The sequence below is a fragment of the Helianthus annuus genome, chromosome 11, assembly GCF_002127325.2.
Source record: "Helianthus annuus cultivar XRQ/B chromosome 11, HanXRQr2.0-SUNRISE, whole genome shotgun sequence".
Taxonomy (NCBI): domain Eukaryota; kingdom Viridiplantae; phylum Streptophyta; class Magnoliopsida; order Asterales; family Asteraceae; genus Helianthus; species Helianthus annuus.
The window spans coordinates 96,985,557-97,057,645 of NC_035443.2; the positions used below are offsets into that span (position 1 = coordinate 96,985,557).

Below are 72,089 nucleotides of genomic sequence, written 5' to 3' on the forward strand. Positions count from 1 at the left end.
CTCCTCCACAATCAGCGTAGCAGTTTTTGGTTTTATGCAGGTAGCATACTTTTGGTGAGAGTGTAGCTATTGAGCCCAGATTGCACAGTCCTTTTTGAAGACCACTTTGTGACTTTTTGACTTTTTGACTTTTGTAGTTTGATAGACGATGTGGACAAGCGTGATGTGACCCTATAGTCCCTTTTGATGTATGGTACATTGTAGAACTTGTAAAACTGTATTGTGGTCATTGATATATGAAAGCTCAATCGCAACATTCTCATTATATACATTGTCAAATTACTTGTTTGTGTTATGATTGGGATGTTATGTGTCTACTTGCGTTGATAAATGCTATTACGTATGCATGTCATGTACTTACTATACTTATTATGACCTGACCAACGCAATCTTCTTATAGAAGATGCCTCCATGAAGAGAAACTCGTTTGCCCACTACAGAGGCTGAGTTACAAGAACGGATTTCCCAAGTGATAGCACAGCACGAGGCCCTGCGCTCTGAACATAGCGGGGGTACCTTTGGAAACAACCCACCTCATGGTGATGTTTAAGTCTCTAAAGATACATTACGTTACATTTGGATATTCCATGTGCGTTCGCTAATGCTTGCTCTGAATGATGTTGCTTGTACAAGCTGTACCTATAAGCAGTTCTTAGACTGTAAGCCTCTGAATTTCGACGGCACCGGGGGTGCTGTTGCCTTTGTCAGATGGACGGAGAAGACAAATTCTGTGTTGAGAATGAGCAAATGTGTTCCTGAGCACCAGGTCACCTACATCTCGGGACTCTTTCTAGACGGAAAGTTATCCTGGTGGAATCAAGTTCGGACCCTAGGTGAAGAGGCTGCTTATGCCATGTCATGGGATGAAATGAAGGAGCTCATGCGAAAGAAGTACTGCTCAAGGGCCGAAATCCAGAAGTTGGAAACTGAGTTCTGGAACCTCAAGATGGATAGACCAAAGATTGTTGAATATGTGCAGATATTTCACGACTTGTCTCGCGTTGTTCCTTTTATGGTGGATTCGGAATTCAAGCGCATTGAGCGTTTTATTTGGGGGGTTGGCACCTCAGATTATGAGTATGGTGACGACGTCAAAGCCTGCAACAATCACCGAGGCGATTGATCTGAGTGTACCACTAACTGAAGAAGCAATCAGGTTAAACAAGTTCTCGATCTCTGATCAGAAGAAGAAGGAGACTCACGTTGAGTCATCCGGTGAGAACAAAAGGAAGTTCTCAAATTTTAAGAAAGGTACCAGCGGTGCTAACAAGAAGAAGGAAGTAAACCCACCAGCTGAGGTCAAGACTGATGTTGAAAACAAAGGAAAAGGGTATATGGGCACTCTGCCCAAATGTGATGTGTGCCAGTACCATCATGCCGGCCAATGCAGAGTTAGGAAGTGTGAGTCTTGTGGAAAGGTTGGCCATTCGAAGGAGACATGCTAGGCTGGTACTGGTCGTGGTGGTCAGAGAGGTTATGGAAATGGAAACAATAACCGTGGTGGAAATGGGTATGAAAACCGCCCTCAAGGAGGAAATGGCGGTAATGGTAATCGTGGTAATTTTGGGAATCAAGCCGGTAGTGGAAACCGTGGAGCAAACAACAATCAAGGTGGTAACGGAAATGGAAATGGTCGAGGACCAGGTTGTTTTAACTGTGGAGATGTTGGGCACTTCAAGCGAGAATGCCCAAAGCTCAATCAAGCTCAAGGAAGGGTTTTCAACATCGGAGCTAGGGAAGCTCGCCAAGATCCGAACGTAGTTACTGGTACGTTCCCTATCAACCAACGCTTTGCATCTGTACTGTTTGATACTGGTGTCGATTATAGTTTTGTATCCCTAGAATTTAAGAATATGCTTGGGTTGGTAGCTAGTAAGCTAGGTATTCCGTACTCGATAGAACTAGCCAATGGAAAGCTAGTAGAAGCAAATGAAGTCATTAGAGGTTGCGTGATAGAACTCGGGGAGCGTTTTCGCTTGATCTTCTGCCCGTCGAGTTGGGAAGCTTTGACGTCGTAGTTGGAATGGATTGGTTGTCAAGCAACCGAGCAGAAATCGTATGTCACGAGAAGATCATTCGCATTCCGATGGCGAATGGAGAGACAATTGTAGTGCATGGAGAAAAGCACGATACGCCTCTAAGGATCATCAGTTGTTTGAAGGCTCGAAAGCGTTTGTAGAAAGGATGTGTTGCCTTCTTGGCACACGTTGTGGACAAGGAAGCCGCTGAGCCAAAGTTGGAAGATATCCCAGTTGTGAAGGAATATCCTGAAGTCTTCCCCGAAGACTTGCCAGGATTACCGCCGCAACGACAAGTCGAATTCTGCATTGACTCAGTTCCAGGGGCCGCGCCTGTAGCTAAGGCACCTTATCGACTTGCACCTTCAGAAATGCAGGAGTTGTCGACACAACTTCAGGAGCTATTGGACAAGGGATTTATCAGACCAAGCTTCTCGCCTTGGGGAGCTCCAGTTTTGTTTGTTAAGAAGAAGGATGGTAGTTTCCGCATGTGTATTGACTACCGCGAGCTGAACAAGTTGACCATTAAGAATCGATATCCTTTGCCAAGGATTGATGACCTGTTCGATCAACTACAAGGTTCGAGTTTTTACTCTAAGATCGATCTTCGATCAGGTTATCATCAATTGAGAATACAAGAGGAAAGTATTCCAAAGACTGCCTTCAGAACTCGATATGGACACTACGAGTTCCTGGTTATGTCGTTTAGTTTGACAAACACGCCAGCAGTGTTTATGGATTTGATGAATAGAGTCTGCAAGCCATATCTCGATAAATTTGTGATTGTGTTTATCGATGATATTTTGATTTATTCGAAGACAAAGGAAGAACATGAGCAACATCTAAGAGCTATCTTAGAGCTGCTTAAGAAAGAGAAATTGTACGCAAAGTTCTCGAAGTGTGAGTTCTGGTTGCGTGAAGTTCAGTTCCTTGGTCACGTGGTTAATAAAGATGGAATTCATGTGGATCCCACAAAGATCAAGGCGATCAAGAATTGGGAGACTCTGAAGATGCCGACCGAGATCCACCAGTTCCTAGGTTTGACTGGCTATTATCGCAGGTTTATTGAGGATTTTTCGAAAATCTCTCAACCTTTGACCTCCCCACTCAGAAGGATAAGAAGCATGAATGGGGAGATAAGAAAGAAGAAGCTTTTCAGTTGTTGAAGAACAAGCTTTGCGATGCACCGATCCTATCCCTACCCAAAGGCACGGATGACTTCGTATTGCGACGCCTACCGTTAGGGATTAGGATGTGTGTTAATGCAGCGTCAGAAGGTTATAGCTTATGCTTCGCGACAATTGAAGGTTCACGAGAAAAATTACACCACGCATGATTTGGAATTAGGCGCGGTGGTGTTTGCATTGAAGATCTTGCGGCATTACTTGTATGGTACCCGCTGTACGATCTTTACAGATCACAAGAGTTTACAGCATATATTCGATCAGAAAAAGCTTAATATGAGACAGCGCCGATGGGTGGAGCTGTTGAACGATTATGATTGCGAAATCAAGTATCACCCAGGGAAGGCGAATGTGGTAGCAGACGCCTTGAGTTGGAAAGAAAGGATCAAGCCCATAAGGGTTAGGGCTTTGGAAATGATTATTCAAACGGACCTCTCATTGCGCAGTCATGCTGCGTAGAGAGAATCTCTTAAGAAGGAGAATCTTGTGAACGAATATCTCCGTGGGATGGAGAAGCAGTTAGTACCCAACCAGGAAGGAACGTTGTGTTTCATGGGAAGAATTTGGGTACCCCTCTTTGGTGGTCTTAGAGACGTTATTTTCGACGAAGCTCACAAGTCACGGTACTCGATCCATCCAGGATCGAATAAGATGTACCAAGATTTAAAGGATTTATACTGGTGGCCGAGATTGAAAGGCGATGTTGCAACGTATGTTGGCAAATGTTTGACTTGTGCCAAGGTAAAGGCCGAATATCAGAAGCCTTCAGGTCTTCTGCAACAACCTGAAGTACCCATGTGGAAATGGGAGTAGATTTCAATGGATTTTATAACAAAGTTACAAAAGACACCCAAATGGGAGCAGATGTGGGTGATAGACAGCTTGTTGGTCCCGAATTGGTTCAAGAGACGACTGATAAGATTATTCAGATCCGAGAGCGCATCAAAGCGGCTCGTGATCGACAAAAGAGCTATGCGTACCAAAGGAGGAAACCTTTGGAGTTTCAAGTGGGAGATATGGTTTTATTAAAGGTTTCACCCTGGAAGGGTGTAGCACGTCTTGGGAAGCGTGGGAAGTTGAACCCGCGATACATTGGACCGTTCAAAATCCTGGAAAGGATTGGCCTGGTAGCTTACAAGTTGGATCTACCCGCAGAACTGAATGGAGTTCATGATACATTTCATGTATCTAATCTGAATAAGAGTCCAACTCAAGAAACAGTTGTCATTCCTGCCGATGAAGTTCACATTGACGACACGCTCCACTTTACCAAAGAACCTGTTGAGGTTACTGATTGGAAGGTTAACAAGACACGCAAGAGTAGTGTTAAGCTCGTCAAGGTTCGTTGGAACGCGCATCACAGCCCAGAGTTCACTTGGGAGCGTGAAGATCGCATGAAAGCAAAATACCCGCATTTGTTCCCAAACTCCCCTGCAGCTAGTAGCAGAGCCTAAAATTTCGGGACGAAATTTTCTTAACAGGGGGAGAATGTGACAACCGTAAAAAAATCCAGGTATCTGTACAATTAATTAGTATTGATTAGTGCTTAATGACTGTGCTAAATTACAACTGATGACTTAAACTGCTTTCTGATTTCTGCATCATACTTACATGTGCATCACATATTACATAATGTCACCTCATTATCACATGCAAACTTTATTGACATACATGATACACAAAGCACAGCTAGCACAGTTAGCGGATAACTCAGAAAAATGCTGACGATGTTCAGTACATAGACAAACAGTGTTTGGAGACCCTGTATGAGCCAGAGACTAAGTTTCACACTAGTATAGTGTGTAGGAAAGTGAGGACTATAAAACTGCTTCACTAGGTGATAGTTTAAGTGCTGGAAAGTGCCTAAAACCCACTTAAAGTGCTGAATTCAGCACATTTCAGCAAAATTCAACATTTTTAACAAGCTAGTAACATGCAAAAATATGACAAAATGGTCCTGAATGCTTTCCTAAGTGTCGGGAGTTAAAAGTGTCACAAAAGGGTACTTAAAGATCACTAAACAGAATAGTTTGACACTTTAACGAACCGGTATCTAACCGAACAACCGGACACTACCCGAAACACCAAAATTTTACTAGAAGCATTGTTTTAATGTTTCTGAGCTAGTTATGATCCCCGAACACCCTAACACCCACTAAAAATATCAAGTAACTAACACTTATAACGAATGCTTGGATTTGAACCTTTAATCTAACTAGATGGTTGGAAGTTACACTTAGACCCCCCCCCCCACAAGCTAGTAATCGGCCACATGGCCTAATTAGTAGATTTTATTGAAATGTTTAATAAGATATGCTTGGTACTATGGGGAACATGAAAACCATTGGATAAACACTTGTTGGAAATTATCAGAATGAACCACTAGATCACCATTCTCATTACACAACACACATTTCACTCAACACTTTCCCTCTCCCTCTCCTTGGCTCTCGGCCGAGAACAACCACCCACCCCACCATCATTCTTCACTCAAGTTCATCCAATCTCAAGAAGTCACAAGGTTCAAGGAGGTGTTTAAGGAGGTTAGGAGCTTGTGGATCATCAAGGACCTTTCTCACTTGCTTTTATCCATCATCTTTGTCACCTTCATCTTCAAGAGTTCATCCCTAGCCATAGAGCTAGTAGTAAGGCCCTTTGTAACCCTTTGTTACTTCTAATTTTGTTGGTTAAAAGATGTTATACATTGATAAGCATGATGAACACTAAAGAACATATTCATAAAACTCTAACACAAGTTTGTCATATGATGAACTCTTGATGAAACAATGTTGATTAGTGTATGTATGATACTTGAGTGTTATATTCTTGATATTATGATGTTGATCATCATAGGGAGCTTGCTAGATTGTGATTAAACAAATGATCTAGCAAGTGAGAGGATGATTATGTGACAAAACAAGATGATCATCCTCATATATAAGCATGAACTTGAAAAATAAAGTGATTTCTTGGAAAATAATAAACAAAGTGAGTTAGTAATCTTATGGATCTAAGATTTATGAATGGTTTTCCAAAAGAACCAAGTTCAAGATATGATTTTTAGAAGATCATGGTTCTTACTTAAACACACAGCCTTTTTGGTGATAAAACAAGTGTAGAAACACTTGAGAAACAAGAAAAATTCAAAATAATGATTTTTGGAAAAATCATCTAGTAGTTGTAAACACCTAAATTCTTTAAGAATGAGATTTTTAAAGAAATAAACACACATTAAAGGGGTAACTAAACCTACTAAACACACTACCAAGTTACTACAAGTTTTTATGAAGTTCAAGTTCATGATTATTATGTAGATAGCAATATTTTGACACTTGGTAAGTGTAAGTTGTTTAGGGTTGATTGTTGATTGTTTGTGATGATTTTGAAAAGAAAATGATATGCCTTAATAGCATGGACGCCTCCATTTTTAGGGGAAACTATGGCAAAATTTTCTAAAAATACAAACACTTAGAAAAATATCTTCCAAACAAATATTCACAAGTGTGTTTTAACTATGGTTTTCAACATAAACATTGCCATAATTTTTATTACAAAAATACAAATATTGGAGGTTGGTTTTATAAATAAAAATGAGTAAATATGTATTTAGAATATATATTTACACATTGTGTGTGATCATTTATATACTTTGTGTATTAGTTATATTATTTTAGGATTTAAAGTAATGTAACTTAACATAATACCAAGAATTTACAATCCAAAATAATACCAAAAATCACAAGGAATAAATATATATAAGTTACGCACTTAATATTGTGAAACCGAACGCAAGAACGTAACTTACAAAATATTCCGGAAAATACCGTTATAAATATATTTTTGGTAAATATTATTTTGGATGCAAGGAATGAAAATATGATTTTTGTAAATATTACCAAAGTATATCATATTTTCGACAAGAAGAAAACATATTATTTTTGGAAGTTAAAATATATTTTCTTAGTATATTTAGAAGGTATATGATTTTTGAGAAAAATATATATTTTCTTGAAATACATTATTTTTGGACAAAATAAGTTAAATATATTTTCTAAAGTGGGACTTGAAAATATATTATTTTGGGATTACAAATACAAGAATGCAAATATACATGTATGAGATACCCCTATCCTTGGGAAGAAATATGAAAGTAAATACTTGAGAAGTATTATTACAAAATATTGTTTAAACAATTATTCCAAAAATTAAATATAATTTAGAGTTAAAATAATCATTATTTTAACAAGAAATTATAACTTGGAATAATATTGGAGACATAAAAGAAACGTAACTCAAAAACGTAAATACTAAGGCAAGGCACGACCCGTTCGTATAATAGACCCTAGTACATTGTAGGGAGTCGTGTTTGCTGAGGAGACTTGAGTTACGAGCACAGAAGACGCAAAACTATGAGTTCATGTCCCCCTTTTCTTTTAACTGTTTTCAGTTTTATAACTTCGGGGGTGAAATACATGTTACAATTGTTTACAAACTTTTTATACATGGTATGATTAGCTAAGAAGGGTTAGTGCTTGATCATGTGAAAGGTGGGTATAACACTTAAGGCCATTAATCCTCGTCGTAGGACCGAGGGACATGAGTGATAGATCTATTTGGATGTAGCGAGCCCACACCCATGAGGACCAGGGTGGCCCATGTGGTGACTATGTCCACATACAAATGCCGTGGCAAAATTCCGCTAGGTTTGAGTTTTCCTGCACCATTTCACACATACCATTGGCCTTGCAAACCATTGGTGGTCTGTTTTTCCTTATTGCTACATACCAGGGACATACATACATGCACTGTTTACAAAGGTTTATACATACTTATACAAACACATGAACTCGCTCAAGTTTTGTTGATGTTTTCAAATTACATGTATTTCAGGGAACTAAGTGGATCTGGTGGGTGTTTGCATGTTCAAGCTGCGTCATAAATAAAAGATGTCATCCAAGTCTTTAGGGTTTAGGAGATGTATCTTACTCCTGGACGAGATACATGGTCCTAAGCTAGGGTTGTTTAAGTTCTTTTGTCGAGTCTTTGTGAACTCATTAAAACATGTTGTGGTTTGTAACCTTGAATTTGGTGTCAACGTTTCGGACAAGTATGTTGTGTTATTATTAAACTTAATTAATGCATGAACATCTTGTGGTTTTTATCATATAGCGTTATTATGATTGAATGCTATGGTATTAATAAAGTCACACCAATAATCACGCTTCCGCAAAAGTCAGGGTGTGACAATTTCTACCTTCTGAACAGTCACATCCCAACAATTAACATCCACTAACCGTACTATTATTACATCCGAGACGATTCAAGTGAGTCCTATGAAGCAAGTGTCCGTCTATTCAATTGAAAGGAATCATTGCATTACATCCCCATTGAAAAACAGAATCACAGTCCTTTTCCTTCATTTTCCAGCACAGCCACCAGCAATACTAGTTCGTTACTAGTGCGGTTGCCGTGAGCCTGAGGAACTTTTAATAAGCTGTCACAGTTGTCAAATTCGTTTCGTGCATTCTTTTTAATAATATTGTAGAAGCATGGTTCACGTTCAAATTCGTTGCGTGCATTCATATTGTTGAGACAACAAAAGATAATGAACGAATTGTTGGACTTCTTGTTACAAATGCAGCTGTAGGATCCGTACTTAAAGGTCTCTCTCTAAAAGATGCAACTTTACGACACGCTTACCTTAATCATATCTTCCATGGAGTCACAGATCCGACAATATGGCCCACGGATGTTATGCCCACTCGCGGTACAACTGGGAATTGCAAACCGCAACCGTTTTTTACTATGGGAACGGTGGCTATGGGAAATACAAACCGTAATCGTTTGTGACTATGGGAATGGTGGCTATAGGAAACATAAGTTTTCTTTTTGAGCTTGATGGATGTCCGTTATCTCAACGCTTCTCCTTACATTACCGATCTGGAATTGGAGAACCGTTGTGTATTTGCTTACTGATTATTGAAAAGATTTGTTGAAATCGTACTATTACACCCCAGCAATTTACATCCACGAACCGTACTGTTATTACATCCGAGACGATTCAAGTTAGTCCTATGGAGTCACAGATCCGTGGGCCCTATTGTCGGATCTGTGACTCAAAGGGATAATGGATATGGTAACAACTACCAAGGCGGTATTTGAGTGCTTTTCCTTTAATTTCCAGAACAGCCACCAGCAATACTAGTTTGTTACCAGTGCGGTTGCCGTGAGCCTGGGCAACTTTTAATAAGCTGTCACAGTTGTCAAATTTATTACATGCATTCATATTGTTGAGACGACAACAGATAATGAACGAATTGTTGGACTTCTTGTTCCAAATGCAGCTGATGAAACCGAAACTGTTATCTCTGTTGTTCAGTACTTTCGTGATAAATACAATGTTCATCTCGTTATCCTTTGCTTCCTGCAATTCAAGCAGGCACAGATGCTAAACGTACTGTTATTACATCCGAGATGATTCAAGTGAGTCCTATGAAGCAAGTGTATGTTTATTCAATTGAGAGGAATCATTGCATTACATCCCCGTTGAGAAACAGAATCGATAAATTTAGGGAAAATGGGGTTGAAAGATGATAATCCAACAGTGGAGGATCTCATTCTATAGCTTTGATAAATTCAGAGGTATTCTCAAATAATGTTTCCTAAATGTTTGAAGACCAACAAATGTCTAAAGTGTTACTTCTTCGTTCGCGTGACAGAAAGTTAACTTGCAAAATTAAAAAATTAAATCGACACCTTCAATACGCATCGTATAGGCCTATACGATGCGTATTACTTTTTTATAAGGGGACATTGTCAGCCTTTGACTGACCTAGAAGTTTGAACCAACCTTAATACGCATCGTATAGGCCTATACGATGCGTATTGAAGGTGTCGATTTAATTTCTTAAGGTGTGCCAATAATAAGACCCTTTGTGTTTTTACCAATCTTAACTAACATGGTATCTAACTACCAATATACAAGGTTCGGACGGTTGGGATGCGTTATAATGTAATAGAATGAGCTACCTTTAGCTTAATACTCAACAAGAAAGTTTGTTTTAACTCAAGTCGAATCAAAGCTGAATTTTGTTAACAAGGAGAGGTTTAAAAGTGATGATCGCCCATACTTTCAAATAGCTATGTTAAATGGCACTTTTTCTTCTTTCGTGAGTTACTTATTTCAAACCATTTATTTCACTTCGTAAATAATCTTAAAACTAAGAATGATAGAGAAGCAACCCAAGTGCTTGTTGAACTTCAAAACAAAGACTACACGCAACACAATTTCTCGCAAGTTGGCACGAAAACCACCTCTTTAACAAGATATTTTTATTTTATTACACCAATAAATACTTTTAAGTTAAATATTTACGGCAAAAAAAAAAGTACATAAATTCATCAAACTCAATCAGTATAGTTTACAACATAAAACATATTATTATTTATTATATTAATAAAAATACAAAATAAATAGGTAAACCCATGACACGGCAAACCGACACAAGCATAACCTTTGAGCTAAATCCCGAACTAAACCCATATCTTAAACTTTTGTAGTGGATTATATGGTATAAGAAATATACAACCGTCAATGCTTTCTGGTTGGAAAATACACAAGATTTGTTTAGTACAAATGCAAAAAGACTTTAGTTAAAATGCTTACAAAACGAAAGCTAAATTAAAGATGCCAAACCAAACCAATAAAACCTTTACTTGCACTCTAGGAACCAAACCAATAAAACCCGACCCGACAGTGATAAAAATATCAACTCATTATTAGCTCCAACGACCGGTTTAATCCGTTTCATTTTAATCTTGTGGCATTAGCCTAAGATGCCATAACCGTGCGTCGCTTATTATGACCCACGAAAGCTTGTCTCATCATTTGATATCCGTCTCTGTAATGCTCGAGCGAAAAACACAACTGTCGTATCACTTCTCGTTTCTCCTCGGCTTGTTCTTTAATAACCTCTTCTTGCCTCGAGACTTCCTTGTCCAGTTCTTCACTTCTAAAAGTCAACTCGTCTATTGACTTGTTTGACTTTTCAATCCGGTCAACCACCTCGACATGTTCTAAGTGTAGCTGGTCCAAATGCTTGCCCAGCCCATCGATTTGATCATCCTTTAAAGTCAACGCAAGGTCGAGTTCATCGACTTTGACCACGAGTTCGTTGTTTTCCAACTTTAGCTTCTCCACCTCGCCTTCCAGATCGGTTTTTACAATCTTCATTCTCCTGAGTTCCTCATCCGAAATCTGACAACGTAAATCCCATTCTTTTATCATATCGTCTAAGAGCACACGTTCTTTCAAAAGCTTTGTGACCTGTTCTTGAAGCTGCATATTCTCTTCTGATAATGTTTTATTTGCATTTGACAGTGTTTCTCTCATGGCCCGGATTTCTCTGTCACGATCCGATAAATTTGTTTTATATCGCGTGATACGATCTTGAAGCTTCAAAACTTCTCGTTTCTCTTTCTCGAGTTTCGATTTCCAACTTGCGATTTCCTTCTGCGCTGACACTAGTTTTTCTTCTAAATTTTTATCATTCGAGGAAGAACCGAGTTCATGTCTTAATCTTTTCACTTCTTCCTCTGAATCATTAAGCTTTTCTCTCATCATTCTAGCATCGAACGGAGATTCATACTTTTGGAGCTCGGCCTTCAACTTTTCGTTCTCAGCTCGTAGTTCTTGATCTACATTATCGATCTTGATCTTTTCTTCTTGTTGCATCTGCATCTTCTGAAGCTCACTTTCCAATTCCGCGATCCTCTTACGCAGCCCTCGGTGATCACTGTTCCCCGACGCACTCGAGTAATTATTAACAGACGAATCATCTGACTCCGACTCGGAATCCAATGTAGACGTTTCGTCTCCTTCTTTGGTTACCAAATCTGAACCGCTCTTAAGAAAGAACTCAAAACCCGCAGCTCGGGTCCCACTCCTGGCTCGCGGAGGTGGGACGTCAGACCCGACATCTGATATTCCCGAGCCTTGAGATTGGAGATCTGAGGGGATGTTTTTTCTTAACTCACCTGTGACATTATCGTATCGTTCGGCTAGTGACCTATACATTCTGTAGAACTCTTCAACGTGTGATACGAGTTGGGGTCTCTTTTGGTAATACATTTCGGCTTTTTTGGCGAACGAATCTCCGTCTTCTTCGATTAGTTTTAACATACGTTTTACGCTTTGGTCCATTTCTGCAATGATCAAGTGTTGTCTCATTTTATCTTTGGCCATTTGAATTAAAGGTGTGTGTGTTTAAGGGGACCCAAATTGATTAGATCACTAAAAAAGTGTGAAGATTAAGTATGACAGCTAGGGGACATACTATTTAACTTCTATGCTTTAACTTGAAAATTTTTGACTATAAAAAGAAGAATTAAGAAAAGCCAAAAGTGGTTCTTTTTTTTTTTTTTTCTGACTCGGTTACAGGGTTGTGGTGTATAACATAGTACCGGACACTAGGGTCAGCAAAATACCAAACCGGGCCTGGGAGCTGAACTGCAACGACCTTGTTTGAATGTTTGTTATTAAATTTATGACCGAAAGGCGAAAGTAATTAATTTGGGCCAAAAGTAATAGATCTAAATTTATTAATAAGTGGTTAACAAAAAATACTTTTGGGGGGGCCAGGTCCAAGTTGATTATTTTGGAGGCCCAGATGTAAAACTGAAAACTACTGACCCATAATCGCACCAAACGCATACAAAACCAACCCTGGACAGTATATGCTACGGGGGAGAGTAGGAAAGCAAATCCGAGCGGATAGATACAAGTGTGACAATAGAAGCACGTATTATTTAGTTTAGTTGCTTACCCTCGATGTTTTCGGCTAGCCATTTGGAGTTTTTGGAGCTGATGTGGCTATCCCACCACCAGGAATGTTTGTTTCTTGATTCTGTCCTTTTATAGCAGCCCTTAGCCTAAATTTAAGAAAATAAATAAATAAATAAAACTTACCAGACAGACAGTAAGTAAGTTGATAGAATATAAAGTTAAGTTTACAGGGGAGCCGGTTGGTTTACCAAAGAAGATGCCATGTTGCTGGTTTCCCTGAAATACGAAAAAATTACTAAAATTCATCAAGATAATAATAATAATAATAATAATAATAATAATAATAACAATAACAATAACAATAACAATAACAATAATAATAATAAGAAACTTAAATAAGCATGCATAATTTAGAATAAGAAAGCTCACATGTCCAAGACTTTTTCTTTGTTTAAGTAATGGTCAAATTCTATTATTTATATTCCCATTAAATAATTTTGAATTTGATTCTTCTAAAATCAAACAAATGGACTGTTCAAGGGACAATGACAGCACTATAAGAACCATACTTATAAATTATAATAATAAACTAGTTTAAGAACTCAATACATCAAACAAATGGACTGTTCAAACTATATTAAAATAAGGTTGAAGTTATAGGCACAATTCTCTTTATCATACAGGCCGTATGCTCTGTATAATGGTAGGCGAAAACCAGCCGCGTATCAGTCATATCACTGTCACATCAGTTAATTATTTGTCGTGTGATATTAGTTGTATCGGTAGTAAAAAAAAGTGATATTGGTAGTAATTGATGTCAAACGTCTGAAATAAAATAAAAATTAAATAAGGACGCAAATTTTCTATATAAAATAATACAGATCAACTTAAATAATTTATAATAATAAAGAAAAGAAAAGGTAACAAATGGGGCATTTGGGGTGGCATAAGTATTTGGGACCAATAGCTCTTAGGTTCGATTCACACAAAGGAGTTTTTCCATATTTATTTGGTTTCTCCTGAATTGGTGGATAGACATAATGCCTAGTGCCCTAACAAGTTGGTCTAATGGTTAGTCACTTGGTTTCTCTCCTTAAGGTCCCATGTTCTACTCCCACTTAGCATCACTTTGAAGGACATTGGTGGTGGCAATGAAATTTAGAACTAGGCATCTCTGGAGGTCACCAGTTCGAAACAGAGCCGAACCAGGTTTTACCGCAGTGGGCCTTCGGGCGGGCGGGTTTTCCCCGGAACTGGTGGCTTGGTGGCTCGGGTATGCATACAAATCTAACCGTTATTGAGGGCATCCCAGGATGCTTATCCAGCGATTTAGTTGGCCGTTCAAAAAAAAAGACATAATACCTAATAGAGATGGATATAATCAGATGGTTTCGCTAATAACGTGATAATACTCTAGTGATTAGTTAGTCATCCAAATTTTCGGTTATAAGAAAGACATAACATATTCATCGATCAACAAGTTTCCAACATGCATAACATGAAACGTGTCACCCAATTCACTCAAAGCAACAGACACGTTGATGAAGCAGGTGTGGAATACACGCGCGAGTAGCTATTACATAAAATCATTATTAATAAAATTAAAAAAATCAGGCGGAGCGGGTGGGTCGTGGCTGAAATAAACAAGTGCCGGAAACGCTGATCCAGCTACGCTGTTCCAACATTCAAGGCATTTATTATTTTTATTTATTATATTATATATTATAATTATAATTAAGAACAAATTGTACTTATGGACCCTATGGTATATTCATGTTTTGGTTTAGTCCTAAAGTTTTAGAATAACGCTAGGCACGATCACCACAAGTTTGGTTTAATGAATTAACGTTAAATCTTCTATTGAAATCAAAATACCCCTCTCTTTTTGAATTACATTACAACAAATAACAATTTAAGGGGATGGACGTTAACTTTTCCATTGAATTTTTAGTTAACGAGCAAAATACCCTTTTTCATTTCTAACATACAATAAATTTGATGTTAATTACCAATATGCAAAATCGATTCCAGGATATGAATCGAAATAAAGAATTTACAGAAAAGCCAAAAAGTATGATAGAAGATAATACCAAAAAGCGGCGTAATAATAATGTGCAAATAATTCCAAATTTTATTGAAGTTCGCTGTTGTATTATTATTATTGCTAATAAGATCTAGGGCGGAGACTGGTGCGAAATTCCGAAAACAGATAAAAGGAATCAAAAACATGTAATCACAATTAAATCGAAAATATAGACAAATTCATAAGAAAAAAATACGATAATAATTCCACAAAATGTAAACTCAACGGAATCAAAAACAGTTGGCAGGCAGAGGTAGCACAAAATCGAAGATAAAGGAATTGATTGAGAAAGTAAACAGAAACTCAAGTAGTCAAGTGTTTGTTTACCTGGTTAATCAGAAGGGCGAGCAGAGTGCCATGAAGAGATAGATAGAGAAGATGGTTTTGTTTTTTATGTGTGATTGGCGTATAAGGTCAAGGTAGTACTCACCTTTTTCACATGCCACCTTTTGTCAACTGTCAATTATCTTTTTTTTTTTTTTTCATTTTAAATTATATATATATTTTTTTAAATTAAGATTACTACATGTGCAAATATAATCTTTTGAGTTTTAGGGTTTAATGATTTTGTATAAACTAAAGGGCTCTTTGTTTATCTTTTAATGAGACTTTTAATGGTTCAGACATGTTATTGGTTCAACACTTAATAATTCAGATTGTTTACCTCTTAAGGAGGTATTTAATGGTTCAGACCTCTTACTGGTTCAACACTTAATGATTCAGACTCTTTGTTTCACAAGCAAATGTCTGAATGGTTCAGATATTTTCCTCTAAATGGTTAAGATTTATACAGAGTCTGAATGGTTAAGACCTCTAATCTGGATATTAATAAGTTTTTTAAACTCGATACAATTTCCAAGATTAACACCTTAAGTTCGTTAGCTTCTAGATATCATAATGTACAACTTCAGTCCCCGGCTTTCTAACCAGTCAGGTTCAACCCCTCAGCTACATTTACCAGATAGTGCAAAATACAGACGAAGGCGATTGAAACTAATCTAGACAAACCCCACTTAGGGTTTGTTGTTTATTCTAAACAGAAGCTTCAAGAACAACACACGACATACCGTACTTTAGGATTCATAAACCCTAGCTTCAACCAATATGTAGATCAAATCTATTCGTGTAGTAGTAAGAACACATAAATAGCCAGCTTCGTACGAAGGCACATGGCCTCGTACGAAGGCACTGGTTTGTCACACCCCCAAAATCCACCCACGGAGTATCACCGCTTGGGAGCGTGACTGACCAGGATCAAGCCATCAATCATATTGAACATAGCATAATATAAATAAGATAGTTCGTAAAACCCAATTCAATACAATTGATGTTCTAAACCAAACATAATATCAATAGCGGAAGCGTAATAATGAAAATCCAAAGTATGTAAGTGTAAACCCAAAGTACTGTTAAGTTTGATTGTTTAAACATTTTAACATGGCATCCACGATCCATGCTCCACAACGACCTGCTCCTCCTAGTGCAAGCTCCATAAGTACCTAAGGTCCTGCAAGGCATGCAGCAGAGAGTCAACAACTAGTTGAGCGAGTTCACAGTTAATAGTTCAGTAATAGTATGGTGCGAGTAGTGGTATGTTCGTTCGTTATGTCATGTATCGTATTGGTTTCCATCGCGGCCTCCCAGGCAGGTATGCGAAGATTAGGGGATGTTCTTCCCAAGTATTCTAGACTAGGTTTATTTGTATCGCGGCCTCCCAGGCAGGTGTGCGAAGATTAGTACGTTTAGTTCGCGGCCTTTCTAAGGCAGGTGTGCGAAGTCAGTCATAATATCGCGGCCAACCCTTGGCAGGTGTGCGAAGATCAGTTCAATAAGTGTTACTAGTCTAGCCGTATCTTATCGTTAGGTTCTATCATCGGAGTATATACAATAAGTCATCCAATCCCATTCCCACCCGGGAACCCCATGCCTTGGCTGTGTGAACTCACCTAGGTTTGCTCGGTATGCTAAGTTAGTGCTCAAAGTAAATCAATCACGTCCTATAGTATGCACGTATATTCAATCAGTACATGTTGGTAAAGTTTCACATGCAATTATGTCACGGAGTGTGTCCAAACACTTATTATATGTCACATAACAATTAATCAAAATCATGCAGTTCATGCTTCATATTATTGTCCTTCACAGTTTGCACTAACCATGGTTATCCATTAACAGTCTTGATATACTAAATTGTGCTAACACTGTTAACTAGGATCAAAAGAACTAACATGTATAGTTGAGTTAACCCACTTATCTTAGTCAGTGTGTCATAACAGAGTTATCATGTATAATGAGTTTAACATTCATAACATAGTTAACGTAACCCAGTTAGCATGCATAACATACTTGGCATACTTAACACCGTCCATACATAACAAGGTTAACCATCTAACAGAGTTAATATCCTTAACTTATTAGTGCTCACTGTACAATTAAATCAACGAAATCACTAAGTGAACGAAAACACTATATGGCGAAATCCCCCCCCTGGGCCGAAAACACTTTGGGCCGAAATCTCTTTTGGGCGAAAACACTTTAGGACGAAAACTGTTTGGGCCGAAAACACTTTGGGCCGAAATCCCTAAGGTGTTTTCGTTGAGATGGGGTTTTCGTCGAGTGGAGGGATTTCGTCAGGTACATCACTATCAACAACAGTTTCATAAAAACTCTAACAATTATCCAAAAATGATTCAATCGGTTTCATGATCAATCGTCAACACAATTATACCCAGAATAATCATCATGGCAGTTTCAATAGCATTAGATATCATCAACAATTATCCATAATATATCCTAATGGTGATTCACCACACCATACAGTAGAACATGGACACGTAATATTGGATCTGCAAATCATTAACATTATACTAATCACACAATTCAATATCTAAATCATCTATCCATACCATCTTATGCAGAAATCATTAGACAACATCAGTCAAGAATTCTAACATGGATTTACACATCACCGAATATCCACAACAATGATTTCATTTATACAGTTAACAAAAGTATCTAATTTATGTACGGCTAAACACTAACCGAGACCGAAAGCTAAGGGTTTGAGCGGGCAGAGAAGGCTCCTAGAGCTTGTGGTTGCCGTCACACAGAAAAGAAACTCTAGGGTTTTTGACGATTGAAACATCTCGCAAAGATTAAGAGAAAAAATATAACTGAACCACTTCTGGGCCTAAAGCCCATTCTGGTTTTCGTTGGTGAGCAGTGGACGAAAACACCAAGTGTTTTCGTGGGGGTGTCTTCGTGGGTGGGTGGGGTTTTCGGCTAGAAGTGATTTCGAGTGGGGGTGTTTTCGGATCTAGGGTGTTTGGCACAAGTTCCATGTTTTAAATAATTAAACAATTTTCAAATGTATGACATATACCCACATATAATACCTATCACAAATAACATTAATATTGCACCACAAAAATTTATTAAACACGCTTAGCAAATACGTACGAAGTTAAATCAGATAAGGACCTTGAAAACTCGGGTTGTCACATTATCCCCAACTTGAAAGAAATTTCGTCCCGAAATTTGGTACGCACTCACTGAGGAAGCTAGGTAAGTTGTATCGTTCACTTGTTTTCCTGGGGTGTCACATCCTCCCCCCGTTGATCTGGAATTTCGTCCCGAAATTCCGCAGTAGTAGCTTCGGCCTCAGTAGTTGTTGCATTGGGTTCGAATAACTAGGGGTACTTTTCTGTCATCTGGTCTTCGCGTTCCCAGGTGTACTCTGGGCCACGACGGGAGTTCCAACGAACTCAAACAAGAGGGATTCTCTTACTTTTGAGGACCTTAACATCCCGGTCCGTGATTTCAACTGGCTCCTCGACGAACTGCAACCGCTCATCGATAGTGAGTTCCTTAAAAGGAACTATGAGGGTCTCATCTGACAGGCACTTCTTCAGATTCGACACGTGGAATACGTTGTGAACTGCACCGAGTTCAGCTGGTAGGTTTAGCTTGTAGGCCACTTTGCCTATTTTCTCAATGATTTCGAACGGTCCGACATACCGCGGATTTAGTTTGCCCCGTTTGCCAAAACGAACCACACCCTTCCAGGGTGAGACTTTAAGTAAAACCCGGTCCCCGACCTGAAATTCCAATGGCTTCCTACGCTTATCCGCGTAGGCTTTCTGACGGTCGCGTGCTGCCGCCATGCGTTGCCGTATCTGTGCAATCTTTTCCGTGGCGTCCACTACAATCTCTGGACCCGCGATCTGACTATCCCCCACCTCTGCCCAACAGAGAGGTGACCGGCATTTGCGCCCGTACAATGCCTCGAATAGAGCGGCTTGTATGCTGGTGTGATAGCTGTTATTGTATGAGAACTCCACCAAAGGGAGGTGCTTTTCCCAGCCGTTTCCGAATTCGATAACGCATGCCCGAAGCATGTCTTCGAGAGTCTGGATCATTCGCTCAGACTGCCCATCCGTCTGAGGATGATATGTTGTGCTCATGTCCAATCGTGAGCTTAAAGACTTGTGCATTGCTTGCCATAGCTCCGACGTGAATCGTGCATCCCGATCCGAAATGATAGAGGTGGGCACCCCGTGCCTCGAAACAACTTCTTTAAGATAAACGTCTGCGAGAGTGGAGAACTTATCCGTTTCATTTATAGCCAGGAAGTGGGCAGACTTGGTGAGTCGATCCACGATCACCCATATGGTATCATTCCCACGCTGGGATCTGGGTAGACCTGTAACGAAATCCATGGAAATTTCTTCCCATTTCCATTGCGGTATCTTGGGTTGCTGAAGTAGACCAGCTGGTTTCTGATATTCCACTTTGACTTTTGCACATGTCAAACACTTGCCGACGTAAGTAGCGATGTGGGCTTTCATGCTAGGCCACCAGTATGTTGTTTTGAGATCGTGGTACATTTTATCCGACCCTGGATGTACCGAGTAGCGAGACTTGTGTGCTTCATCCATCACAAGTTCCCGTAATCCGCCATATAGTGGGACCCAAATACGCCCCGTTACATAGTAGGCGCCGTCTTCCTTTTGTTCCATTCGTTGCCTTGAGCCGCGTAAGGCTTCAGCCTTGACGTTTTCGGGTTTCAATGCTTCTATCTGAGCAGTTCGTATCTGTGCAGGAAGACTGGACTGAATAGTGAGCTGCAAAGCTCGTACACGCCTAGGTAGAGTGTCTTTCCAACTGAGGGCATCAGCCACAACATTGGCCTTGCCTGGATGGTACTTGATGGCGCATTCGTAATCATTAAGTAACTCAACCCATCGTCGTTGACGCATGTTCAATTCCTTCTGCTTGAAGATATGCTCGAGACTCCTGTGATCGGTGTAAATAGTGCACTTGGTACCGTACAGGTAGTGTCGCCATATCTTAAGCGCGAAAACAACAGCTCCCAGCTCTAAATCGTGCGTCGTGTAGTTCCGTTCATGAACCTTGAGTTGACGAGAAGCGTAGGCAATAACTTTGTCCCGCTGCATCAATACACAACCAAGCCCCTGTATCGATGCGTCACAATAGACCACAAAATCATCTGTGCCCTCTGGCAATGAGAGAATAGGTGCGCTGCATAATCTATCCTTCAGGTACTGAAAAGCAGTTTCTTGTGTATTACCCCAACGATAGGTAACACCTTTCTGTGTCAACATAGTAAGCGGCTGTGCGATCTTTGAGAAGTCTTTGATAAATCGTCTGTAGTACCCCGCCAAACCTAAGAATTGGCGTATTTCCGTTGGTGTACGCGGTGCAGGCCAGTTCCTGATCGAATCTACCTTGGATGGATCGACATGAATCCCATCCCTATTCACCACATGGCCTAAGAAGTGGACTTCACGAAGCCAGAAGTCGCATTTTGAAAACTTGGCGTACAGTTGTTCCTTTCAAAGAAGTTCCAAAATCAATCGTAGGTGCTGTTCGTGCTCCTCTTGACTCTTGCAGTAAATCAGAATGTCGTTGATGAAGACAATCACAAACTTGTCTAGGTACGGCTTGCACACCCTGTTCATCAGATCCATAAATACGGCAGGCGCATTCGTTAACCCAAATGGCATGACAAGAAACTCGTAGTGACCGTAGCGAGTTCTGAATGCGGTTTTGGAGACGTCCTCACCCCGGACTCTCAGCTGGTGATACCCTGACCTCAAGTCTATCTTGGAGTAGTAACTCGACCCTTGCAACTGGTCGAATAAGTCGTCTATACGCGGAAGAGGATAACGGTTCTTCACCGTCACCTTGTTCAGTTCACGGTAGTCGATGCACATCCTGAAAGTGCCATCCTTCTTTTTCACGAAAAGTACTGGAGCTCCCCAAGGCGATGAGCTTGGACGAATAAAGCCCTTTTCCAAGAGCTCTTGTAGCTGCTTCGACAGTTCTTCCAGTTCGGTTGGAGCTAAACGATACGGTGCGCGGGCTATAGGTGCTGCTCCAGGAGCTAACTCAATCTGGAATTCGACTTGGCGGTGAGGCGGTAAACCGGGTAAATCTTCAGGAAACACCTGAGGAAAATCACGTACAACTGGAATATCCTCCAGCTTCTTTTCCTTTGCTGATACGTCAGTGACAAGTGCCAGAATTGCAGTGTGCCCCTTTCGTAAACATTTCTGCGCCTTTAAGAAAGAGATGATGCCAATCACAGCACCACTCTTGTCACCTTGAACTTCGAGAGGTTCTTGACTAGAGCGAGGAATACGAATGATCTTTTCCTTGCATAAAATCTCTGCGTGATGTTAGGATAACCAATCCATACCAATGACGACGTCGAAACTACCCAAAACTATGGGTATAAGATCAATCGAGAAGGTCTGACCAGCTAAAACGATGCTACAACCCTTGATTACATGCGCGGCTTCTACACTTTTACCATTCGCTAACTCTACGACATGTTTGGTGTTTAGGGGTATGGGTGTACGTTTTAACAATTTACTCATTTTCAAGGACATATAACTTGTATCAGCACCCGAATCAAATAAGACAGTAACATAAATATCATCGAGAAGAAACTTACCCATAACCACATTGGGATCATTCATTGCGTCGCCCCGACCCAGCACAAAAGCACGACCCCGAGCTTCGTTGCCATTGTTGTTGTTGTTTCCCCCGTTGTTGTTGTTCCCGTTGCCCTGGTTATTGTTGTTGTTGCGATTCTGGTTCTGGTTCAATTGAGGGCAATCACGTTTGAAGTGGCCTTCAGCCCCACACTGGAAACATCCCCGGTTTCCACGCTGTGGCTGCTGCTGCTGGTTCTGTGGAGCTGGCTGTGGGAGTTGCTGGTTCTGATTTGCTGGCCGTGAGCTTCTATAATCCTTAGCCTCATGACCCATCTTGAGGCATCTTTGACAACGTTCCCTGCAACATCTTCCACTGTGGTGTTTGTTGCACCTACTACACCATGGGTGAATTCCCCGATATCCACCCTGCCCCTGACTGCCTGATGACTGCTGATTCGGACTCTGGTAGTCATTTGTCTTGCGCTGCTGTGCTTGAGACTGAACAGAAACTGATCCCTTGCCGGAATCCCCCTCCCATTTTCTCTTGTTGTCATTGGGAGTAGCAGAAGTAGTGACAGCAGTAGCGGTAGCACTGATGCGTTTTGACAGCTTGTTCTGTTCCACTGCCTGATCGGTGAGTCGATGAGCAAGACGCTGAATGTCTTGGATGTTGTTGAGGTTAGCCGACGTCACGTGGCTCTGAATCTCTGGCGCAAGCCCCTTGAGATACAACTCAATGCGCTTAACTGGAGGGTCCACCATCGTTGGACACAAGATGGCCAGTTCGTTTGACCGTTTCGTATAAGCTTCGATCTCTGACCCCGTCATCTTCAAGTGGTATAACTCATCCTCCAACTTGTGGATGTCGTCTCGCGTGCAGTATTCTCGTTTGATCAGTTCCTTGAAATCCTCCCAAGGTGTGGCGTTAGCAGCTGCCAACCCTAGGATCTGTACTTGCGCGTTCCACCAAGTTAGCGCAATTCCTTTAAGAGTACCGGTGGCATACTTGACCCTGCGAGCCTCAGGGCATTCACACATCTCGAACACAGACTCGAGCTTTTCAAACCAGTGGAGGAGTCCAACCGCTCCTTCAATGCCACTAAATGTGCTAGGACGACAATCCATAAAGTTCTTGAAAGTGCAGACGGGCTGCTGAGCGTGTTGACCTATGGTGTACGAATAGGACAAGGTTAAACACAAGAGTTAATGTAGGATCTAATGATCCTAGTGTGAGTCTAAACTGCAGGGTATACTACCTGCTTGAGCAGCTGCAAGTGCCGCAGCAACTTGTTCATTAACGAAAGCCGTCAACTGGGCTTGTGTCATGTTAATTCGTCCGGCCATTGATCTTCACATCAAAGGCAACATAAGTGAGAAAGGTTCGCGAATAGTGCGATGACAGAAGAGTATAAGCACATATGTGTTCTCAAGCAATAACAAGTAATGGGCAGTGTAATCTAAGCATACTACGAGTAAAGTTCTATGCAATTCTAGCAAGTAGGCAATAAACATAAACCTTATTACCTAGTATGTTGAATCTTGCACGTGGAGCGAAGCGTCGTTGTGGATCGTTGAGCACTGTACTGGTTATAGTCTGGTTTTAATAAAAACGTTTTCCCATATTAAAACCAAGTTCTCTATAACCAATGGCTCTGATACCAATCTGTCACACCCCCAAAATCCACCCGCGGAGTATCACCGCTTGGGAGCATGACTGACCAGGATCAAGCCATCAATCATATTGAACATAGCATAATATAAATAAGATAGTTCGTAAAACCCAATTCAATACAATTGATGTTCTAAACCAAACATAATATCAATAGCGGAAGCGTAATAATGAAAATCCAAAGTATGTAAGTGTAAACCCAAAGTACTGTTAAGTTTGATTGTTTAAACGTTTTAACAGGGCATCCACGATCCATGCTCCACAACGACCTGCTCCTCCTAGTGCAAGCTCCATAAGTACCTAAGGTTCTGCAAGGCATGCAGCAGAGAGTCAACAACTAGTTGAGCGAGTTCACAGTTAATAGTTCAGTAATAGTATGGTGCGAGTAGTGGTATGTTCGTTCGTTATGTCATGTATCGTATTGGTTTCCATCGCGGCCTCCCAGGCAGGTATGCGAAGATTAGGGGATGTTCTTCCCAAGTATTCTAGACTAGGTTTATTTGTATCGCGGCCTCCCAGGCATGTGTGCGAAGATTAGTACGTTTAGTTCGCGGCCTTTCTAAGGCAGGTGTGCGAAGTCAGTCATAATATCGCGGCCAACCCTTGGCAGTTGTGCGAAGATCAGTTCAATAAGTGTTACTAGTCTAGCCGTATCTAATCGTTAGGTTCTATCATCGGAGTATATACAATAAGTCATCCAATCCCATTCCCACCCGGGAACCCCATGCCTTGGCTGTGTGAACTCACCTTGGTTTGCTCGGTATGCTAAGTTAGTGCTCAAAGTAAATCAATCACGTCCTATAGTATGCACGTATATTCAATCAGTACATGTTGGTAAAGTTTCACATGCAATTATGTCACAGAGTGTGTCCAAACACTTATTATATGTCACATAACAATTAATTAAAATCATGCAGTTCATGCTTCATATTATTGTCCTTCACAGTTTGCACTAAACTGTGCTAACAGTGTTAACTAGGATCAAAAGAACTAACATGTATAGTTGAGTTAACCCACTTATCTTAGTCAGTGTGTCATAACAGAGTTATCGTGTATAATGAGTTTAACATTCATAACATAGTTAACGTAACCCAGTTAGCATGCATAACATACTTGGCATACTTAACACCGTCCATACATAACAAGGTTAACCATCTTACAGAGTTAATATCCTTAACTTATTAGTGCTCACTGTACAATTAAATCAACGAAATCACTAAGTGAACGAAAACACTATATGGCGAAATCCCCCCCTGGGCCGAAAACACTTTGGGCCGAAATCTCTTTTGGGCGAAAACACTTTAGGACGAAAACTGTTTGGGCCGAAAACACTTTGGGCCGAAATCCCCAAGGTGTTTTCGTTGAGATGGGGTTTTCGTCGAGTGGAGGGATTTCGTCAGGTACATCACTATCAACAACAGTTTCATAAAAACTCTAACAATTATCCAAAAATGATTCAATCGGTTTCATGATCAATCGTCAACACAATTATACCCAGAATAATCATCATGGCAGTTTCAATAGCATTAGATATCATCAACAATTATCCATAATATATCCTAATGGTGATTCACCACACCATACAGTAGAACATGGACACGTAATATTGGATCTGCAAATCATTAACATTATACTAATCACACAATTCAATATCTAAATCATCTATCCATACCATCTTATGCAGAAATCATTAGACAACATCAGTCAAGAATTCTAACATGGATTTACACATCACCGAATATCCACAACAATGATTTCATTTATACAGTTAACAAAAGTATCTAATTTATGTACGGCTAAACACGAACCGAGACCGAAAGCTGAGGGTTTGAGCGGGCAGAGAAGGCTCCTAGAGCTTGTGGTTGCCGTCACACAGAAAAGAAACTCTAGGGTTTTTGACGATTGAAACATCTCGCAAAGATTAAGAGAAAAAATATAACTGAACCACTTCTGGGCCTAAAGCCCATTCTGGTTTTCGTTGGTGAGCAGTGGACGAAAACACTAAGTGTTTTCGTGGGGGTGTCTTCGTGGGTGGGTGGGGTTTTCGGCTAGAAGTGATTTCGAGTGGGGGTGTTTTCGGATGTAGGGTGTTTGGCACAAGTTCCATGTTTTAAATAATTAAACATTTTTCAAATGTATGACATATACCCACATATAATACCTATCACAAATAACATTAATATTGCACCACAAAAATTTATTAGACACGCTTAGCAAATACGTACGAAGTTAAATCAGATAAGGACCTTGAAAACTCGGGTTGTCACAGGTTTTACACCTAACAGCCCGATACCCACTCGTGATGTAATCAAAGACCTCTCCGACTTTAAGTTTAATCAGTAGCTTAAGGTTGGAGGGATGAACACTCGATTTTCCGAAGACAGACGCAAAGACACTCGATTTTGGACAACGGAAGCCCCACGTGTGCGAAGACCCACCTTCGTACGAAGTCACCAGCTTCGTACGAAGCTTCTGTTTCCTACCGACACTCCGATTTTCGACTGTTTCAGCACTTTAGAGGACTGACGCTTCTGTTCCCGTACGCAGGCTGACCCGGCGCTCCCTTCAATCCATTGAGGATTGTGTTTCTTGATTAGTACACGCTCTGTGAGTATACTCGTACCCATTTTCGTTTAACGCACTTTTGGGTGTTACATACGTTCTCTATCAAAACACAACACACAACGCAAACACTTTATAAACGCTAAGCGCTCCCGCATGCTATACGTGATTTGTTGAATGCTTGTTACTATGCTTATACAGTGTTACACTAGACCACCTTTAGCAACGATAGTACTATAGTTTGGACTCAGCACCTGTGTGACAGGGGTTGCTAAGGATCACATTACTTTACTTCACGTGTTCGCTTCGGGGAACATGTGTCGCGCATACTCTACATCGCAGTCACGTGGTTAGGTTATATCGTTGTTGATAGTTACATGCTTCGCCCGTTACGTGTTACATGTTGGTTATGCGTAAACGCTTTTTATACTATATCTATGCAAACTTATGTACTCACCTTTACTTTATGTATTGACTTTTATTTTAACGTATGTGACAGGTTGATGGTCTGTTTGCTGCAATGGATTAGGAAGTCTAAAAACCCGCAAATAAAATCTAGGTTGTCGGACTTGTTTTGTTTATGAGAACTCGCTATCTGTAATAACTGTTTGTTGAATATTTGTTCGTTGGTATGGGACAAAGAACCTTTAAAAATATCGGTAATGGATAGTTGTTATGGATTCTCTTGAGCAATCCGGTTCGCCTTGTGCTGCGCCTCGATGATTCCGCCATCGGTTGGGGTGTGACATAACTGAAGAAGAAAACTCATCGGTCTTTATTGTGGGATGCAGACTTAGCAACGTTCCCCCCCCCCCCTTCACTCTTTTATAGCTAGCCAAAGCCCTAGAAACATCTTGCAACCCCTCTGCACGATCCATCAACTGATACAAGCCCATTACATGTGTCAAAAATAAAACAAAGTATTCAGCTCAAAAACAAACACAAACCATTAGAAACTATTAACATGAATTATATGTTTGACTTAAAGGATAAAGCTAAAACCGTCCAAACATCAATAAACAAATGCAAATTCAAAAAAAAAAAAAAAACTTTCCATGAACGCTATAAATGGACTTGAACCAAGCCCACTTGATGGATGCATCGGGCCGTGTCCTGGCCCAGACATGAACTACACCTCAGTTCAGCAGCACCAAGCATTTAGCCCATCTTTGAAGCAGCCCAACTTCATACTTTTGGAAGCCCACCTCTAATGAAGTGTATTGTGCAAAATTAACAAAAAAACGCATGTATTAACAACTATTGCTAGCAAAAAAATGAATTAAAAAAAACAATTTTTTCATGTGATGTGTGAAATTTTTCTCACACCACAAATGATTCAAGATTCAACCCTCAGCAAGAAACCGATAATTGTAATGCGTTGCAACCCACCAAATACAAAACCAAGCATAAAAAAGGCAATCAAACATTAGACACAACATGAATAATTTTAGCATTAACCCCACTAAATACCATTCAGAACACAAATTCAACATGCACGCATATTTTATAAAAGAAAAGCACAAACCAAGATGTTGTTTATTAACCCAAAGTTGAATAAACACATCCAGAAATCTTATCTAAATACACAATCTCACTAAATCTAACATAAAATAGATTCTGCAACATGACGAACCAAAAGCAATCCTATATTTAGCATACGAGATTGACAAATTTGAACAAACAAGTGAAACGGATTGAAAAAACAAATACTTTTCACCAAAAAAAATTACTGGAATACTCAAAATTTAGAAACGTTTTGGGATGAAAAACTTATGAAATCTATTTTAAATTTGAGCTTGGAAATTGCTAGGTTTGAACATCTAAAGTCAAATTTTGACCTTTTGCTTTGAAGATGTATCACTTTACTTTTTTTAGAACATCACATTTCTACAATTCACTCACTTGTGAAACTTGAATTTGTGACCTCCAAAACCTTAGGTGCTTCTAGAGGCTTTGTCTCTGCCATTGGGTCACTAACCCCAATGGTATGTATTACTTTACGTCTCATCAAAAATTTTGTGTCAGATTTTTAACTCCACACACGAAACATGGATTATGCATATTATGTGGAATACAAATTTCTACGACTATTTTTTGTTGAGTGAAAAAAGTGTTAGATACCCGTAATGGGTTGTGGTTCGTATCAGACATCATAACTGAATCTAAAGAGTTCGGACACCCGCCACAACACGCGGGCATTCCTACTATATTTTAATAATTATGATGATGCAACTAAAAATAACATTTGTTTCATTAGTAAATACAAATATAAATATACATATATATTCTATAATCTTAGCAAAACTATATATAATTGATTTCTTAAACAAACTTGAGCATTTAAACTAGACATGGATTAATCAAGATCTCTAGATAAACAGTATATATACTTTATATATACGAACACAACCTTACGAAAAACATGGACACGATGTAGATTTATACGAACATGCTTTTACAAGTATATATTATTTTTAAGACACAAAATCAAGAAACAAGGTACGGATTCTTATCCCTTCTCCTTTTGTTATCTAGTTCAATTGTTTAGAAACCCGTTGATTATCGTTTCTTTAGGAACTCCTAACGTCTTTAGAATTTCGATTCGATTGACTGCCTGTCCATTTCCTTTTCAGACTTTTACTTTGACTTGATATTATGCAATAGGATTATGATTACATTGTACTCATTATCACATGTTCCAATATTGATTATATGGTTACTGTATACTGTTAAACTGGATTATTTTTATGACTGACTTTGCTCTTTTACCCTGAGTTCTACGCTTCTCATGGAGTGTCCCACGGGCACGTTATTGAGACACCGATAACATGTGCTCCTTCTGTGACAGAGAGATTAGTTCACGGCGTCACTAGGTACAAGTGTGGTACTTAGCTACTTCCTACAATTACTGTAGGTATATGGTTTGTGTGTGCCCACACCCAACATACATATTACTGTTTGGCTGAAAGGTATATCCGTATGATACAATTTACTGGTTAACTTGCTTCATATTGTATTATATTACTGTTTGGCTGAAGGTTATTACTGTTATTGATTGTTAGCGTTACTATTACCGCTATTATTATTTAAGTCTATTATTCCGTACTCTGGGCATTCGGCTTATTTCGTATGATACAATTTACTAGTTGACTTGTTTTATATTGTATTACTAGGTTATAACCCCGTGTATTACACGGGTTAAGTAAATAAAAAATCAAACAGTTAATAACGAAGATTTAACAATTATTAAACGATATTTTTAAGACGCTTTTCTGATATCCAAACAAAATTTTGTGTCATGTATGATCAAAACTTGTGATGTTTGTCAAGTTTATAAATATGAAAGCATTTGAACCATCGATTAGAAGACAGACTGTATCATCAACCTTTTGTGCTTTAACAGTCATGTGAACATACATTTAATAACCCAAGTTTTATTTAAATAATAGTGGTCTTAATTTATAAGTTATAAGAAAATGTTGAAAGGTCAAGATTAGGCATGTAGCAATTATCCAATTAAATAAACTTATATAAAAAAAATAATGTTTCAATTTAAATTAATTAGCACTCCAGGGACTATCCGGGTAACAAACTGTCAAACCACAGGGAGCACCGATGTAATTTCCAAAAATTGAGGACTATAGGTGTTATTTTACAAAACCACAGGGACTATCCATGCATTTTACTCTAAATTTAATAATTTAAATTAAATAATAATTATCTACAATTAAAGAATTAAGATTATTCAATTTCGTGACGAGTACCTTGATATGAATAGGGAGTTAGCTCGGAAATTTTGACCACCGTTATTTAGGAAAATTATATATCGATATTAAATTAAATGATAATTATCTATTGAGTGCATGACCTAATATAATGATAGGTGTCCCAAACATGGTTTCTTTTGTTATATTGTATAGATATAGATTAAAAACAAATAAATTAATAATAATAATAATAATAATAAATCACACAAATAAATTTCCTAATCTAAATTTACATATCTACATTGTTTTGATTTCCCGGTTTAAATTATTAAATTAATATAATATCATAATCCTATAATATATACTTATTTGAATTCTTTTATTAGTAATTAGATATTATTTGATACATTTACATTAGTTGTAGATAATTATTAATTAAATTTGAATTAATACGTTTATCTCTAACTATATTAATTAATATTATATTATTATTAAAGTGAGGAGGCACGAGAGAGTAACACATATACAAAAAGATTTTCATTTATTAGTATAGGAAGATTACTGTCATTGGTTATGTGGTTATTACTGTTAATGACTTATCATTACTACTACTACCGCTATTATTGTTTTATATCGTATGAATCATTTGTTTTTTTTTTTTTATATTTCTAGCTTTTAGACCTTCTGTATTTCATGTTTTATACTTTCATTTAATGAAATAATACCTCTATTTCATTTATTTACGCCTTTATTTCATTTATATATACATTCATTTCATTTATTTATACCTCCATTTTATGTATTTAAACATCTATTCATGCATTTATACCTCCATTTCATTTATTTATACATCCATTTCACGTATTTATACATCTATTTCATGTATTTATATCTCCATTACATGTATTTCTAAGAAAAAAATAGCTCTAGTTTGATTTGGTTATTAACCGAAAATTAACCGAACCGAACCGAAAACCGACAAATTAACTGAATTAACCAAACCGATTAACCGATGACTACGGTTACAGTTACAGATAATGCTACTAACCGAACCAAACCGTGCACACCCCTAACCAGCCCTATCCGGGTTGGGGTGTTAGACAACAGGTTGCTAGAGGAACCTCATTTGGGTCAAGTTGATACCACCTTTCCATCCTGTTCCCTGGACTTGTTTAAAGATGAAGATGTAAAAAACCAAAGCATTCTAAAATCTAAAGTTTGGGAAACGGCACCCAAGTATAAGATTTCATTGTAGCCGTGTACGGACATAAAGATTTCACTCTGCAGTACTTACGCAAAAGAGATCTGGTTCTATTTTTTGTGTCTAGGCAAAACATAAGGGAAACTAGGTATTCCGCCAAACAAAATGGTTTTCCTTCTGTAAAACACAAAAAAAAAGCAAAACTCAAAATAGAACAAAACCAACAAACTTTCAAAACCGAAAAGAAATAAAAAAAAAAGGCCTCAGAAACTTCAGTCTTCTCGTCACAAATAACAATCGGACAATGTAGGCAAAACTTTATTCATCAACGGCCACACCAATAATAAAAAATAGAAAACACAATTTACAAATCAAACGCATCTGATATCTAGTTTAACTAAATGCTGAATTGGCCTCAGAAATCTGTAGGTTTCTCTTCATTGTAAACAATCAGACAATGTAGGCAAAACTATTAATCATCATAGGCCAGATTATGCAGTATGCTAATTCTTGAAACTTCAAAAAAATAAAAATAAAAAACAAACACTAAATTGGTGATCAGACGCAGATGAATGAATGTGCAGTTGGGAAATTGAGATCTTCATCATTAACGTGAACAATGAAGGTGAAAATTATCGATGAGTATTCATAGCAGTTGGGTGTTGCGGCTATATAATGAAGATTAGTATAGTTAGGGCACCCTTTTTTTATCCGCATAATTTAGTAAAGCCCAATGAGCTAGATGTAACAAATGTTTTTAAAGCCCAATGGGCTAGATGTAACAAATGTTTTTTTCTAGGGTAAATTATATTTTTCGTACGTGTACTGGATTGCAACGGATAACCTTCAACTTCAATAATTGCAGTCACAGTCCTTTATTTGAAAAATTTGTTACATCTTTCATCCTTTAGTACTAACAAGGTTAAAATTTTAAGTTAAGTCAAAACATGTGCCTTGCACATGAGGGTAAATTGGTAATTTCACTTTTATATATAAAACCCTATCTTTTCTCCCAGCCATCTCTTTCTCCCTCTTTCTCTTAAACCAACCTCCTGTAAGTGCAGTTCCTGCAGGGTAACTGTCGCTTATCAGTTCTGGTCAACCAAAGCAGAAGTCCAAGTTAAAGTCAACGATAATGAAGTTTATCAGAATTGCTGAAGGCATTCCGGACGACTTTCTAGTGTTTCGGTTATTGTATTGTTTTGTATCCCGGACAATGTGTTTTGTCCGGGTTTAGTCCCTAGCCTATATATATGTGTGTATTGTGTAGATTAGGGCAACTCTTGAAGCTTTGTGCACCTCTCACAAGATCCATCCATTCTCCATCACTATGTGTATTCTAGAGAGAGAGGGAGACTATGTGTTAGTGAGAGAAAGCTAGAGTTTAGATCTTTGTGATCTAAACCAGCTTGTAGAAGATGATATATACTCGTTTGGTATGTAATCTGTGTTGATTGTATTGAAATGAATGAGTTTGTCTTGCATCTTCTTCTTCATCTACCATATTTTGTTCTTCATGTCTTGAAATCAAGTGCAATGTTTGATGTTCGTCATTGATCCAGTGCTTTCACAGTGGTATCAGAGCATGGTTACCGATTCAGAATGGTCTAACCGCCTTCTGAATCACCATTGCTCTTGATTTGATGTTTGTTTCCGCCAAACATCTTGAAGACTTGAAGATTTTGCAGAAAAGTTGAAGAAAATGAAGCTGTTCGTGGTTGTTTTGTTCTCCAAGTTGTTGCAGATATGAGGTTTGATCCAAAAATTGCTATGTCCGAGTTTTTCTTAGTGTTAAACCCGTCTGAGTTTAAAACTCTGTGTTTGTGTTTCCGTGGTTTTGGTGAACTAGTGTGAAATCACACTAGGGAGAAAGTCTGGAGACTTGTTTCTTCTGAGCTTCAGCTTGTCTGAGTTTTCATTTAACTGTCCGAGTTTCAACCATTTAACATGTCCGAGTTTCTTTACTGAGAGTTCTTGGTTGTCCGAAGTTTATCTCCTTATATTGTCCGAACTTTTATTGGTTCCAACTCAATATTTAGAGTAAAAAGGTCGGACTTTTACAGGTTTTGAGTTCTCTTTCCGAGTTTAAATGAGTTCAGCAATGTTCCGAGTTTCTCCTTAGTGATTATGTTCTCCTTAGTGATTATGTTCTGAGTTTCTCCTTAGTGATTATGTTCCGAATTTCTTAACCAGCAACCAAACAAGTAGGTCCGAGTTTTAAACATGAACTTGTTGGTCCGAGTTTTAATCAAACTTGTTGGTCCGAGCTTTGATCGAACTTGTTGGTCCGAGTTTTAATCAAACTTGTTGGTCCGAGCTTTAATCTCTTTTGGTCTGAGTTTTTGAACCGTCTGAGTTTTGGTTGTTCTGAGTTTTGGTTATTCTGAGTTTTAAGTTTGGTTGTTCTGAGTTTTAAGTCTGAGTTTTTAAAAATGTCTCCCATCACTCTCTCCCTCGGATCATCCTCCTCATCATCTCTATACTTATCCGCCTTCTCTTTCACCTTCGGAACCACCGGCGCCCTCATCTCCTCATGAATCCCTTCCATAAATGCATCCAGCGGATCAATTTGACCGTCGTCTGCTCCTCCGTCGTTATTAACCGCGTTGTTGCCGGAATCTTCGTACTCTATGTTGTCGAGATCGGTGTCTTCGTAGTGGTCATGGCCGCCGCCGTGGGACGACGGAGGAACGTAGAGTCGTTGAGGTGCGTCAGGTCGCTCGAAGCTGTATGTGGATTGCTTGTTGATGCCGAAGCCTTTGAATCTGAACTTTCTCTTTAACATTGAAAGGAAAGGAAACGAAACCCTAGGTTGTTTGTTTGTTTGCTGTATTGAGATGAAAAGGGTGGTTGACGCAGATGGTTGTCGGTTGGATTGTTGTGATGTGGCTAGGGTTTGCCAACACAAGCATGGGCTTGTGTGCATGATTGGGCTAATGTCTGGTACAATGAGTTCTGATAATATTCCTTTGGGCCCACTACTGATAGGATTATTATCTCCAAATACAAAACGTAAAACATTAGGTAGATTGATTTGTTTTTTTGTTTTTGTTTTGGGCCCACATGCTTGTTTCATATCAAGGTATATGATTTTTCATTAGGCGAATGACAACACATGCTGGGCCCATTGAATTGAATTAAAATGCAATTTGCATTACATCTTAAATGGGCCAAAGAATTAATAGTGTAGGACCAGTCGATATGTTTTCGATTATTAGTGGCAAGCCTGGATTGATTTTCAATTGAACCACGGGCTTTGTTTAGTTAAAAAAAATCGAATTTATGGGTTTTTCGGATTTCTGTGCTTGTTCTGAATTTCTTTGTACTCTAAGTACTATTCCGATGATCTGATTCGAGTTTTCAAGAGCTTTCGGGTTTTACGAGTTCCGAATTTTCTAGAATTCCGGGTTACCTGGGGTACCGGATTTTTAACTAAGTTTAGAAGCTTGTGTAGTTCGGAAGTTTCGAGTTGTGCATGTTCCGAGTTTTCCTAGTTATTCCGGGTTACCTGGGGTACCGGATAACTAACTAAGAGTCAGAATTATGCGTAGTTTGAAGACTTGAAGTCGGTTTCGGATTATCGAAAAGTTTTATGGTACTTATGTTGTCTGGATCAAGTGAGGAGGTGAAGAGAATAAGACTTGCTTGGATTTTTGTATTGTTTACAAAGAAAAAGGGGGAGTAAAAATTTTGAAATTCCTGTTTTCTTTGTAAACCAAAAGCTCGTGATGCTACATCGAAACAAGTTCATGTTTACTATCTTTGAGATTAACTTAGTGTTAATCTTACCGGTGGCGAAGTGTTTATAACATGAAGCAAGTTAGAGCTAGTGTATGATTGAGTTTTGTCAAGTTTGTTCGAGGTTTAATCAAGTGTTGACGTGATGAAGCAAATTGTTCGTTTGGCAAGTAGTTGAAGGTCATGCCTTTATCGTATGCCGGTTAAAGTAGAGAAGATTAGTCTTCTTGGTACCTCTTCCAAGTTGGTGACTGATCGGATTCTCGAAATAGGGGTTCTTACACTAAGGGGGAGATCAGAGACGAAAATCATCGGGTAATTGTTGGATTTGTGAAGATACGAGATTGGATCTTGAAGATTCGAGATGAAATGATCTCAGACACTCAGTTGAAGACCTTGATCAAGATGGTGGATGTACTTTTACAAGTTCAGTTTGTTACCAACTTATCGAACTGAGCTTCATGTCTTTGTAAAGTTTGAAGTGTTCAAGGTTGGACATTGGAAATCCAATGTTTCTTTCTGCTACCAGTTAGGTTTGAAGATTAATGTATCGAGCGATATTCCTACATGTGGTTGTAGGTCGGTTCGCGTTAATTTGATTCGGGAGTAGTTTGAGGGGGAGGATCTACAGTGTTTGATGTTGGATTCTTCGGGTTTCTCAAAGCGGCCTTAAGTGATCGTCAGCAAGTCTTTAATTAGAAGGGTTGAAGATCGTTGTGCTCTACCTAAAAGATCAAGTCTCAGCTAAAGTTGAAAGCTGACATGATATCTTCAGTTAAAGGGGAGTCTGTAAGTGCAGTATTTGGTGATTGAAGATTATCGATGCCACACAGAACTGATGCAACAGTGAAGGGGGGGGGACTGTAAGTGCAGTTCCTGCAGGGTAACTGTCGCTTATCAGTTCTGGTCAACCAAAGCAGAAGTCCAAGTTAAAGTCAACGATAACGAAGTTTATCAGAATTGCTGAAGCCATTCCGGACGACTTTCTAGTGTTTCGGTTATTGTATTGTTTTGTATCCCGGACAATGTGTTTTGTCCGAGTTTAGTCCCTAGCCTATATATATGTGTGTATTGTGTAGATTAGGGCAACTCTTGAAGCTTTGTGCACCTCTCACAAGATCCATCCATTCTCCATCACTGTGTGTATTCTAGAGAGAGAGGGAGACTATGTGTTAGTGAGAAAAAGCTAGAGTTTAGATCTTTGTGATCTAAACTAGCTTGTAGAAGATGATGTATACTCGTTTGGTATGTAATCTGTGTTGATTGTATTGAAATGAATGAGTTTGTCTTGCATCTTCTTCTTCATCTACCATATTTTGTTCTTCATGTCTTAAAATCAAGTGCAATGTTTGATGTTCGTCATTGATCCAGTGCTTTCACACCTCCACAACCACCACCACCATATCCTAGCCGCCGCCACCACCACCACCGTATCCAGCAAACACCACTTCTCCCTCTTTATAACAAATCCCTCACTTTCTTCCTTTCTCTCTCTTACCCTCAGCAAACACCACCACTAGCAGCCCCTCCAAATTGCTTCTCAATCAAACGAAATCTGTTGCGAATTCTCTCAAATTTGATCAATCTCTCAGAATTTGTTGACGTGTGAACGTAAATCGCATCAAGTTTTACTGAAACTACACCTAGAAAATCTCATTTCGCCTTCGTTGTTTATTGATTTACGCGCATACTCGTTTCAAGGTCATGATTTCTTACAATTCTTGCTGTTCGATTTGTTGATATTCTTGTTTTTACTACATTTACGAACCATCTAGAATATTGTACGTAAATTAGATATAAGCTGTCATGTGTGTTAGGTTTTTAATTTGTGCTTGATTAAGTTATTATTATGGATGAATCGCATATAAAAGGTTATTTGTTTATTATTTGATGGTCTTGTTTAAATATGTGAAAAAACTTGCATTTGTAGCACTAATAAGTATAGCTCTGGCGGTAGTGTGGTCGCCGGTGGTGGTTTGATCGGAAAATGGGATCCGAGTGAGTGTAGTGAGTTGAGACGGAAAGTGGAAAGTGAAAAAAAATGGGTAGGTTTTGAGAGTCCAGAATCCGGCGGGTTTAGATGGAAGTTTGGACGGGATATAACTAATTCGGTAGAATATTATTACTAAGAATGAAATAGAAGCAGAACAATCGAGAGCTTCATTCATACCGAAAGAGTTTACATTATTTACAAGATAGAGAAAACCAACATTTACCCTCTGGGAACTCCAAAATCTCTCTCTCAGCGCTCTCACTCACAGCTTCTGTATATTACAGACCCCACAATTAGAGGTTCACTTTTCACCCTATATTTTTAGTGGTTTTGAATTAAAAGAATGTATTGTGTAGATATATAGAGAATAGGATGTGGAGTGTTTAAGTGAACAAATTTTTAAGAATAAATGTGTAGTTTAATTAAAACTATTATGCATGAGGAAAATAACTTCATTGTTAACGCTGTTACACTTGCACGTCAAAACCTTTTACCTTATCATTTGTAAGAAAGCAAATTTCATACTCTTGTACATATTAAATTAAATTAAAAAAAGGAAAAAGAACTAGTAAAAACCCAACCTTAACCCACCTCTATCAAGATTCGTCCCACTTTTACCACAGACGCCGAATGGCACCACACTTCTACGGCAATGTCTACCAAACGTGCCAACCTTTATAATGAATGGAACCGCACATCTATGGGAATGACTACCAAACGTTTGTTTAAAAGACTCGCAATAAAAAATCATTTATCAGCATATAACCCAATTGACCCGATAAAGATAAATCATAAGCCAAACTGACCCGTTCATAAGTAGTAAACTGACTGAAACTAACACGGCTGGAGACCCTCATCATCATAAAAGCAAACAATTAAGCAGAAGAAATCATTTTCCCCCTTTCTTCCGAATCAAATATACACAAATTGAGAGACAGATGTTGAATGCCTTGCCAAGCTTCTTAACAAACACATGATGAATAAAAACAGAGTTACTACTAACATTTTATTAGGCTTCCCTTCAATCAAACATGCCTCGGTAGTCATCCCATGGCATACTTTTGTGTCCAGCTACGAGCAGTGGCCTCGTATTTAGACTTGTCAGTCTTGTACATGTGAGCAATTTCTGGCACCAATGGGTCATCAGGGTTCGGGTCTGTTAACAGAGAGCAGATGGAAAGCAACACCTGCAAATCACATCAACAGTCTTAAATTCTACATACATAGATATGCTAGGTTATCTTAAAATCCATGCAAACAAATGGCAAAAGGATTAGTGAAAATTGTTTTAGAAGGGTTTCGAAACCATATACATTACATACTGGTTAAGATTGTTTTGAAAGGTCAAGCAAAAAAAAAATATATATATATATAGCTAAAAACAGGCCAGTGTATTTTTAACGCGAAAATAGCATTATATATACTATAAACATGCTATTTTGTTACATCAAACAACTTTAACTCCTCAACTTTAAAAATAAACAACTTCGGTCCCTCAACTTTATTAATGACATGTTTAGCCTCTTAATTTTTAGCCCTTCAACTTTAATAATAACCAACTTTAGCCCCTCAACTTTAATAATGGCATGTTTAGCCCCCTTAACTAAAACATCAAACAACTTTAATTCTCGCGATTTGCTTATTTTTATCTACGTTTCGAACCCGATGCGCAGCGCGGGTGGTAACCCACTAGTTTGTTCTTAAAGCATTACTAAACATCTAAAAGACCACGTAAACGTTTGTTATAAAACAAAAACAAAAAAAGGCCATTGTTTCAGCAGCCACGCAAGTTGAGAAGCGTACAAAACGAAAAAACAAAATCATGTTTCAAACCTTGGAGATTGTCAAAGCTGGGCTCCACTGCTCCTTGAGGATATCTAAGCAAATGCTACCATTGCTGTTGATGTTAGGGTGGAAGACCTTAGTCCTAAACGCCACCTGAATATCAGTTATAAAAATAGTAAGCCCACCTAACGTTAAGACACACAACTTAATGAAATTACCCTCTTACAAGTTGGTACCACCATTATGATTCGGAATAATAGAAAAGTCAAGAAACAGAACAACAATCACACATAAAAACCACCTTAGGAGGCTTGAAAGGATAGTCGGGTGGAAAATGAATTGATACAAGAAAAACGCCTCCAGAATATGGGCTATCAGAGGGTCCCATGATTGTTGCTTGCCAATGGAACATGTCTTCGGCAACAGGACCTACAAAGTAAGTCACATCAAAAAATAAGTTACTCTGACAACAGAATACACCATATAAACAACAACTGATTATAAAAGAATGTTCCTGTTACTCTACTGCTGTTTAACATCTTTGGTCATTTATATACCAACTCATCAAGCATTTTGTAAAAGTAGTCACATACAGTGTGATGCAAACACAACCAACCATCACCAGAATCTATGTAACAGATTAACAGACGGCTTGCATACATATAACAAGTTAAAGACCAATAAAAATTTGCTTGAAGCCACTGTTAGTCACAAAATGGCATTCCGCACGCATACAGTCATATCGAACATGATCACCTGTTTATTAACAGCGGAATGAATATAATGCTCGAATCACAAGAACACAGGCAGACTTCCATTCTAGATCTTGCAGAATGTATATGCTTTTAAGTGAGTTAGGACACATAATACTAGATGATTCTACACAGAACATACACGCTTTTAAGTGTGTTCTCCTATATTTGAGCATAATTGTACACTGATAGTGTGAGTAGTTAGTCAGTTATATTAGTTGTACAACTGAGTTTGTTTCCCTGTGTACAGTTGTATATTACACATTAAATAAACGAAATATTGAATGAATAGTCAGTAACGAAGAATTAAGAATAAAACAACGAGCACAACAAAATTGTCGCAAAACTAGCTACTAAAATTGATCCGTTCGCAAAAACAATTGATAAGATATATTTACAAAAATAAGAGATGTATACGAATGAGTAAAATAAGAGAAGCAAGAAAAAAAAATCGTGGACTCACATTACTGTGACATGTGCAACCATTTACTTTTTTACTAGGTATATATAAGAAAAGAAGCAAAAATAAATAACAAATATACAACTGAAAACAGAGAAACAAACTAAGCTGTATAACCGACTAACTACTCACACAATACAGTGTGCAAATATGCATCATAGGCCAAATGCTCAACAAACTACATAAGACTACTCTATGCTTAGAGATGACCAATGAAGTTGTAGCCGAAATTGTTTACACAAGCAAGCAAGCAAGCAAGCAAGAGTTCTTTTAGCTGATTAAATTACAAACATACAACATATTTTAGCAATCAACCAAAGCATAACTGCACTTAACAACATAAAAAAAATAAATAAATCTTCCATTGAATTTACCGGCACTGCATGATGTTGGAGGATCCTTCTGCAAATCCTTCAGCTCCTTCAAAATACGTTTCGACGCCATCACCAAAAAAGCCCTAATTCAGATAAACAGAACTGATTAACGGCGGAATTCAAACAGCCACATAGATAACGATCAAAATCAAATATAGGAGCAGACAAAACTTGAGGTGAATTACCTGAAAGATGAGATGTAAAAGAGAAGCAAAGGTGTTGAATTTGGATAGAAACGACGTACGGGAGAGGGGGAAATGAAATGCTAGGGTAGGGTTTTTATGCGTGGGCTTGCACTTGCGTCGAATAAACGCACGGTATCGCAATCTTTTCCTCTCGTGTCGTCATGTCATTGAATGGCATCGCATTAATTAATTAATTAATTAATTAATGTTGTGAAAGAACATTAATTACTAACAAGGCTGTGTTTGAAAGCCTGCCCAACTACTTTTTCTCCTTGTATAAAGCCCTAGTTAAAGTTATTAAGGACCTTAAGCAAAAATGAGGAACTTTCTTTGGGGTGGAGACCGTTCTATTAAGAAATTACATTGGGTGGTCTGGGAAAAAGTTTGTCTGCCGGTTAAGAATGGTGGTTTAGGGCTGAGTAAATTAAAAATTGTTAACACGGCGCTTCTATCCAAGTGGGGATGGAGATTTATTACTAACAAGAACAAGCTGTGGTGCAGAGTCATACATGCCTTACATAATAATAGAAGTAGCGGTGAGTTCGTTCCAGTCAAGAAATCCCTTGGTGGAGTTTGGTACAACATAGTGCAGGTCCTGAATAAGCCGATCGATAATGGTGTTCCTTTAAAGTTAAGGTTCAAAGCTCGGGTGGGAGATGGTGAATGCACTGACTTTTGGTTAGTTAATTGTAGGGATGAGATCGGTATGATACCGGTACCGTACCGGTACCGATACCGTAAATACCGTTACCGAAATTGAGGAAATGTGGGTACCGATTACCGTACCGTATTTGTAGATTCGGTACCGGTACGGTACCGGTATCGGTACCGGTATTTCGGTACTTTACCACATTGGTACCGCTTTGGTGCCATCCATTGTTTTACCTAAACAAATATAATTTGCAACCTATCAATCGATTACTAACTGAACTAGAGTAATATATAGATGAATGTAAAAAAAAGGTAAACATATTAAACATCCACGGGTTCGACTTATAACCAATTTCGAGTCACCATCAAGTTCGACAAAAGGGGTTTCTTCAACAATAGTGTCTTCTCCTAATACAACCAAACACAAAGATGTTAAAAATCTAAAAATAAGAAAAGATATATTGATAATTTATAACCAAACCATTAAAAAATTAACTTATTTCAATGGATTCCATGCTTTTTACCGATGATTATTAAATTCGGTATTAATACCGGTATTTACCGAAAAATACCGGTACCGATACCGCTTTTTACCGATACCGAATTTCGATAAATCTATTACCGATACCGGTACCGTTTATGACCGGTACGGTACGGTATCGGTATGGTACCGGTACGGTACCGGTATTTCGGTAAAAAATCTCATCCCTAGTTAATTGGATAGGAAATAGGCCTTTATTTGGGGTCTTTCCTAACCTGTTTAAGCTCGAGGAGTCTAAAAACTGTAAGTAAGTATGTGCTTCGGAAACGGGACGGAGGGGAGCCGGTTCATTTGGAGATGGAAGAGACCGGTGTCGTCGGAAGTTGAAGTCAATGAGTTGGTAGATCTGTGTTCGTTGATTCTGCAGGTGAATCTGAATCAAAGTAGTGATAAATGGTTTTGGTTGGGATCCGAGGACGGGAAAGAGGATGTTTTCAGCGTCAAATCGATAAGGATTTTATTGGACAGGTGCAGAATTCAGGCGGATACCTTTGTGCCAGATCGGTGCAAATGGGTTCCGAAGAAGTGTAACGTTTTTATTTGGAGAGCGCATATGAACAGGATTGCCACTGCTGAAGCTTTTGATTAATCGCAATATTGTTGTTGATAGGCCGGTTTGTGGGTTGTGCGAAGAAGGATCCGAAAATGTGGAACATTTGTTCACGTCATGTTATTTCGCGTCGATGCTTTGGTCATGGATTGGTAGTTGGTGTAAGTGTCAACCGTTGGTAGTTTTTTGCTTTAGGGATCTCATCGAATGTCACAATGATGTAGGTTTGGAGGGGAAGAAGAAAGAAGTTCTAAAAGGAATTATTAGAGTAGGATGTTGGGCGATCTAGAGAATGAGAAATGAAGCGAGATTTAAGAATAAAGAGGTTAAGCTTGAGTACATTATCGGTGAAGTCAAGAAGATGGGTTTTTTATGGTACAAGAATAGGAATAAGGGTATAGTGACGTCGTGGGATGATTGGTGTAAATTTGTAATGTTGTTGTAGTTTGTGGTTGCCTTGGTTTGAGGTTGCTGTGGTTTTTAATGAAGTTCACTTTTCAAAAAAAAAAAAAAAAAATACAAGAGAACAATAGAGAGGAAAATATTTATATTATTGAATGAGTGTATATTAGAAGATGTAGAAGAGGGTATATATAAAATAGGAAAACATGTGGAACAAGCCTAATCTATTTTAGGTGTTGATAACCACAAGAATAATAAATATATTCATAACACTCCCCCTTGGTTATCAACTTGATACGTTTTGAGAAGTTGCCTCATTAAAAACCTTGCTAAGAAAAACCCAATGGGACAAAACCATAGCTAAGGAAAAAAGAGTGCATTGCGTATTGTTTCCCCCTGATAGTATTGTGACAACCGACACTTTTCTGGTAACTTCCGTACATCTTAATAACCATTTACATTTTTCAGTTATGTGTTTAAACGTCATTATTGCATGCCAACATCTCATACATTAAGAAATATCGCTCATTTCATTTTTATGATGCATATTATACATTTTACTTGTCACGACTCGAAACGATTACCGGCTAGACGAATAGTGCTGACATAAGTCTCGGTTAAGCGACAAATTTAGGACTTAGACGAGAGTCTGACATCAACTTTATATTAAATCCTAAGTGGGGGAAAACTAGGGTTTATGGTTTATATTAAACTAGTAATATGCCAGCCGCGCGTTGCGGCGGGCGTTAGGTTAGTATCGCTTAAGTTCTATCGGTAACGACACTCGGATGACAACGAAAAGAGCAATATCTAAAGGGATGTCGACACGTGTTTTACATTGATCGAAAATAATAAAATATATGTACATCAGGCAAAGTGTTGTGCGCGGGTTCAAAATGTAGATAAACATAAACAAACCGCGATGATACACAATACATTGTTCTGACGCTCCCAGTTTTAAACATCGAAACGAAAAATAAATCTTTAGTTAGATAGTAAAAGAGAAAATATTTGAAAAAAAATATTGGATATTTGAATATACTAATGAGAGTATATTTAAAAATATAACTGTTAAAATAGCATTTCTAAAAAAACTAACTAATTTTAACCCGTTTTAATTTCATAATTTTCATCATGAATCTTTTTTAAGCCTTATTATGGAATATAATTAAGGCTTATTATGAAAAGAAAAACTTTTGGTAGGGACCTTTTATAAATGATCTCATCTAATGCATATGTTTAAAACTTTAGATACATACACAAATACATACATGTCACGTGAATGCGAATATTGTTTTCTCAATCATCTATGCCTAATGTTGTTTTCTGTATCATCTATAGTACATACGTTAAATATAACTATCATTATAATATGAACATAAAAATACTATTGATGTATATTTCTATACGTTAATAAGTGATTGCGATGTAAAAATGAAATCAGTTTTTTAGATTAAAAAGTGTTAAAGTTTAACGTAAAAAAGTAGCGTTTGCCTACATTATCAATTTGCAAATAGATTTGTACCCCAACTTTTGTACTTGTTAAATAACTAAGGAATATGAGTCACAACTCACAATAGGGTTGTAAACGAACCGAACGTTCAGCGAACGGTTCGTGAACCGTTCGGTGAAAAGTTCGTTTATGTTCATTCGATAAGCTTAACGAACGAACACGAACAAAAAACTTTGTTCGATAAGCTTAACGAACAAACTCGAACAAAGGTCTCGTTCGTTCGACTGCGTTCGTGAATGTTCGGTAACATGTTCGTTCGTGATCGTTCGTTTATGTGCGTTCGTGTACGATTTTTTATGTTTATTTTTCTAAAAGTTTTTAATGTTTTATTAATTTTTTACTTTCCCCTATATGAATTATTTCCCTCTCTGTGGCCCTTTCCCTCTTTGATATCACGCTCCTTCATTTAGCCTATCTCCAATCGATTAAACCCAATATCATCCATCCCTTCAATCTTTAAATGGTTATATTTAACTACTTCTTTGTCTACAATGTTTAAGATTAACAGTGCCTTTTTTAATTTTCAAAATTAAAGTTCATTTGTATTTGTTTGCGTTCGTGGTTAGCGTTCACGAACTGTTCGCGAACAACCAAAATTCCTTAACGAACGAACACGAACACAAACTTCTGTTCGTCGTGTGTTTGCGAACAGTTCACGAACATCCAAATTTCCTTAACGAACGAACAGAAACATAGCCTTATTTGTGTTCGTTCGGTTCGTTTACAGCCCTCACAACAATCCATAAAAGTAGAGTAGTTTAAACATTAAAAAAATATCATGTATATGGGTTAGGTTCATTTGTGAACACTTCCCTATTTGTGAACAAAATGAACAGATCATGACCATAGATCTTCTTCACTAAATAAAAGGGTAGGATTGTCATTTAACTTAATTTTTTTAATTGTAAACAAATTTAAAATTGATTAATCATAATTAGTTACCATGTTAGGTAACCGTTTCCTATATTTCATGTGGTAACCGTTTCCTATATTTCATGTGATTTTTAATTGATTGATCCAAAATTATCAGGATTACAAAATTCAATATTCTAACAAAACAATATTCGTCAGTTTCTTATATTTTTTGCATCAGTTTATTCATTGTCATTATGTTTTTTCTAGAGTATTCTACACATTCATATATTATTTTTTATTTATTCACGCAGCACTTTGTTTAATAATAAAATTGTTAATTTGGGATCAATACTTTAACCTTCGTAATCCGCAATAGTTTTCTTATATAACAAGCCATAATCAATTATATATTTTGAAATAAAGTTTGTGTATGTATCTAATAAGAACGTTTATCGATTTAATTTATGTTTTCCTCATTTAAAAATATTCATATAGAACAAATACAAATTATCACTTTTTAATTCTTTTTGTATACATCTAGTAGTTGTTTGGTGAATATTTGTTTTTATACACGTGTGTATAGTTCTTGTTAAGTGACTGTTTATTTTTTATACACATGTGTATAGTTGTCGTTAAGTGACTATTTGTTTTCATACACATGTGTATAATTGTTTTTCGCTAAGCAATTAGTTTTTATACACATATGTATATACTTGTAGTTGATGTTCAGTGACTGTTTGTTCTTTATAAAAATGTGTATGGTTGTTGTTTAAATGAATGATTATTTTTTATACACATGTCATATTTGTTTACTTATCAACATTAATATGTTATAACCATTATACATACATGTATTATAGTATTTCATGTATGTGTGTAAAATAATATTAAATAATATTATGATAACTCCAGCATTTACATATAACGTGTATTTAATATTAAAAGAAATGATGATGTATTCATCAAATTAAAAAAAAGTATGTAATATGCGATTTAGTTGGGATCACGATAAAAAAATGGAAATCAATGTTAGTGGTTTCTAAAAATAAATAACAATGGAATTTGAGAGAACAAAAAATTACAACTATGCCCTTATTCGGTTATTGTATACCAATTTATTGTTTTATTTAATTTAAAAACCATTTAAATCCTATAATCAAGATCTCATCATCCAACGGCCAGGATTTGTTCGTTTTTGTTCACAATTTAAACATGGTTCACTCTTGATCCCTTCCCTCATGTATATTATATAGTAGTTAAATTAAATTAACAAACCTAAATATTTGCCTAAAATTTCTAGAAGTTCATGGTTCATACACATATCTCAAGGCGTTATCCATCAACGGTGGAAATCATATGGATTTAAACAAAAAATAAAAAATAAAAAACTTTACTTGAATAATTATTTGACAGTTATTGAGAGAAAGTTGAAGACGGGAGAGAGAGAGATCCGACGGTCTCTAGCGGCGGCAACGGCTCAACCGCACCCACAACGGCAACTCCGGGTCTCCGGCATTCCATCTTCACTACCAACGTTTTGCTCTCTACATCCGATCAAACTATCAGATTTGACGACGATTCACAGTACTCTCATGACCGACAAACATTTTTGAAAGCGTTAGAAGGGTGATAACATGGCAGACGATTTTTTTGGGGGTTATGTAGAGTGTTAAACGGTGGTTGGAGGAGGCGCTTTAGTTTGGCTTGTAACGGTAAGGTCACGACGGCGTTTGAATGTTTTGGAAACGGTCGGCGGGGAAGACGCGTCGATTTGGTTTGTATATATAATCCGATGACGGTAAGCGAAAGTTTTTGTAACTGTAATGTAAGGTGACAGAATTTGAATTTTTGTTAGTTCCGTTGTAAATTGACGACTGTAGTCGGTGTCGTTAAATATGAATTTGTGACGTTGATATTCGAACGGGTGCTTTGGGGAGTCATGACGGCTCAATTATCCGGTGGTAGCCGAAGTCACCATAACAGTTTTTGAGTTATAAAGGGATATCACATCGCTTCATTTTTTTTAATTTGAAGGTGGCAGTTACATATGCTTTTTTGGAATGGGCGGTTTCATGCGTGATCCGAAGCATCGTTTGTCTTTAACCAACGCGAGTTCATTGTAATTGGCGGTTACCATATTATGAAGAGATTACATTGAGTGAAACGGCGCCTTTAAAGAGGTAACCTTGAGTGAAACGGTGCCTTCATCCGAAGTGCTGCGATGGTTCGAGAAACGCAACCCAAGTTGCTTTTTGTATAAGAGATATAATGTCCGCTCGAACCATAAATAATAACAATTCAGCATTCCAACTTTTACTAGCTGATGTATTATCCAGAAATGATGTGTAAATTATCTGGAATAACGTGAGAGGTGTCGGGAATAGAGTGGTAACTCAAAAGCATATTACACCATACAAACTACATCTTAATGACTCGATTAACGGAATTCACATCGATCCAATACCCGGACGCTATCTAGACAAAAATATATAAGCTGGTCACTATTATGTAAACAACATGAAGCTGGCAACATTCATTAAACCCATTGTAATGATCAAATCTCATCACACAACCTCATGTGCACATTATATTCAATTTCCTTAACATAATAATACTTAACAACATTTTAATCAACTAAAGACCCCCCCCCCCCCCATCTCTTGACCGTCCCCAAGGGGACCCACACCCCTTTTCTCCTTTGAAAAGTCAAAGATGCCATTTGTATGAATTGTGCACATGTTTTTAAGGTTTCCAAGCTAGATCCTACTCTACTAGACTATGAGTTGGTGAGATTGATAAGATAAGGATCTTGTAGAAAGCTGATAACTAACCATCAACATCCCACTCTCATCTCTCTCACACATTCAAACACTTTTCACTCCCTTTCCCCTCTCCTACTTACGACAACACAAACACCACCACCACTTGCACTTTTCAACCACTTTCTAGTAATTTCAAGTGTTCTCAAGGGCAATCTAAGGGATCCAAGAAGGTTGCATGGACTAGGAGTCAAGAATCTTTCCAAGGAGCTTCATCCATCATCTTATTCATCATCTTTTCTTCTATTTTTCATCTTGATATTCCCCAGCCCTTGTGCTAGTAGTAAGTCCACTTCACACCATTTTTAAGCTTCTTGAATTATGTAGTTCATAAAAGTACAAGTTAAGTCATCAAGAACTCTCATTTAAAAAGATGAACATCATGTAAACTAGTAATAAAACTTAAAGAAAACAAGTGTCCTTGACGTTGTTATGAAGTTGTTGATTGTTTATTTTGTGTTGTGGATGATGTTCACCACATGTAAACTTGTTAGATGATGATTAAAGTGTGGTTCTAACAAGTGTACATGAAGATCTTACAAGATGCATAGTGAACAAGGTTGATGAACATGATGAACCTAAAATGATGTTCTTGAAAAATTGTTAACACATATGTTTTGTTAAACCTTTAAAGGTGTGTGAAAATAAGATGGCAAAATAATTTTTACAAGTATCCAAAGGTATGAATCTTTAGAAAGAAAGATTAAGCAAGTTGTGGTTTTCTTTAAAAGAAAATACATGTTCATACCAATACAACCATGTTCATCATACTAGCTACTATGGTTGTTAAAAATTGTTACTTGATGTTGTTTTGGGAAATTGTGGATGAATTCAAAAGAAAATGATATGTTTTATAACATGGAAACTTTCATTTTCTAAGCCAAACTATGGTGAAATTTTTATAAAAATTAAACACTTAAAAATATATTTTAACAAGGTTCTTACTAGTAAACTTGTTTAAAAAAATAATAACTATAAAACTCCCACAATTTTTGTATAAAAATGAAAGCAAAGAGGGTATGGTTTTCTGAAAATAAAAATGGATACAAATATATATTTTAGGAAAATATATATATGGTGACCATAACAAGTATGTGCTATGTGTATACTTACTTGTATTAGGTATATATAAAGATTAGGAACTTGAAATAACGAAACAAATGAATACAAAACAAAGTTACAAATAAAGACTTACAATAATATAATTATACTCAAGCCTTGGATACAAACTACGGACGATTCGGGCACTTGGACAAATTAACGGACTATATTAGTATCTCAGACTAAAATATATATTAGAACGAAGCTTGGTAAACTACGTTTTCAAGACCGAACAAGTGATAAAACATATTTACAAATATGCAAGATATACTACATTCTAGTCAATTTTAAAAATGTATTATTTTTGGGAATATATAAAGATGTGTATTTCATAACATCAAAAAAATACATTATTTTGGTGGAAAACTAAGAAGATATATATTTTCTTGAACAAATCTTAAAAAGGATTATTTTTTAAGATAAATAGAAATACAAGATTTCGGAAAACATTTATATAAGAGTAATAATTCCGGAAGGTTAAATATCTATCAAGTGGTGAATTACTTAAATAAATTCAAGAATATATGTATCCCTATACGTACAAATACATGTCAACTTGTACCACCAACTCTTGGTAAATAAAATACCATTATGCGAGTATTGTACACAATTATGAAAATACATATCTGAATATACAAATATTCATAATACAAGTATACCCACACTTGAGATTATACACATGTATTAACAAGTCAGCTAATGGTTATTCTGAGAAAGTAAATACAACTAGACATTTACCTTAACCTGGTCAAAAGCATCAAAGACAAGAATTTATGGCAAGTATAAATATACATATACAAGAATGAGTTGAAAATAAATACTATATTTAACATCCATTGGATTAAACAAGAGGGACCCAAGCACAAGAGGGGCACGACCCTACAAATAATGGGGACACATACAACTTATTCGTGTGAGACGCGAAGTCGAGAAGGCAAGAACCGTTAATGCACATAAGATACTAGAATATATCTATTTGGTGAAATATATATCAACAATTTAACAAATAATTCATCTAAAACACAATTCAATGAATAACGATTCCATACAAACCTTAATAAATATTCAAGATGTAAGACTTATACATAAGTCATTACAAAGACCGAAGTGTCTAACGAATCTAGGACGTTTGTAGGTCGTGGTACAAATCAAGAGAGCCGATCGTGAGATTACACGCTTTTACGGAACGCTATTCAGTGAGTTCATACCCCCTTTTCATTTTAAACGCTTTTCAGTTTTACAACTATCGAGGGAAATACATGTACAATGGTATGAAAAGCTAGGAAATGAAACAACTTAGATCATGTGCGAATAGGGTTGTACTTAAGCACCATTAATCTAGATTAGACCGAAGAATAAAGGGTTAGATCAAACGGGTTTTGGCGAGCCCCACTCTTGGTTTTAGACCCATACAGAAGAGTGCATTTGTGTCACAGTCGAGGGGAATCGGCATAAAATCGTCTAGGTTTGGATTGCTTCCTATGTCGTCACACATATTAATGTCCTTGCAAAACATTAATGATCAACGATTTCATTGACGCTTTACATACCGATTTTCATCTAAATTCAACTCACATTTCATGATTTCATCTTATACGACTAAAATATATGAACTCGCCAACTTTTGTTGATGTTTTTCAGCTTAACATGTATTTCAGGAAATTAGTGGACCATGTGGGAAATTTCAAGTCATGAAAACAAGTGTCAAGACTCCATGCCACCTTTTGAAGGGTTTGCCCGTTATATGCCGCCTCCTTGCGGTGTTATAGGGGTCAAAGCCTTAACATTTTAAAACTTGCATTTTGATGTATGATGTTATAAAAACTTATTTACATTTGGTGGTTTTGTAAACAATATACTCGACTTTTGTTGTGTTTGAAACGATTATGGCTATGGCATTGGAGCTTGTTTTTATTCATTTAGTATGTTCACTTATATTGTGTGCAATGAGAATCAATCAGATCACACCTCGCGCTTCCGCTATGAGCAGGGTGTGACAGATTGGTATCAGAGCTTCGATTGTAGTGAACCAGGATTCCTTCCCGAGTCTAGTCTACAATCACTAGGGTCCTCTCACGAAAACAATTTTCACAAGAACAAGAAATTTTCATTGCATAAACATTTCGCAAGGTCCACTACAATAAGTTCATTTCACACACGCCAAGCAAGGACATTAAGTGTCTTGGTCTCTAAATGGTAGACATGAAATACTAGGTTAATCCGCACAACACCAATAGGATGAACTTAAAATGAACTTATATGATTCGGGGGGATCAGGTTCAATTCGGGGGGGCGTGGCAACGTATATACCTATACGAAAGTACTATTCGTAACACTACGCATCGAAAAGTTCGGGGGGTCGGGCGCCCCCCCCGGAGATACCTTATCCTTCGCCCATGCCTCCACCACCAGTTTCACCACCACCCCCAACGTCACCACCGCTACCTCCTATGCACCCAGATGATCTTGCTGCCCGAGTACTGGCACTCGAGCAGCAGGTGGGCATGCTACTTGTTGGTGCAGTATGTCTAAAGCCTGTGTCTTAAGTCTAGGGTCTTAATATGTCAAGTTTGTATAGTCTAGGGGTCAAAATTGTAAAGTTTTGAGTTGTTTATTGCCTGTCCGTTTGAAACGTGTCCGTTTGAGTTTCAAACGGAAGGGTATGTTGCTTGGCCGTTTGAAAGTGTGCATGTTATTTCAAACGGTCAGGATAGCCTATAAATAGGCTTGTGTGCTTTTCATTTCATACGGTCAGACTTTGAAGTGTACTGTTACTCTGCCGGATTTTCAAGTCAAAGTGAATGAAAAGCAAGTAGTTAAAGTTTCTGCAACGTATCGTCATCTATTTTCTACTCTTTCTTACTGATTCTGCTCTGATTGAGTGTTTCTGCCACTCAATTAGTGTGTATTACTCAAATTGACTCATTCTAGAGGTCAAACTGATCCTACAATTGGTATCAGAGCCAGTTGTGAGTGATTACACTTGAATCAGTTGGTTTTTCAGCTCAGAAAAGGATTACAGAACATTTGGCTGGTTATATTGGACTGAATTTTTGACCGAGTGTGTAAAACTATCTACTAATCAATCCTTGTGAATATCAGATCTTAATTCAACCTAAAAGTTAGAAAAATTGACTAAAAACTACCTTCCGTTTGAACGAAGAAATGGTGTCCGTTTGAAAAGTTATCCCATCGTTTGAAAATATCAGGTTCCATCGTTTGAAAGGTAGTTCCATCGTTTGAAAGGTAGTTCCATCGTTTGAAAGGTAGTTCCATCGTTTGAAAGGAAGTTCCATCATTTGAAAGATAGTTCCATCGTTTGAAGAGTTGGTCCCATCGTTTGAAGTGGATTCTATCGTTTGAAATCTACCGTTTGAACCTGATCTCACCGTTTGAACCTGATCCCACCGTTTGAACCTGATCTCACCGTTTGAACTTGATCCCATCATTTGAAAAGTGACTATCCGTTTGAAACTAGTGGGTAAACTACAATCTGTCGTTTGAGACTGTTTCACCGTTTGAACATTAGCAGTCCGTTTGAGTCAGTAGTCCGTTTGAAAATAAACAATTTATTTGAAAGAGTGTTTTCGTTTGAAATGGATAATCAGGATTTTTACAACATGTTTTCGGGTGTTGGTGCTACTCAAAGTCCGGCGAGTATCATGCAAAACGTCAACTTAGAAAACGAACTGGGAACCATGCAGAAGCCGCCAAAGTTGATGAGTTTAGATGAGTATTCGGGATGGTCCGGGAGATTCAAAAATTGGGTGCAGGCCAACCATCTAGAGTGCTGGATAAAAATCGAACGGAAGTATGTTCCTCCGGTAGACGGGTTGAATATGTTGAAAACCATCGCAAGTCTTACAGAGGCAGAGCAGATTGAATTCAAAGCAGAAAAGAAGATGGTTAGCATTCTGCAGCAAGCGATAAAAGAGGATATTCTAGTTCTGCTACAGCACGATGAGAGTGCACAGTCGATATGGCAAGCTTTAGAACAGAAATTCAAAGGTAGTGCGTCGATGATAAAGAGTAAGAAAGCACTAATAAAGAAAGAATTTGATATATTCACGGGAATTAAAGGTGAATCGACAAAGCAGCTTATTGAAAGGTATTGTCATCTGGTGGTAGAGATGAGAAGGTTGAAAATTGAAAAGACGAATGAGGAGTGGATAGACAAGTTATGTGATGCGCTTCCCTATGAGGAATGGGGAACGTATTTGATGATGTTGAAAAACAGTTCAGATTTTGTGAATTACAGTTTGAGCGTGTTTATAGAGAAGATCGAGGCTCATGAATTGGAATTGGTAAAGATCAAAAAGATGAACTCAGCGAATATGCCTCAGATGTGTCTTTGTATTACAAGAGTAGTCCGGCAGCATCAAATGTTCAGAGTCCGAAGATTCAAACCGGTTTTAGTGCAGACAACACTTCACCTTCTGCTCCTAATGCCTATCAGTCAAATCAGTCGACTCCATTTGCAAACTACGAGCCGAATGTGTCCGGTGTACAGTGTAACATTGCGGTTAACATCAAGAATGGGAATGAAATCACCGAGAATGCAGCCAAGCAGCACATCGCATTACTGGCATCAGTTCTAGAAGCTTATGAAGGTTTGGTCGCTGGTAGGATCGGTAATCCCGATATGACTAAAGAGGATTACGATCAGATCGATCCGGAAGAACTGGAACTGATAGATATAAAGTGGTGTATGGCGAGTTTGGTACGAAGAGCTCAACGCTTTATGGAGATCACGGGTAGAAGCAGTCTGTCAGGTCCTGATCAGAAATTGGGGTTTGATAAGACAAAGGTTACCTGTTTTAAGTGCAAAGAACGAGGTCATTTCAAGCGTGAGTGTCCGAATCGTGAGGTGCAGAATCATCAGAATCCGTTCACGAACGATTATTACAGACAAGCTATATATCACCGCCCAAATCAACAATCTGCTGTTCAGAGACCTCAGATTGAGAACAAACCAGAGAAGGCACTTATCGTAAACCAAGATGATGAAAAAGTTGCGTCTGGGTTTAGTTGGGATAAGTATATTCCAGGAAAGGATGATCGAGCAATGATGGCTGAGGTAGTTGAAATTACCGAGACAGTTGCAGAGCCGAAGGTTGTCGATGAGGTAGTTACTAAGAATGTTGATGAGGTAGTTTCTGAAAGTGTTGTTGAGTCTGATTCTGAGGCGGTTGAGGAAGCAGTTACTAAGATGGTTGATTTTGTGACTGAAATTGTGATTGAATCGGATGATGAAGATGATGATGAGGATGAGTTTGTTTATTCTGCGAGCAGTCACAGTTCTAAAGGTAATGATGATGATGACGCTGCAGGAGGTTCAGGTGTTAGAGTAACTGAAGCCTCAAAAGAAAAAGTCGTTGAAGATCTGTTAAACGACACAGTCAATGAAGAAAGTGGTGAAGCTGAGAGAAAGGGGGAGTCGAGTAAGACTCAGATTGTAGAACATCATGAACCTTTGTTCTTGCGTTTAGATGTGTATAGGGAGATGTTGAAAGATGTAAATCCTGAGATTCCTTTTGATCTTGAAGAAGATTTGGAATCATTTGATATAAATAAACAGAAAGATTACAAGTATGATTATGTTGAAGATGCTGATCAGTATGATAGGGTTGAAGTAGAGGATTGTTCTGACAATGAAGATGTCCCTGAAGATACATCAAAACTTCCAACGTTAATGGAGTTCTTCGCAGCAGAAAACAGAGAAGAGTTGCGACAAAAAGTGACTGAAGGTGTGAATGAAAAGGTGTTTGAAAACTTGAAGAAAGATGCTGAAAAAGAAAGTCAATCAAATGTTGAAAAAGAAGATCGTTCAAAGTGGTTTAAAGACAGTCATGAGAGAAAGTTCAAAAGGCCTTTGAAAATTTTTCAACGTGATAGATCTATTTCTCTTGGTGACATTATAAGTTGGGGTTTTCTTCCACAAGTAAACGCTTATGCTATTCGTAGGGAATATGGCGTCCAATACTTCAAACGTCTATATGACATTATGTCATTACCATGGTGGGACGTCGATGAATTATCTCAAGTGAGAACCTTGGATTATCAAGTTAGGCAGAATGATAAGGCGATGTGGGGATATATTAAGTACGAGACTTTTAAAGGTTTTCGGAAGTGGAAGCCTCATCGGCCTAGACGTGTTCAAAGAGTTGATCCAGTGACTGGTGTTACTGAAACCATTCTGAATGTAAAGCCTCCTAGAACCATGACGACAATTCCTATGCCAGAAATGGAGCAAGATTTTTACAAAGGCTTTATTGATTGGGTTTACAGCTGTATCACAACTGAGGCAATCATAACTTACAGAGCTGGTGGTGAACTTAGAAATATTCATGTTTATGATCCTATGTGGTTGGTGAATTGCTCAACAAAAGACATCGAATGCTTGTTCATTCATAAGATTCGTTATAAAGCAGAAGATAAAGATCAAGCTCTACAATTTCAACGTGTAGTGTCACTGTGCTTTCAGAAAGGTATCAACTCAGAAAGCAAGTGGACATCTTCATGGTGGGCTTTAGATGAGAAGATGAAGAAGAAAGCAAAACGTGAACGTGAACGTGAATGTGAACGTGAGAATCGAAGGATGGAAGAGAATAGAGGAAAGTTTATGAGACAACAGCTTGAAGAAGAAAAGACATTGAAGAAAAAGAATGAAAAGATCAGAGTTGCGCTTAGTAGAAAGCCAAAACAGAGGGAAGAGAAATACAGAGCTGTTCAAAGACCCAAAGACCAAGACTGAAGACTGCGGCTCTATCCAAGGGGGAGTTTGTTGGTGCAATATGTCTAAAGCCTATGTCTTAAGTCTAGGGTCTTAATATGTCAAGTTTGTATAGTCTAGGGGTCAAAATTGTAAAGTTTTGAGTTGTTTATTGCCTGTCCGTTTGAAACGTGTTCGTTTGAGTTTCAAACGGAAGGGTATGTTGCTTGGCCGTTTGAAAGTGTGCTTGTTATTTCAAACGGTCAGGATAGCCTATAAATAGGCTTGTGTGCTTTTCATTTCATACGGTCAGACTTTGAAGTGTACTGTTACTCTGCCGGATTTTCAAGTCAAAGTGAATGAAAAGCAAGTAGTTAAAGTTTCTGCAACGTATCGTCATCTATTTTCTACTCTTTCTTACTGATTCTGCTCTGATTGAGTGTTTCCGCCACTCAATTAGTGTGTATTACTCAAATTGACTCATTCTAGAGGTCAAACTGATCCTACACTACTCCGATGAGACCATGAGCTCGAGGAGGAGGTTGCCCACCTCCGTAGCCTAGTGGTTCCCACACCACCACCATCCCCTCCCGCACCTTAGACTTTTCTTTTGCAGGTACTGTTGAACACGGGAACTAGATACCCGTTTTTGGTGAAGACTATGCATCGAGTTTTGAAGACAACTGGAAGACTGAAGACCACTTATGTGAAGGAATATTTTGTTATTTTATATGTATTATGTCACACCCTGACTTTGCGGAAGCGTGGGTTAATTTGGTGTGACTTCTTAATATCATAGCTTAATCATAACCAAGCTATATGAATGTAAAACCATGCAGATCATCCATTGATTTAAGTTTTAAAACAAAAGTAACATAACATTGTCTTAAGGCGTTGACACATGCAACGGAAATTACAACCTAACAACATAAAACATTGTTTGAAAGACACAACCACAAACTTAAAATAAACGCCGTTTAAGACTTTCGACTCGTCCAGGTAAAAGTCGCAATCCCTAAACGTGGATGATCCCATACTCTAACGCAGTGTAGCATACCGTGCCAGAATCCTTAGTTTCCTGAAATACATGTAAGTTGGAAAAATCAACAAAAATGTTGAGCGAGTTCATGTGTAGTGAGTAAGTAAAACCTTTGTATGTATAAAAACCCTGGTAGCAAATAAGGAAAAAGAGATCACCAATGGTTTGCAAGGCCATTGATATGTGTGATGTGCAGTAGGAAGACTTAAACCTAGCAGATTTTTGCGTCGGGTACCAAGTCACCCCGAGGTCCGTACTGTTGGGCTTGGGGCTGGGCTCGTTACACCCAGATAGATCTACCGCTACTGTCCCTCGGTCCTACTCTGAGGATTAATGGCCTTCAGTTCCCGCCTACCCACTCACATGATCTAAGTAGTAACCCTCCTTATGCTAATCATACCATGTGTAAAAGTATTCGTAATCATAGTAACATGTATTTCACCCCCGCAGTTTAAAAAAACTGAAAACAGTTAAGAGAAAAGGGGGACATGAACTCACCGAAGTGCGTCTCTAAAAAGTATCTCCCAGAGGATCTGATGTGCAACGACCTACACGTACTAACTTCTATTAGACGGACGGCCGTGCCTTAGTTTAAGGTTTAATGTCTTTGGGAAATAGTTAGGCAACTATTTCGTGTTTACACTTCGTAGTTATTTGGTAAATACATTCCTTCCCAAGGATGGGGGTTTTTAATACATGTGCGTTCCTATATCTTCGAAATATATTATTAAGTCTCACTTAAAATATATTTTAATTCTTTCTCCAAAATATAAATATTTTTCCCAAAAATATTACATTTTATTACATATAGTTTTCCCAAAATAATACTTGTCAAAATACACACTTATGAGTATTTTCTAAAAATGCGTAAGTTACGTTGTAAGGTTCGGGTGGTATTAATAATACCGGTGTAAGTTAATATTTATTGTGAAGGCGTTAGAATTATTTTGGAGTCGTTAATATTCAGTAATATTATTTTTACCCTAAAAATAATATTTACGTAGTTCACAAAATAATCATAAAAACCTCACAAGTGTTATTATGGAAAATATTTACTAAATATATCTATCAAGTTTTATTTTGTGAAAATCCCACCTCCGACACTTGCTTATTTTGTAATAAAATTGTGGTGAAATTATATTTCGAGGTGTAACCCCTTCTAAATATATCTATCAGCAAAATTCAGCCCCATATAGTTGGGTTTTGTGGGCTAGTTTCAAGGTGTAACCCCTTCTAAACACTTCCAAAGCCCAACCCATTGAAACCCTAATCCTTCCTCCTATAAATACCACTTATAACCAGCCTCCCTACCACTTTTGCAACACTAAAAACTCTCAAAACATCCTCCAAACCGTAGCTGAAAGCAAAGGTTCGAGCAGATTGACACCCCTTCACGAAAATGAGCATAACTCACTCAATTCTTATCCGATTCACTTGATTCTTTTTCCTACTTGCTTGGATAATCATGGGGTTCGATTCCTAGACTTCTCCTTGGAGAAATCAGACCTGGAAATGCCCCGAAATAGTCCATAAACTTTCTGTTTGATTTTTATGTTCTTCAAAACTTGTTTAAACCTATGCAACTTGTGTCTAACACATCTCATGCCTATGTCCTAATGCTTACAACTTATCCCATGGTTGGTTAAGCTTAAAAACAAGGTTGAGACATTTGAAATCAGAGGATTAAACCTCATAAACTTGGTGTTTTGTCTAGGGTTTCAACCCACAAATCATGTCAAACATAGTCTTTGATACATGAGTGATTATGGAACAACTTGGGTTGTCCAAACATACAATCCTCACATGATTTGATGATTTCTATTAGTTAGTTTACTTTACATACATGTAAAGACCTTAGTTCATGACCCTCCTTGGTTGTTTTTATATCAAGTGTAGTGGTGAACATCAAAGGGGTACCTAAATGGAAGCCTTGTCTTCCTACCCCATCCATGACACCCATGACTCAACTTGAGGTACCTAAATGAAGATGTAATCTTCTACCTCTTACTTGAATACTTGAACATTTGGACTTAATAATATGTGTATAATATACGACCTACATACTATCTATGTACACTCGAATCTTTGATGTTGAAATCATATTCATTTGTCAAAGTAGTAGGTTATCATCTAAGGACCTAAACCTTGTTATGATTCTTATGGGTGTTCAACTCATAAAATCATTATAACCCATGAGGTTACCAAGTGTCATACAAGTGTTATGTGTGAAGATGAATATTTTGATATAATATTTTCATGTCACTTTCATTCCAAATCTCGACTCTAAACATGCTTGAACTTAAACCCTTACGCATTCAACCTTCCAACCTCGGCAACTTTGTCACATTGGATAATCGGAAAACATATGCAAACTTTGTGAGTATACTCGTATTCCCCTTTTACTTTTATCACTTTTGGGGTGTAACATGTTTTATCTATCAACAAACTTACACATGAACATTTTGCTTAAACACATGAGCATTCCTATAACATGCTTATATACGTGATGGCTTGATACTTTAAACTTGGGTGATTCTTATGTGTTGAACTTATCATTAACTTCGTACGAGCCAAACCGTGACATATGTAGCGCTATAGGATTAACGAACCGCCCTTTATCATCGGTTATGTCATGAGCATATTGCGTTTTCTTGGTTTGATATGTTAGACACATGCCATGTTTAAATGTTTATCTTGAATCACATGCTTGCTATGAGGAATTGTTCAAACTTATCTTTTGCTATGTACGTATCAAACTTGTATACTCGCCTTTGCTTTTGCATTGAACTTTATTTTAAACATGTTACAGGTTGAGGACGATGATGCTATGAAATGAAGTAGCGTTGATGCCTAGATACACATATAGACGTTTAGGTTTAATCGTTGTATCAATGTTGATTATGTTGTATTGTATTTCCTTTGAACTTGATGTTATTTGATTTCTTTGTAATGTTGACAAAAGAATTATGAAATGAAATCGGTTTATTAAATATTGTCACAAATAGCGTTATGATGACTCTAGCAATCTTCACACTTCGTCTCATCCTGATGTTTCCGCCATTGGTTGGGGTGTGACACTTATTACCTAGGATGTTGAGTCTTGCACGTGGAGCGAGGTGTCGTTGTGGATCGTTGAGCACTGTACTGGTTATAGTCTGGTTTTAATAAAAACGTTTTCCCCATATTAAAACCGAGTTCTCTATAACCAATGGCTCTGATACCAATCTGTCACACCCCCAAAATCCACACTAGGAGTACCACCGCTTGGAGGCATGACTGACCAGGATCAAGCCACCAATCATATAGAACAACGTAAATAGTAAAAGTAAATGTAATTTAACCAAACCAATCCATATGAAAGGTGTTCAAAACATAAGTTTAATTTCAACGTTTAGCGGAAGCAAATGAGTAAAAGCCCAACATAAATAAAGTATATGATGTCATAATGTTTAATCAAAGCATTCACGATCCTTGTCCACAACGACCGCGCCTCCCAGTGCAAGCTCCATGTATACCTAACGACCTGCAAGGCATGTAACAAGAGTCAACAACTAGTTGAGCGAGTTCACAGTAAGTAAGTTCGTAATAGTAAGTTTGTTTCGTAACATGTGGCTTTACTAGGCCGACAGTATGTTCTATTAGTGGGGGCTTCCCATGTTTGCATATATTCTTGACTATTTGTCACCATAAGTGTTCTTCTTAACCCGAGAACAGTAGTACGTACAAGGTTTACGTAGGTTTTACGTAAGTGTCCTTCACAAACCGAGGACAGTGGTACGCGGGGGTTTACGTAGGTTTTACGTAAGTGCCTGTCATAATCCGAGGCAGTAGTGAGTATAAGTTTACGTAGGTTTTACGTAAGTGTCCTTCGCAACCTGAGGACAGTGATGAGTACAAATATACGTAGCTTTTACGTAAGTATCCTGCGCATCCGAGGACGATGGTAGATAGTCTAGCAATAGTGTAAGTACAAGTATCTATTCAATCTCATTCCTTCCATCCCATTCACAAACCCTGGGAATCCCATGCCTTGGTAAGAGTGTGAACTCACCATGGTTTGCTCGGTATGCTAACTATGTGCTCGAAAGTAATCAATCAAGGCCTAAGGTAATGCATTTACACACAGTCAGTTCATGTTGGTCAAATTTCACATGCAAACTATGTCACAAAGTGCTTGGCAGTTAACCTCATGTACCGCATAAGCAGTTAATCAATTTCATGCCATTCATGTACCACGTCGTTGTCTATTGCAGTTTATTCCAATATAAAATCATCCAATAACACACTTAACAGAGTTAGCATCTAACAGAACAAATAAGCTAACTAAATAAATAGAGTTAACAGAGTTAATTGATTAACAGAATTAATCAACTTAACTTAACAGAGTTGACATGCTTAACTGAATTGACAGAAACTCGGATTATACATTCCCTTATAAAACTCAGACATGCATTTCAATCTAAAACTCAGGTCATGTCTCCTTATCATAAGCTCGGACCTTGTTTCCTTATAAACAAACTCGGACAAGCAATCATCCACCAGAAATTCGGACCACAGGCATATATATCACAAAAGTCGCACATTGAGTGTGCATCACAAAGAATTCGGACCAACACCCTAATAAAAGTCGGACCTCATATGTTAATCAAAAAGTTTGGTCCTTTATTCATTCCAAAAAGTCGGACCCCTTTATTCTTTCAAAAGTCGGACCCTTTACTTATATATAAAGTTCGGACCTATCATGCATATCATTCTCAAAACTCAGACTAAACATACTTACAAAAATTCGGACCTATCCCCTTATAAAAATTCGGACATATGAAGTATATCATTCAAAAGTCGGACTAGGGTAAAACTCGGACATATCATGTTCATTTATATAATTCGGACCATATAGTGTTTAATCAAAAATCAGACTATGCATCTCAAATAAAATTCGGACTTTGTGACTTCACAAAACCCTGACACAATTCTCTGGACTAAAATCATGCGAATATTCAAGTTCAATGTAACAGTTACGTTCTTCGATCAAGAAACCCTAATTTCATACATTGGCCAGTGCTGTAATCCAATTAACAATCAACAGTTCTAACATATCATGCATCTTAACATCAGGCAAATGATTACACAACTAATCATAACCATTTCACAATAATCAGAATCAATTAATAAACACAGAACTATTGTATGTAGAACTAGGGTTTTGCATGAATCACATAATCAAGGATTAACAACAAACAATCATTAAACGTTTACCTTAGATTGATTCTAGATGAAGAGAGGGATCAAGAGTGATGATTGAGAGCTTGTGCGAATGAGGAAGAAGATGATTGTAGGAGAGGATTGTAGAGAAATCTTGAAGGTACGTATGATGATTGTGAAATGATTTGTGAGGGAGGTTAGGGTTAAGAGTTACTAATCATTTCACTAACTACTCTACTCACCCCTAAGTATCATCTTTTACATAAAGCACACCCATCACAATATAATTTACAGTTTCATCACCAAGTTCATGTATTTGTCAAATCATTCGTAAAATAACTCATAACCATGCACAAACACAATACACTTTATCGAACCAAAACGTATATAGTTACAAAGCAAACCAATTGTGTAAGTAAACAACTAAATAAACAGTGAACGTGCAATAAATGCGAAAGTGGAATCTCGGAAACTCGAGTTGTCACACCTACCTCAAACTCTAGAGGTTTCCTTCTTCGGTCCGCATAACATTTCTGACTTTTGCGAGACTCTTTGATGTGATCTCGGATCTGTGCAATCTTGTCTGTGGTTTCCTGTACCACATCAGGACCAACCAGTTGTTTATCACCTGCATCAGACCAACAAAGCGGTGATCTGCACTTGCGGCCATATAGAGCTTCAAATGGCGCGGCACCAATACTGGTGTGGTAGCTGTTGTTGTATGAAAATTCAACCAATGGTGAATGTTTATCCCAGCTACCGCCCAAATCCATAACACATGCTCTCAGCATATCTTCCAACGTCTGAATAGTCCGTTCGCTTTGTCTGTCAGTCTGTGGGTGAAATGCAGTGCTCAGATTCAATTGTGAGCCAAAAGCTTCTTGGAAGGATTGCCAAATCCTTGATACGAACCTTCCGTCTCTATCAGAGATGATCGAGAGAGGCACTCCAGGCGTGTAACGATTTCTCTCATGTAAATTTCAGCCAACTTGCTCGTATTATCTTTCTCTCTGATAGGTAAGAAGTGTGCTGATTTTGTTAATCGGTCCACTATTACCCAAATAGTGTCATGACCTCTTGGCGTTCTTGGCAACTTCGTAATAAAATCCATGGAAATTTGTTCCCATTTCCATTTGGGAATCTCAGGTTGTTGCAGAAGTCCTGAAGGCTTCTGGTATTCAGCTTTCACTTTAGCACATGTTAAACACTTGCTCACATAAACATCAACGCCGCCTTTCATCCTAGGCCACCAATAGTAATCTTTAAGATCCTGGTACATCTTATCCGCTCCTGGATGGATAGAGTATCGTGATTTGTGTGCCTCATCGAAAATAACTTTCCTCAAACCACCAAACAGAGGAACCCAAATCCTTTTCATAAAACATAACGTTCCTTCCTCGTTTGGCACTAATTGCTTCTCCATCCCACGGAGATATTCTTCTTCAAGGTTTCTTTCCTTAAGTGCTTCTTTCTGCGCGGCACGAATGCGTAAGGAAAGATCTGTTTGGATAATCATCTCTAAAGCCCTAACCCTTATGGGCTTGATTCTCTTTTTCGACTTAGGGCATCGGCGACCACATTCGCCTTCCCTGGATGATACTTAATCTCGCAGTTGTAGTCGTTCAACAACTCAACCCATTGTCTTTGTCTCATATTCAACTCCTTCTGGTCGAATATGTGTTGTAGGCTCTTATGATCTGTAAAAATTGTACACTTTGTACCATATAGGTAGTGTCTCCAGATCTTTAAAGCAAATATCATTGCGCCGAGTTCCAAATCATGTGTGGTATAGTTCTTTTCATGTACCTTCAATTGGCGTGATGCGTAAGCTATAACCTTCTGGCGTTGCATCAACACACAACGCAGTCCTTGACGCGAGGCGTCACAGTATACCACAAAATCGTCAGTACCCTCTGGTAGAGCTAAGATTGGCGCATTGCAGAGCTTGTCTTTTAACAGTTGAAACGCTTCTTCCTGTTTGATTCCCCAATCAAACTTCTTATCCTTTTGCGTGAGGAGCGTTAGCGGTTGAGCGATTTTTGAAAAATCCTCGATGAACCTTCGGTAGTAGCCAGCCAAACCCAAGAATTGACGAATCTCGGTTGGGGTTTTTGGGGTTTCCCAATTCTTGATCGCCTCGATCTTTGTTGGATCCACGTGAATCCCATCTCCATTCACCACATGTCCAAGAAATTGGACTTCGCGTAGCCAAAACTCGCACTTAGAGAATTTGGCGTACAACTGTTCCTTTTTCAGCAACTCCAAAATAGCTCTTAAGTGTTGTTCGTGTTCATTCTTCATCTTTGAATAAATCAAAATATCATCGATAAACACAATCACGAACTTATCCAAGTATGGCTTGCAAACTCTGTTCATTAAATCCATGAAAACTGCAGGCGCGTTTGTCAACCCAAACGGCATAACTAGGAACTCGTAGTGTCCATACCGAGTCCTAAAGGCTGTCTTCGGGATACTTTCCTCTTGTATCCTTAGCTGATGGTAACCTGATCGCAAATCGATCTTAGAGTAAAAACTTGAGCCTTGCAGCTGGTCAAATAGATCATCAATCCTTGGTAGAGGATACCTATTCTTGATCGTCAACTTATTCAAATCCCGGTAGTCAATACACATACGAAAGCTACCGTCCTTCTTCTTGACAAACAGGACCGGAGCTCCCCAAGGTGAGAAGCTTGGTCTGATGAATCCCTTGTCTAGCAACTCTTGAAGTTGTGTAGACAATTCCTGCATCTCTGACGGTGCAAGTGTATAAGGTGCCTTAGCCACAGGCGCGGCGCCTGGAACTAAGTCAATACGGAACTCCACTTGCCTCTGGGGTGGCAATCCTGGCAAGTCCTCTGGGAAGACTTCCGGATATTCCCTCACGACAGGGATGTTTTTGATTTTTGGTTCAGCAGCTTTCTTATCTACAATGTGTGCCAGGAAGGCAGCACATCCCTTTTGTAAACACTTATGGGCTTTCAGGCAGCTGATGATTCTTAAAGGCGTATCACGCTTTTCTCCATGAACTACTATTGTTTCTCCATCTTCGGTCGGAATGCGAACAACCTTTTCGTGACAGACAATCTCTGCCTTGTTGCTCGATAACCAATCCATCCCTACTACCACGTCGAAACTTCCCAACTTGACTGGTAGTAGATCCAGAGCAAACTCACGCTCTCCCAACTCGATCACACAACCTCTGACCACTTCATTGGCTTCTACTAACTTTCCATTTGCCAATTCGATCGAGTACGGGATATCTAATTTACTAGCGGCTAACCCAAGCATATTCTTAAACTCTAACAACACGAAGCTATAATCGGCACCAGTATAAAATAAAACGGATGCAAAGCGTTGGTTTATAGGGAACGTACCAGTAACAACATTGGGATCCTGGCGCGCTTCCCTCGCTTCGATATTTAAGACCCTTCCCCGTGCTTGGTTCAATTCCGGGCAGTTCCTCTTAAAATGCACAATGTCACCACAGTTAAAACAACCCATTCTTTAACCATTTCCTGCTCCATTCCCAGCTTGTGCATTGTTGTTTCAGTTCGCATTACCAGCTTGATTCACGTCGTTGCCTCGGTTTCCATTTCCTCCATTATTTCCTTGTGCACGATTTCCATTACCTCCACGATTATTGTTTCTATTTCCAAAACCTCCTTGGCCATCCCGACCAGCATTAGCCCAACAGTTATCTTTCAAGTGTCCAGTTTTTCCACAAGCTTCGCATACTCTTGACCCACACCAGCCAGAATGGTGACGCTGGCAGGTGTTACACTTGGGGTGTGTACCCATATACCCTTTTCCTTTCTTCCCATCACCGATTGTAGCTTGAACCGACGTGCTTGACTCTCCTTTCTTAACAACCCCGCTTGTTCCTTGTTTGAAATTCGAGAACTTCCTTTTATTACCCCCGGACGACTCTACGTGAGTCTCCTTCTTCTTTTTCTCAACATCAGAAAACTTGTTTAAGCGGACGACTTCCTCAGTAAGAGCTACGCTCAGATCGATTGCCTCGGTGATTGTTGCAGGCTTTGAAGTAGTCACCATACTCATGATTTGAGGAGCTAAACCCCAAATGAAGCGCTCGATTCGCTTGAATTCCGGTGTAACCATATAAGGTACCACATGAGACAAGTCGTGAAACCTCTGAACATATTCCGCAATTTTCGGACCTTCCATCTTCAGATGCCAAAACTCAGTTTCCAACTTTTGAATTTCAGCGCGTGAACAATACTTCCTTCGCATGAGCTCTTTCAGCTCATTTCAAGTCATTGCGTAAGCTTCGGCTTCACCAAGAGTCTGTACTTGTAAATTCCACCAGGACAGGGCTCCGTCCAAGAATAGCCCAGAAATGTAAGTAACTTGTTGGTCTGGAGTGCACTTGCTCATCCGGAGAACAGACTTTCGGCCCATCGGACAAAAGCAACAGCACCTCCGGTGCCGTCAAAGTTTACAGGTTTGCAGTCTAGGAACTGCTTGTAGGTGCACCCTGCACATACGTTAGAATATATAAATGGTATTAGCAAACTTGCTAGAAATATCCAAATGTATCGTGGTATGTCTTAATGACTTAATATTACCATGAGGCGGATTGTTATTGCCATGGTTTTGGGAGATATTCCCACTGGTTTTCGCCTGCGAAGCAGCATATTGCGCAATGGCGGCAGCAATGACTTATTGGAGTTCTGCCTCGTTGGTAGGCATGCGTGCCTGGCGTCTTGGTGGCATCTTCTAAAAGATGTGTTTACGTTGGTCAGGTCGTAATAAATAGAAGGATCATACGTGTATAGTCACAATATCAACACATAACATCTCAAGTTATAAACAAATCAAACACATAACATCTCATGTTATAGAACATAAACAATAAATCAAACATCACATATGATGAGAATACTGCGATTGCACTATCATAAATCGAGACCACAATGTAAGGTTTACAAGTACACAACTGTATCATACAACATCCATGACTAAGGGCCACATCGCCCTAGTCCAAAACTATCAAATCAGTGTCAATACATCCAATTTACATAACAACAAAAGTCATGATCAAAATGCAGTCTCTCAAAAGCTGTGCAATCTGTGCAATCGCCGTCTTCTCAACAAAAGTCTACCCGTGTCGTACAAAATGGCCCTAAGCTGATGGCGGTGGAGGAGGGGGAAATGAGAAAAGAGCAAACGTCACATGTGAAGCCAATCCTCCTCCATAGCTCGATGAGAACGCAAAAGATATGCTATCTGCTGCTCCGGTGTCCAAAAACGAGCAGCAGAATCGTGAGATAACGGACGAGGCGGGTGCGATACTGTAGGGTGAGTCGGGCACTGGCATGGTGGTCGCTGAGCTCTCTCAAGCTCCTGCACGCGACGAGTCAGTGCCTCCTGCTGGATCATAAACGACCTGAGAATATCCTCTACAGAATAAACCATGTGATAAGGATGATAAGGATCAGATGGTGGCATGATGGGTGGTGAAGTCCAGAGAAAAGGCTCACTAGATGGAGCAAAGGATGGCACAGTAAATGGTGCAACAGGGGGAACAGCAGTGTGATGAGAGACCTGTGGTACAAACTGGTCTCCTCCAGGCATGAAAGGTGCATGGCCAAAGGGCTGACGAGATGACCCCTCTCCAGGACGTGGTGGAGGTATGTCCTGGAGAAATGTGATAGGCAGGTCTGCGCGATGCGCATCAGTGACGTGTGCAGGAAACAAAGGCGCATCGATAGGAACTGAAGCGGGTGCTGAAGTAGGTGTAACAGGTACCACAAAAGGCGGGTAGTCATCATCATCGTCTATCCACCCATTTCGGGTGTGCGCATATCGAGGGTCAACATGGGTCGCAAAGGGTGCATGATCGGGCTCTACAGGCACTGGGTCAGGAAGAGGGGCAACAAGAGGATCAGTGGGAATGTCAGCAACATGAGGGGCATCAATATGAGCATCAACATCATGATCATCCTCCAACAGTGGAGCAACAATAGGATGATCATCGACAGGTACATCAGCAATCAAAGGATCAACAGTGGGTACATCAGCATGAATAGGGTCATGCTCGAATGCGGGGTCTGGAGCAACTACTGGCTCGGGGGCCACAGCAGGCTCCGGATCGTCAAACTCCATCTCAAAATCTGCGGGATCAGCAAACATAGGGTCAACAGGGTCAACAGGGTCCTCCATGGGCTGATCTAGGTGAATAAACTCAATCTCCTGGTCTGGATCAAAACCAGGTGGAAAGACGGGGTCTGAATCATCATCAATGTCATGATCGATCGCAAAACTCGGGGCAGGGGCAGGTGCAGCGGATGACGCCCTATCAGGGTCTGTATCATGCGAGTAGTGCTGTACTCCCTGCGCGTGTGATGGTGCAGATGCCACAGACTCAAAGGAGTCTGGGACGGGTGAATGGACAGGTGCCTCCTCGGCAGGAGCATCCGCGAGTAGCAAGAGATCGCCAGCAACTATGTGGGCCTCGCCCTCAAAGTCATCCTCTAGCGGATCCTCGTCAAACAAGTCGACGTCGTCGTCAGCGACTACGTCAAGGGGCATATCAATATCAGCGGGGTAAGCGACAAGAGGTATAGGGGCAGGGATCACCGCGAGCGGCAAATCCCCAGCGATAGGGCCATCATCGGGCTCAGCAACGACATCGGGCAGCGCGAATGGCTGAAAATCATCATCATCCGTGCTGGTGGTGTCCGAAGTGTGCACCTCGTGCTTTGACGACACTCTGTCGTCCGACACTATGGGCATAGGGTCTGTGGTGTCCGACTCTCATACGCACAAACATGTCGTCTGACACCGGAGAGTCATGATGTCTGTAGCACAAACACACATATGCACAAATAATCAATCATATAGTCAGATAAACACATTAGTCACCAATAAGCAATCAAATAGTTCTCCTAGTCCCACTAGCCTCCCAGCCTCCCAGACTGACTCCCTAGTCCCACTAGTCAACTCTCCCAGCCTCCCAGACTGACTCCCTAATCCCACTAGCCAACTCTCCCAACCTCCCAGACTGACTCCCTAGTCCCACTAGACAATTCTCCCAGCCACCCAGACTGACTCCCTAGTCCCACTAGACAATTCTCCCAACCTCCCAGACTAACTCCATAGTCCCACTAGACAACTCCCTCAGCCTCCCAGACCGAGCCTCAGCCTCCCAGACCGAGCCTCAGCCTCCCAGACTGAGCCATAACTAACAAATAAAATGTGCTCAACTTTTTTTTGTAAAAACGTTTTGCGACCTGGATCTGGACTTAAGTGGTATGCAATGTAAAAATGTTTTCGTGAGAGCCCTAGTGATCATAGTCTAGACTCGAGAAGGAATCCTAGTTCGCTATGATCAGAGCTCTGATACCAAGCTGTCACACCCTGACTTTGCGGAAGCGTGGGTTAATTTGGTGTGACTTCTTAATACCATAGCTTAATCATAACCAAGCTATATGAATGTAAAACCATGCAGATCATCCATTGATTTAAGTTTTAAAACAAAAGTAACATAACATTGTCTTAAGGCGTTGACACATGCAACGGAAATTACAACCTAACAACATAAAACATTGTTTGAAAGACACAACCACAAACTTAAAATAAATGCCATTTAAGACTTGCGACTCGTCCAGGTAAAAGTCACAATCCCTAAACGTGGATGATCCCATACTTTAACGCAGCGTAGCATACCGTGCCAGAACCCTTAGTTTCATGAAATACATGTAAGTTGGAAAAATCAACAAAAATGTTGAGCGAGTTCATGTGTAGTGAGTAAGTAAAACCTTTGTATGTATAAAAACCCTGGTATGTAGCAAATAAGGAAAAAGAGATCACCAATGGTTTGCAAGGCCATTGATATGTGTGATGTGCAGTAGGAAGACTCAAACCTAGCAGATTTTTACGTCGGGTACCAAGTCACCCCGAGGTCCGTACTGTTGGGCCTGGGGCTGGGCTCGCTACACCCAGATAGATCTACCGCTACTGTCCCTCGGTCCTACTCTGAGGATTAATGCCCTTCAGTTCCCGCCTACCCACTCACATGATCTAAGTAGTAACCCTCCTTATGCTAATCATACCATGTGTAAAAGTATTCGTAATCATAGTAACATGTATTTCACCCCCGCAGTTTAAAAAAACTGAAAATAGTTAAGAGAAAAGGGGGACATGAACTCACCGAAGTGCGTCTCTAAAAAGAATCTCCCAGACGATCTGCTGTGCAACGACCTACACGTACTAAATTATATTAGACGGACGGCCGTGCCTTAGTTTAAGGTTTAATGTCTTTGTGAAATAGTTAGGCAACTATTTCGTGTTTACACTTCGTAGTTATTTGGTAAATACATTCCTTCCCAAGGATGGGGGTTTTAATACATGTGCGTTCGTATATCTTCGAAATATATTATTAAGTGTCACTTAAAATATATTTTAATTCTTTCTCCAAAATATAAATATTTTTCCCAAAAATATTACATTTTATTACATATAGTTTTCCCAAAATAATACTTGTCAAAATACACACTTATGAGTATTTTCTAAAAATGCGTAAGTTACGTTGTAAGGTTCGGGTGGTATTAATAATACCGGTGTAAGTTAATATTTATTGTGAAGAAGTTAGAATTATTTTGGAGTCGTTAATATTCAGTAATATTATTTTTACCTAAAAATAATATTTACGTAGTTCACAAAATAATCATAAAAACCTCACAAGTGTTATTACGGAAAATATATACTAAATATATCTATCAAGTTTTATTTTGTGAAAATCCCTCCTCCGACACTTGCTTATTTTGTAATAAAATTGTGGCGAAATTATATTTCGAAAACAAGTTAAAAATATAGTTATAGACACTTGTCACCAAAAATATTTCCAAGTGTTTATATTTCTGCAGAAATTTCGCCAGAGTTTCCCCTATAACTGGAGGTGGCCACGCTTTTAAGCGTATCATTTTCTTTTAAAAATTCAATTCAACAATGTTCCCAACATTAACAAACAATATTCCATCATCAAACTAGTCAAAATAGATATAAATCGCAAAACACATGAACTTGTGGTTTGTGTAAAATATGTAGTAACTTTCCCCATATTTTTAGTAGATCTTTTCATAAATAAACTCGGTTCCTTGAGAATGTTGTTTTTAAAGAAGGCACGTCTTTACAACTTCTTGTCAAAAATTACAAAAATAATTCTTGTTTAAAACTTTTGGTTACACAAATGTCCACACACTTGTGTGTTCACAAAAATCACTTTTGTTTAGGGAAAGATCCGGCTTTCAAAAATATGATTTCATTTGACACTTGGTTCTTCGAAAATACCACTTGTAGATCTTTAGATCCACTAGTTTAGAACTCTATTTCATAAGAAAAATTGTTTTTACACAAGTTCATGTTTATGTTTCGAAGGGTTCGTCATCTAATAACTTTACGACTTAACATAAGGCTAGTTCATGTTTCGTGAACATGATCTAGCGCGGTTTGATGACGATCCATTCCCATACTAGCAATCAACAACAATAAATAATCATAATAAAACTAGTTTCACAAGTTTTACACTAATATTCATCTATTAACCACTTTGTTCATCTCTTTAGTAGACTTTTTTTTATGATCTTGTATGTTCATGGTTTTCAACCGACAAAGTTCATATTAACCACTTTAGAATAGATAAAGAAGGTGTTTAGAGCCACTTACTACTAGCTCGAGACTAGGGAAGTAACTAGACGAAAAATAGGTGGTTAATAGCAACGTAGTGAGGTCCTCGCGATTCCGTAGGCACCGGGTCTCCTCGTATGAGCTATAACACACTTGTAAGTAGGTAAAATGGCTTGTTTGAAATTGAAAGTGGGTGGATGGTGGGTTGTTGTGTTCGGCCTTGACCAAGCCAAGAGAGAAAGAAAAAGTTTTGATGTTGGGTGTTTGTTGGAATGAGATGGTTTCCTTTCATGTATATTTATAAACCATATTTCTTCATTAACCAACATGCAAAATCTTTCTAAATGCCCAACATCCATAAATTAAATAATGAATGAATTGTGGGGGTGTCCCACCCTTACACAACCGTCAACAAGGGGGAGGGGGTATAGGGGTTGGGATTTAATTATCCTAGTTACTTATTCTAGTTAGGATTAAAGGTTAAATTAGTAGGTTATTGTGTGTTATATAATATATAGTGTGTTAGGGTGTTCGGGGGCCCTAACTAGCTCGAATAAAATAAAAACATTGTGTTGGACAATATTTTTATGTTCCGGGTA

The 72,089-nt window shown here is 38.5% G+C and overlaps 2 protein-coding genes and 2 non-coding genes across 5 annotated transcripts; all 4 read right to left on the reverse strand.

The window, feature by feature from the left end:
• Window positions 1-10,744: 10,744 nt before the first annotated feature.
• On the reverse strand, window positions 10,745-15,513 carry LOC110890369 (protein NETWORKED 4A). Of its 2 annotated transcripts, none has more exons than XM_022137968.2 (4): window positions 15,397-15,513; window positions 13,235-13,262; window positions 13,027-13,132; window positions 10,745-12,406 (listed from the first exon to the last, which is right to left on the reverse strand). In XM_022137968.2, exons 2-4 carry the CDS (start codon window positions 13,247-13,249, stop codon window positions 11,034-11,036), a joined length of 1,494 nt encoding a protein of 497 aa, XP_021993660.1. In that variant the 5' UTR covers window positions 13,250-13,262; window positions 15,397-15,513; the 3' UTR covers window positions 10,745-11,033. The 2 variants fall into 2 exon arrangements, with proteins under 2 accessions (XP_021993660.1, XP_035835874.1); XM_035979981.1 differs by lacking the exon at window positions 15,397-15,513 and adding an exon at window positions 14,193-14,625.
• A 15,913-nt stretch (window positions 15,514-31,426) lies between these two features.
• LOC118484597 lies at window positions 31,427-31,507 on the reverse strand. The gene has a single exon (XR_004873704.1). It is a non-coding gene; the product is annotated as a small nucleolar RNA SNORD34 (small nucleolar RNA).
• Window positions 31,508-31,579: 72 nt separating this feature from the next.
• On the reverse strand, window positions 31,580-31,659 carry LOC118484596. Its single transcript, XR_004873703.1, has one exon. It is a non-coding gene; the product is annotated as a small nucleolar RNA SNORD34 (small nucleolar RNA).
• A 6,071-nt stretch (window positions 31,660-37,730) lies between these two features.
• LOC110890368 (SUMO-conjugating enzyme UBC9) lies at window positions 37,731-40,619 on the reverse strand. Its single transcript, XM_022137967.2, has 5 exons — window positions 40,458-40,619; window positions 40,273-40,355; window positions 38,988-39,115; window positions 38,735-38,839; window positions 37,731-38,088 (listed from the first exon to the last, which is right to left on the reverse strand). Exons 2-5 carry the CDS (start codon window positions 40,340-40,342, stop codon window positions 37,945-37,947), a joined length of 447 nt encoding a protein of 148 aa, XP_021993659.1. The 5' UTR covers window positions 40,343-40,355; window positions 40,458-40,619; the 3' UTR covers window positions 37,731-37,944.
• Between the last annotated feature and the right edge of the window lie 31,470 nt (window positions 40,620-72,089).

Bases quoted from the DNA above. Each gene is read 5' to 3' on its own strand.
- LOC110890369 (XM_035979981.1), bottom strand. From the start codon at position 14,293: ATGCCCTCAATAACGGTTAGATTTGTATGCATACCCGAGCCACCAAGC. The intron at 13,263-14,192 runs GTTCGGCTCTGT...TTCGTATTTCAG, and splicing joins GCCCACTGCGGTAAAACCTG to GGAAACCAGCAACATGGCAT. The intron at 13,133-13,234 runs GTAAACCAACCG...TCTTAAATTTAG, and splicing joins GCAACATGGCATCTTCTTTG to GCTAAGGGCTGCTATAAAAG.
- LOC110890368 (XM_022137967.2), bottom strand. From the start codon at position 40,342: ATGGCGTCGAAACGTATTTTGAAGGAGCTGAAGGATTTGCAGAAGGAT. The intron at 39,116-40,272 runs GTAAATTCAATG...CTTACTTTGTAG, and splicing joins TCCAACATCATGCAGTGCCG to GTCCTGTTGCCGAAGACATG. The intron at 38,840-38,987 runs GTGGTTTTTATG...ACTGATATTCAG, and splicing joins ATCCTTTCAAGCCTCCTAAG to GTGGCGTTTAGGACTAAGGT.